The sequence below is a fragment of the Sinohyriopsis cumingii genome, chromosome 6, assembly GCF_028554795.1.
Source record: "Sinohyriopsis cumingii isolate HCF-2022 chromosome 6, ASM2855479v2, whole genome shotgun sequence".
In the NCBI taxonomy this organism is placed as follows: Eukaryota; Metazoa; Mollusca; class Bivalvia; order Unionida; family Unionidae; genus Sinohyriopsis; species Sinohyriopsis cumingii.
In genome coordinates this window covers 32,745,300-32,812,057 of record NC_142966.1, presented here as the reverse complement: position 1 = coordinate 32,812,057, position 66,758 = coordinate 32,745,300, and the positions used below count along the sequence as shown (strand labels likewise).

Here is a 66,758-nt window from a genome sequence, read left to right as displayed (position 1 = left end):
CTCAAAACATGGCCATCACTGCTGGGTGTAGGATTTTTATGTTAAGCATGGAGTGGAGACCAGTGTTGGCAATAATTGTTAAAGTTTTAAAGAAATAGTCATGTTTCCTATAGAAATGATCTGTTCCATCATTTCTTTTAACAAAACAAATAGTTTTCGGACCATAAAACTTTGATGGAGAAAAAATAGTTTTTGGATTATAAAACTTTAGCAGAGAAGCATTTTATTTTGAAACTGGGTGGCCATCCCAGTCAAAACATTTTTTAAAAAGTCTCTGTATATTTTATAACATTCTTAACATCCATTCTCCAAATCATATAATTGATTTACTCCAACCTTGTTCATGGGTGCGTTGTGATCTGAGAAATTTGAACAATATCATCATTCAATATCAATGATGAAACACTCTGTGCATAAAATTGTATATACTAAAACTCCAATTCATGGAGTGGTCAAAAAATCTTACAGCAATACACTTCACTTCTAAGCACTCATAAATATTGTCATTAATATTAAATACTTTTCCATTTACATTTGCTCCAAAACTAGACTTGGAAAATTAGTATTCCCATTCTCTTGACCTAAGCTGCTGCACCATTTTCTGTTTTTTTTTGTGTCTCTAATATGATGGAACTCCAATTTGCATTATGAATTTACATTTTTAACAATTAGTAAAAAATCTGAAATTAGAAATGTATAACTTAAATGCATATAATGAAAATATTTTTTAAAGTTCATGGTGTTACTTATTGACTAAGTTAAGAACATTATATGATAGAAATCGACAGTGCTTCATTCCTCATTGCAATTTTCCAGTTTGCAATATGAATTAATATGCTACAGGATTGAAAATGATTGTTTGTTTTTAACATTTATAATTGCTAAACTAGTTTGCATTAACTTTTAAGTAAAATAGCATTATATAGGAATAGTTTTTGAAAACAAAATTTATCCCAATTTCACATGATGATTTGCTTGAAAAAGTTTTGATTTAAAAAAGTGTATATTCATTTTTAAATTAGGTAGCACACTTTCATTTTAAAAAAATTCAAGAATTATATATAGAAGAATTATAATAACAACTCACATGTAAGTCATTTACATTTAGCTCAAAAAGCTTTAAAATTTATATATAATGTTAATCGTCACAATATTTTAAATATTTCTATCCAAAATGATTATAACTAATTTCAGCAAATTATGCCCAATAATTCTGAATTAAAGGGTTACTTCAGAGATGTATTACAAAAGGTAAATATTATAATTCCATTTAGCATAAAACTTGAATTTCTTATAACTCCTTTGAGTGTTTAATAAATACCATTGTATATACTCTTTCTGTGTTTTGTTCATTGTCATGACCAAATATAAATGCTTCAAAATTAAATGTTGAATTTAAAATGCTTTTCATAACACTTTCTTGGAATTTTGCACTGTACTGCCCTCCCAAATTTTTAAGCTGTTTGCCTTGTGTGATTTAATTGGATGTTTTAAATAAAAATGAACATGCTTTATCGTATATGTAGTATGTTTCGATTTTTACATGTAAAAATAAACCCAGACAACAATATATCGTCTCCCATGAGTGGGCGCTTCATTTTGGAGTTGCAAGATCATTCTTTGCCTACATTTTCAACACTGGAAACAATGTGGTAAACTTGGACAAGGGAAGCAAATCTGAAAGGAATACTCAAGCCTGAAATTGTTACCCCCCTTGCTTTACTTTCTGATGGACAAAGTCAACATAAAAACACGAATGAGATTAAAACTGCACACTCTTTTTTTGAGAGATTACAAGAGACGAAGCACAGTTAGCTTCAATTTTGCACATTGTATTAATAATGTAAACCATGACGGTGCCTGAAAGATGTATTTTGTTTCACAGTGAGATACTAGCTTAAACCTCATAAATGGTAAAATGCTTGACGATCAGTGACGACTCATTCATGGTGTTTCCCATTTATACTCCAGTTCTTGCCTATCCAGGTGCTTACTTATTAGTACCATCCTTGTTTCTTTTTCTTCTTCTCCTTTTTATTCTACTTACGTGTCTTTTATTTTTATATTTTCACTTCAGTCTGTAGTTGCCTTGAAAAAGACCTAATTTTAAATGAGACACCATTGGGTAGCTTCCACTGCACCTTGGACCTGTGCTGTTTCTTGCACATTTATAATTTTTTTTAAATGGTTCTGTTCAAACTGAATTAAAAAAAACTAACTCGTACGTTTTCTTAGGCAGTGTTAACTGATGTGCTATGGTCTCCTGTTACTTGACACATATCAATGTTTTCCATGATTCTTAATCACCTGCGGACCGCCTCAGTGGTCTAGTAGTTAGAGCGGGAGGTCGCGGATTCAAACCCCGGTCGAGTCATACCAAAGAATTATTTTAAAAAAATGGTACTAGTAGCTGCCTCGCTAGACACTCAGCATTAAGAAGTTAGTGTTAAGACTGATCGGTCTGGTGTCAGGATAATATGATTGGGTGTGACATCATGATATCTGTCTGCGGCATGATGCCACAGTGCCAGACATCACTATAAACTGTCACACTACAGACATCGTAGCGATATGACTGAAACTTTCTAAAGCTGCGTTAAAAATCCAAATCACACACTTAATCACCTGCCTATTGGCTAATTGCATTCATAAAATTGTCTGACGTGTGTGAACATCTTTTTATGTAAACTTCTTAAAAGTTACTGTAATGTATCAACAGCACAGTAAGAAAAAGGCGCTCTCATTATACAAAAACAAAAATGTTTTCCATCTCACTGACCCTTTGATGAATGATTCAGACCAGATTTGCATCAGCTTTATGATTACATACCTTTTTTTAAATATAAAAAAATGACTTGTAAGACTTACAAACATTAACCTTGCCGGTAAGAAACAAATTTCTGATTCAGTGCTTTCAGAGCTATTTATGGTATTACTGCCAGTAAAAGGGGAAAAAATCCATTTCAGAAAGATCTTTTTAAAATTACATAACGTATAAAACATTTTGGAATAACGTCGTTTTATTATTTAAAAAAATGATGATTTCCTTGTTCCAAAAGATCGTTTTCAAACAAAGAAAATAAAAATAACCCATAATTATTTCAAGAAGTATTTTTGTGTTGTTACAATGAAACTATTTTTGCCATTTCGAAACGATTTTTTCGAAATACTTCTAAGATGTTTGTTTTTCCAAAATCATATATTTCTAATAACGATATTTTTTCTTTTAAATAAGTGTTTTTCCTCGAAATTACGAGAATACTGTTATATTGGTGATATTAATACGCTGCTGTCTCCGTGATATTAACTAGATTTTATAATATACGACTCGAGTGAAATTGTGGGGTGGAAGTTTACGCCAGTTCAATTTGTACAAGCATAATTCATTAAAGAATGCAAACAAATATGAAATTATTAGGTATTTTCTTGGTTTCAAGACCTGTTCCACAATGGCTTGTATAACATTCTAAACTATGTAAGTTGCCAAGAACCTTTATTTATATTTTAAACGACCATATGTGACACGAGTTGCTCACTGTTTTACCTTCACGTTTGGCACTATACTGTGTTTAACTCATTCCCCTAACAGTAACTCTTGGTGCTTTTTGTTTGTTTTTTAATCATTTACTGTACTATTAAGACATTACAGTAGCCCATTGATATAACTAAATCCGAGACCTTTTAAGGGGGTGCGTTTGTACAACAAATTTTAATCATGTGTTAAGGACTTTACATGTGTTACATTTATCTTCTATTTTATATACATTTTACAAAATTTTGACACATTTATATTGTACGTTTTACCTTGTTCTTGCACATATTCTTGGGAAGAATTTCATGAAATACATGTTTACGTCTTTTTAACTTAGCTTATTGTTGGCACTGTATAGCCACTTTTGTGATGAGGTGCTAGAAAACACAGCTACAATATACCTACAAATTGTATCTAATTCTCGCAGATGGCCCATTTCGCATCCTGCATTCCAGCGGGATTTAGTCCTTTTGGGACTTTTTCATAAGAAGAAGAATTTTCTTATTTAAAAAGATTGGTATCAAAACTTTTTTTTTTTCAATTTTGCTAAAAGGATTACTTTCTTCTTTTTATCGAGCTTTGAAAATAATGATTTAATTGCTTTGAAATGTTACATTTCAGGTCGTCTACTTTTTTGATGCAATTGTCTTTTGCTAAGATTATTATCTTTATTTGTTTAAAGCTCAGTACATGATGTAGAGGTAAATCTTATGATGCCACAAATATTAGGCATGTCACGTTCTCGAAGACAGAACGAGACTATTACAGTCCTTTTGCCATCTTGGTTCTCAGCTCATCTTGTCTAGTGTCTATTGTGCAATATACGTGTGTCAGTAATTTATATATCAAACCTCTTTTCAAAAGCCACCAAACCAAGTTTGACCAAATTTGGATCTAAGCGTCTTGACATGAAGTTTTTTTCCAGTTATTATAAATGATGCAGATCTGCCATCAAATACAGCGACTATAGTTACTAAAAATAGCAAAACAAAAAACAAAATTAAACGACTTCTGAAAATTATGTTGGTCAATTTGGATATAAAGCACGGTGGCTTGAAGACCTTTCAAATTTTGCAAATGATGCTGACTTGTCTTCAAATGTGGCCGCCATGAAAAAAACTAGAGAAGCCACTGTTAGAGAAAATAACAAACATTCAAAGCATCTATTATAGTACGTACGCATAGATGAGGAGGGGGTAACCCAAATGCATATGCTTGCGTATTGGGGGGGGGGGGCGCGTCTACTGATAATGTACGTACGCAAAGGAAAGGGCGGGGGGGGGGTGAAACCTCGACAATAAATTGTCTAATATGTAACCTTCAGTCGGCGTTTGAATTTTAGCAGACACTAGACAAACTGTTTAAAGTTACGCTGCTTATTTGTTTGATGCAGCCAGACATTCAACCTCGGTGGACTATGTTTTATTAAACACGTTAATATTATTAATCCATTTATGGTTTCTGCGTGGATTAAATATAGGCCGTTCTACAGAATTGGAGGGGGGTGCGTCAAGCGTACGTATGCGGGGGGGGGGGGGGGGGTGTAAAAAAAAGTACGCATGTGTATAAGGAGGAGGAGGGGGCAAGCTTTGCCAGATTTTTGCGTACGTACTAAATGCATGACCCCTTATCCAAAAACCACTGAATAGAATTTGCAAAACCTGACAGAAAGCATCCTAGTATGAATCCCATTTAAGTTTATACAAGTGATACCATCGTGCATCTGCCAATGCTATATCAACCCTCTTTTAAGAAACCACCAGACCAAATGTGGCACAGGGCATAGTGGCATAAAATGACTCCAAGTTTATATACATGATGCTGATACGCCATGAAATATGACCGCCATTAATACAAAAATTTAGGAAATAAAACTTGAAACAATTTCTCCATAACCACTGGATAGACTTGGATTTAATTTGGAAGGAATCATCTTGGCTTAGATTCTTTTCAAATTTATAGAAATGATGCCGATTCACCATCAGATATGTTCATTGTTACAAAATAACAGAATTGGATCAGGTTTGTCAGTAAACATCCTGGCATGAGAAGGATTTAAGATGTTTATAAACGATGCCGATGCGCCATCAAATATGGCCACCATTGCTAAAAATAAAAAATCCTTTGAATGACTTCTCCAAAAACGTTGAAAAGAATCTGCCCAAGTTAAAAAGAAATCACACTGGCATGAAGACATTATAGTCTGTTTTTTTTTTTTTTTTTTTTTTTTTTTTTTTACAAATGATCCCAATTCCCCATCAAATAAGATTATCATGCTAAAAACTGAAATAAAATACGTAAACAACTTCTTTTCCAAAACCACTCAATAACATTTGATGAATCTTCAGAGAATTTAAAAAAAAATATGATCTGCTATCAATATAACCGTTGTTACAGGAAATCTGGAGGACTTGTATGATAATATGTTTAGCAAATAACGTCTTGAAATGAACTGATAAGTACGACTGGTTAAATAACACCAAGAATGGCATCGATTATGATGGATACAAAGTTATTAGCATCCTTTAGGTAAGGATCTGAGATTTATCGTTGATCAGAAATTCCTCTTAAGAGCATTCGTGGGACAAAATTATACATTGAGTTATTGGAGGTCAACAATAAATGATCATGTTGTGTGTGTGTGTGTGTGTGTGTGTGTGTGTGTGTGACATAGTGAGTTAACTTAATGTCTTGTTTTTCTTTGACACGTATGCATTCAGCAAGCGACAAAGTAAAGCAAGAAGGCATGTAAACCATTTCTAAAAACAAAATAGCAAAAAATGTAAAACCGTGTTTATTTCATGTTTATATACGCTACAGTGGATCGTTACAAAATATTCGTGTGCAGAAAATTACCCTTATCCTAACTTATTGCACTTATTTAAAAAAAAAAATGCAAGGAGAAATGAAGCAGGATGGAATCCAGCAGTCAATTGTCTCTACATTGCCATCTTATATGATCTGTGTAAATTCTGTAAATATATATATAGAAGTGGTGAATTTATTTCAATGCTTTAAACTCTGTGTTAAAAAGAACAGCATTTAAATTTATTTCAAAATGTATTCCATTTTATTAATCGTTCCATTGTCATGCGTCTGGCAAGTTTAAAGGGTGCACATTTGCAGATAGGTGTAGATCTTGCTGCCAAATTACGCTTTCAGTATAGCCAACCAAATTCACTAAACATTAGTGACATTCTAAGTTGCCTTAAAAACTTAAATGCTTGGTACTGTCATGGACTCCAAAATTGTTTCCCCCCAAATCAGATTGTGCACATTCATATAGGAAAAGCAAATAAACTGAATAAGCTGTAAGTTCCAGAGGGTAAAAAGGTGCTAGTGTTAATAAACATTGTAAGTGCCTTCCCAAACATACAAGTTAAATGGTCAATATACAGAACGTTGCTAGTAAACCTTCCTAAGTGTTTTCTATATGATTTTGTATGTGCATTTGGTGCCATAGAATATTATTTGATCAAGTTAAATATGTCTTCTAGTAGTATCGATCTGATATTTTGTCGAAGCTGTTTGTTCTTTGTACAATCAATGAGTTCAATATTACACACCTTTATCGTTTGTGTTTTAAGAATGTGTGTGCGCGCGTGTGTGTGTGTGTGTATGTGATTTTCTGCTAGTTGGGCTTTTGAAGTTGAAGTGGACACTTGATGGCCTAAATACCACCGTAATTATCAACTGCAATGGTAGGAATATGTACACTATATACCAAATCCTTTTTTCAAAATGAAGAAGTTTTAAAAATGTTATGTATCCCATGGAATTACATGTTGATGGCATTTGGCATAGAAATCCATTAGAAATAATTTTTAAATGTAATTTTCTAACGTATTATACGTGTGTAAAGTTTAAACATCCAGTACAGTTAAAAAGGATACCGAGCTGAATAAAGGGATTCTCATACCATAGCTGTTTTCAAATTCTGAACATACCCAACATTTATTTGTTTAACATGGCAAAAAAAAGACATATTTGCTATGTGTAAGTGTGTGTTAGAAGGTCCATATCTTAAAAACAACCGACCTATGATGCATCTATAATACTTCCGATATATTTCATTTAAAAATACATTTAACAAAATTGTTCACAAGGAAATGACTACTAAAGTGATTTTTATAGTATAGTTTGGATGAAATACCTTTGTACAATTCTATGAAGGCAGTAATACAATTAAGCATGTTTCGAGACTAATATACAGACGGATTTAGTATAAGTGTAAGGTATTTGTGTAATAACAAGAATAAAAGAACTTTAAATACTAAAATATTTTAAAAGTATATATGGACGATACACAATGAGATGAAGTTCAGTCAAAGAAGCTCTCTCAATGTGTTACTTACTATAGTAAGAATCCAACAATTAAAACTGATTCTGACCGCTCCGGTGGCCTAGTAGTTAGAGCATCCGCCTCGGATGCGGGAGGTCGCGTGTTCGAACCCCAGCCGAGTTATACCAAAGACTTACAAAAAATGGTATTACAGCTTCCTCGCTTGGTGCTCAGCATTAAGAGGTTAGTGTTAGGACTGGTCGGCCTGGTGTCAGGATAATGTGACTGGGTGGGACATCATGCTACATGTTTGCGGCATGATGCCCCATTGCTAGACATCACTATAAACTGTCTCACTGCAGACATCGTAGCGATATGACTGAAATTTTTTTAAAGCTACGTTAAAAATCCAAATCACACACACACACACACACACACACACACACACACACACACACAACTGATTCTACTTCTTTTTCAGTAGAATTGTAAGATTAAAATACAATATGAAAAACATTTACATTTTTTTACAATAATTTCTAATGATCTGAAATGAACATCCCTTGATAAACACAATGCACATAAAAACTGAAAGAACACTCTGTGTGTGTGTGTGTGTGTGTGTGTGTGTGTGTGTGTGTGTGTGTGTGTGTTTATAAGCTAATTGTCTCTCAGGGTACCAAGTTTAAATGAAATGAAAACAAATGACACTGTAATCCTTCCATTGCAGATGTCACACGAAATGCAGCGAATCTGGTGGGGAGGGATATGGTGCGGGTCGGGCAGGAAGCTGAACCAACGGCTGAACAGTCCGAATTCCTTTCTTTGACTTTCTGGGGAGAGAAAAACGCTTAACCACCAAAACTATGCTGATGATGGAGACGGCCGCTGCTGCACCGGCAGCTGCGCTGCCGATCATCATGGGTACGTTTACCTCGGTTTCTGTAACATTAGAAGAAACGATATAAGCATATGTTTTGATCTCTGATAAAATGCCACTTTCGTATTAATTTTCAGTGTGATCTCATGGACTGTTCCCAATATCTGGGAACAAGAAAGAATGTCACAAAGTTTGTCTCACTCATTTTGAAAAGAACTGCAATCTATATGAATATTAAAACACATGGTGCTAGATGTGTCAAATCGTTCACCTGGAGCGTGAAAAGTTAGAAGATTGAACTTCCCTACGAATTTTTTAAACTGGTGATTTACTTAAATCTCCCTCTGAAATTATATATATATATATATATATATATATATATATATATATATATATATATATATATATATATATATATATCTTTACTTCAGTAACTTCAATAAAATGATGACATGTCATAATTAACAGCAAAATCGGAAAATGTTGCAGACAACTGAAACCGATATTTTGTGTGTGTGTTTTTCGTTAGAAACTTTCGAGAAGAACATTCAAACTTAAACGTGTATATATTTAATCGAAACGTGTAGATATTTAATTGAAATGTGTAGATATTTAATCGAAACATGTAGATATTTAACTGAAACGTTTAGATATTTAATCGATTGTTGAAACGTGGAGTATTATGTTCTCGACCTATCATGTTATAAGACCGTTCGTCGCACATCTAGCTGGATGTTTTGTCAGCCAAAATCTTGTCAATTTGGGAAGTGTCACCACGATTACTCCAAGGCTTTTTCCAAGAGTTGAGGTTATTTTTGAATCGTATTGGAAAGAGATGAATATATGCTGAATGTTGTCATTAGCTGTCATTTGGAACACCTCAATTATTTATGAAACCAGGATTGACCTTAAAGTTGCGAATGTATTGATTTTTTCTCATTCGCAACTAGGTTACTCCTGCCGATCATACATTGATGAATGTGTGCCATTAGTTCCCATTCGGATCACTTTGACTAATTACGAAACAAGGACTGACAGAGAAATTATGAATAATTGAACATTTTTGCATTGGTAACATTTCGTTTAATCCTACAGTCAATCCAACCATAGAAATAGCCAAAATGGTCCTAACTTCTATTTTTGAGGAAATTTCCGGCTAAACAAAGTGTGTTACTTTTCTATAAAGTACAGCACAAATATACAGTCAAGATATATTTTAGTCCAGCAGAAAATGGCCGAGTTAATTGTGAATGAATCATACGCATACAATCGCAGAAATAGTCGAGGTAATTCTGAATGAAGCATACGGTCATTACAGTCGTAGAAATAGCCAAGGTTGGTCTGAATTAATCATATAGTCAATACAGTCATATAAATAGCCTAGATTGGTCTGAATGAATCATACGGTCAGTACAATCATAGAAATAGTCGAGATAATTCTGAATGAATCATATGGTCAGTACAGTCATAGAAATAGCCGATGTAGCTCTGAATGAATCATACGGTCAATACGGTCACAGAAATAGCCGAGGTAGTTCTGAATGAATCATACGGTCATTACAGTCGTAGAAATAGTCGAGGTAGTTCTGAATGAATCACATAGTCAATACAGTCATAGAAATAGCCGAGGTAGTCTGAATGAATCATATAGTCAATACAGTCATAGAAATAGCCGAGGTAGTCTGAATGAATCATACGGTCAATACAGTCACAGGAATAGTCGAGGTAGTTCTGAATGAATTATACGGTCAATACAGTCACAGAAATAGCCGAGGTAGTTCTGAATGAATCATACGGTCATTAGAGTCGTAGAAATAGCAAAGGTTGGTCTAAATGAATCATACAGTCAATACAGTCGTAGAAATAGTCTAGGTAGTTCTGAATGAATCACATAGTCAATACAGTCATAGAAATAGCCGAGGTAGTCTGAATGAATTACACGGTCAATACAGTCGTAGCAATAGCCATGAAGGTGTGAAAAGATCGCAGTTTGTTTTGTGAAGAACTTCCTGGCGAGCACAGCGTATTATTTTTTTCAGAACATTACTGCACCCACACACATCCAGGACATATTTTTGTTTCACAGAAATAGCTGAGGTGGTCGAAAAGGCTAAGGTCAAGATGGGATAGGATAGCACTAAAGTAAAATCTTTTACTGATCACTGATGCTGACAGAATACGTTTCTACCAAACTTTGTAGAAGTATAGCCACAAGACATCTCTCCGATCTCCAAATTTTTCAAAATATATTTTCTACAATTATTCAGGGCAAAATAATATTGAAAACTGAAAGAATCAAATTTAACATCGCTAGCGTGTTCCAAAGAGCCAATAACACGTCAACGTTTAGGCTCAATTTACAGCTTACTACAAATCATATATCTACTACATAATCCAACAATGGAGAACACTTTTCTATCTGTGTGTGTGTGTGTGTGTGTGTGTGATTTAGATTTTTAACGTAGCTTTAACAATTTTCCAGTCATATCGCTACGATGTCTGCAGTGTGACAGTTTAAAGTGATGTCTAGCACTAAGGCATCGTGCCGCAGACATGTAGCATGATGTCCCACCCAGTCACATTATTCTGACACCAGGCCGACCAGTCCTAACACTAACCTCTTAATGCTGAGCGCCAAGCGAGACAGCTGTTAGTACCATTTTTAGAAGTCTTTGGTGTGACTCGGCCGGGGTTCGAACCCACGAACTCCCGCATCCGGGGCGGACGCTGTAACCACTAGGCCACCGGAGCGGTCACTTTTCTATCTTATCGCACGACCAATTTAAGAATTAAGTTATGCTTCGCGTAACGTAATAAATCTGGCACCAATGTTTCGCTCAGGGATTCGATTAACATTTGACTTATTATCATACCTTCAAGGCAAGCGTTGGAAATTACGGCCATCTGGCCCATGACCTGGTTTTATCCATTAATTTGCATCATATGTGTGGCTTTAAAAAATCACTTAGCTTGCCCGCGCCCTGGAGAGGTTGCCAATGCCTGCTTTAAGGAATGCCAGACCATTTTCCCGCACTATCGCTCGACATGGCCGTTATCGCGCCCACTTAATATGGAAATGCCAGGAGCTGAATGGAATACTGTCCCCTTTATTGATCGACTGAAATTCCGATTATCTCGGCGCAAGACGTCATTTTATCAATCAATCAATGAAATTGTAGATGTTTACATCTCAATCTGGGTTGTCCAACAAATTGCTTCAGGGGTGCGAATATGACCAGCCAAAGGTATCTCTCTGACCAGCCAACCTTTCTTGTGAGCGTTGTAAAAAGCCTTATCTTTCCGAATTGTGTTCACCGGCCAAGTGAGTGAGCAAAAGATTACGACGCGACCCCTCACGGGATATGGTTTGACACAGCATGTACCTATCACAATCAAGCTTTCATATATATATATATATATATATATATATATATATATATATATATATATATATATATATATATAATTTTCAGGCCCTTGTTTGGCAGAGTTCTGCAAGATTTGCTAACTGTTTTCCGTGCCCTTCGCCCACCCAACCCCGGACACGGACACCTGAAAAGACTATCTAAATGCCCCCAAGATCTAGCAACTTGAATACAATTTTATCTTCAACTAAAATATACTGAAAACGTGCTTAGGCCTCTACAAATTATGAACACTTTAATACATACGATAGAAATCGCCTCTCAGATAGGTTCGATGAAAATATTAGTATAAATCAATTAGGAGATAATATTAACATTTCATATAACAGATATTACCTCTCTCGACCTCGATCTCGATCGATCAACAACATACTATAATTTCGGACCAAAAGCATTAGCGGCTACGTTGTAAAGTTTCAATATTATAACTACATGCGACCCTCTCCGACCTCCTGTTTAGTACTGTACGCTTCAGTACTTCAATAAGTAACACTCGTCTATGTAAAAAAATTAGTTGTATGTGTATTGTATATTGCTGCGAAATAAAAGTAAATGCGAATATATGGCCTGCTTATCGTGCGGGTTCAGTTCAAATAAACGAAGACGGTACGCACTGTTCCTGCAGAGTAGCAGGCGATTCTCAGTAGCTCTTGGTCCGATAAATCATCCTCACACACACCCCTACCCCCCCCCCCCCCCCCAAAAAAAATGTGTTGATACTGATGAACGATATGTGGGTGTGATATCACTTGCTCATTAAAATGTACAATTTTGCTGCATGAAAATCTTTCCGGAACAAACCACGTACACTTTAGACACATACCGGTAATTGCTAACAACCATATCCAGCGCGAAATATAAAATGGTCACAGAATATATGGTTGTGCTATTCCACGTGGAATTACAAGTCATCAAACATAGGATTTGCTCCGGAAATATAATGTACATGTCACCAAAAGAACCTTCAGCGATGGTAGCTCCACAGCCGCATGAAATACCGGTAAGTGTATAAAATATACACATATGTTTGCAGCCAAACATTTTCTGTACATCTTTACAGCTTGTAAGGAATAGGTGATATCAGCCCCTAAACCGAAAATCAATATCATCACGGGTGAGGAGCTTATTTATCGGCCTAACTGCAACCAGTGTAGTAAGGCAGTGTTTCCATCGAAGCGGTAGTTACAAATGCTACAGTCAATCCTAATCCAGCGCATATGCAGATACTTACTTACAACCGTGTTGGAAGATGATCCAGAGGAATCTGAGACATTGCTGGCCACTGTTGATGTTGTTGTCGTTATTGTGGTTGTGGTTGCTGTTGTCGTCGTCGTCGTTACAATATCGGCATAGTATGTTAAAATAAATCCGTGCTTGTTGTAGGAACTGTCTGAATTGAACATCACTAACATAGTATTACTTGTTGAGCTATTGAATGTTAATGTTCCACTGTTTACGCTAACTAGCTCAGAACAATCTTTTAGGAGAAACGTATTTTCGCATCTATATGATCCTGGAAATTACAAAAAAAGTTCAAATTAATTAGCGACAGTATTAAGTTGTGTATAGAGTACAGCTTGGACCCAGATTCGTCGTTTCATTATACACAGTCAGATCGGGGGCTATGCTTTTCATTGTAATCATGCTTTCAAGCCGATAGCATAGTCACAGATTTGTCAGTGTATAATTTGCAGGCAGATGATGGTGTACGCTGTTCGTGGTTGTGAGCATTTTACCTTTAAGGTATTGCGGTAATTAATCATTGAAACCATGAAGTTTCAGTCAAGACACTTGAATTTCAACTCAGACAGGAGACACGAAATATTTAGTACGGTAATCGACACCTAGAAATAGACCCTAGCAGTCACACCGATCTGATTAAAAAAATCGATCTCCACTGTCCTACATAAGACAATGGAGATCCATTTTAACGAGACTGACAGTCACATGTATGCCTCTGTGGTCATACATTACTGTATTTTGCACAAGCAAATAGCTTGCCTTCCACACTATTAGGTCAACCATCATTGTCATTTTCAACACGTTGAACTGAGATAAATCCAAGAGAGTTTTCTAACACATACTTTGGCAGAACGCCCTTTTATGTTTTCCTTTTCTATCGATGTATAATCATGCTATTTCGTTGAGAATTAAGATATAATTTCATTTGGTCATGCTCAGTCTATACAGTAATTAATAGCAAACACTAGCAACTGCAATGCAACATGCGGACCGATGACATCATTCTGAAATGGTTCTATACACAGTGGTCACTGTCTGACCTGTATACTTAAAATTTATAACAAAAGTAGTTGTTGTTGTTGTAGGGTTTAACGCCATTTTTCAGCACACAATAGGCTATACATGGCGGCCAGTATTAATGGTGGAGGAAGAACCCGGGAAAAACCCCGGAAAGAACCACCCATCCACGAGAAGCTACTGGCAGGCTTTCTCACATACCTACATTGGCCGAATCTGAGACTCGAACCCACGCGGACAGAGGTGAGATGGCAGTAATCCGTAACGGAGAGCGCTTTAGACCACTCGGCCACTCGGGGCCCCTATAACAAAAGTAAATCTGTGCATAGCTGCTATTTAATGTAACAAACTTTTCCTGATTTTTCGTCTGAATGTATTTAAACTGAACAAAAGCAAAAAAAATGTTTTTTAAAACAAAATTGTCATCAGTAGCATATAATAGTGACGTGTCTGTCCGTTTTTATTTAAAACACCCGAAGGAACATTTATCTTCAACCGCAATGCTTTAAACAAATGGTCGGGCATGTACTAAACTCATGTAGTTACCTTAAACTTTGTAATCACATTTGCATGGTTGTCTACAATATAATGTCTTCTTTTCTGCCCAAGATGTAACTTCGTTAGCGACTTTTGGTTAAGGTACATGGTCGAGAACTGAACACAAACGAATTCATTCTCAGTGACCATGACCTTTAACGTTTGGCGTCTGAAATCTATAGACTTCTGTCTCTCCTAACTGCAAGCCGTCCACAAAGTTTTCTAACTGTAGATGGTGGAGACCTAGAGTTATTGTGATGAAGCGAAAAACGGAACGTCAGAACAGGCGAACGAACGAACAAAACATTACATAATACATGGCAGACGTATAAAAAGTTATTTCTTTAAAATATCATCTCCGATCTGAAGTAGTTTTTGAAAATAAAATGTATATTGGCATTTGGATATTTTCTTTGTTGTTAATAACGTCAGTTAACACGTACAATTATAATGATAAATACAGTATTTCAAGGTGAATAACTCTGACCTTGTATGAAAACGTGAAGCATGTACCTGTATTTTCGTCAACTAGTCTATCAGAAAAACTAAGATGATACATATAACTTAAAGTATTCCAATAATAGTCGTATTTATGGGAACACGGTCACAATGATATCCAACTGAAAGTTCTGTAATTTCGACCTGTATAATACTCGTGTAACCAGGAATACATTTTAACGTGATGAATTGTTATTCCTGTTGACAGTTAAACTAATTTGTATTAATTGCCACATCGCATGCCACATCCGCTATTTCAATGAATGTTTGCTTTAAGGTAAAAAATAAAAAATAAAAAAGAAATCTTCATCTTCTGATCAAGCGCTATTTCAATTATGCTGTAAATTATTTTATACGTAATATTTGCTTGGTCATGGATAACTTTTCATCGAAAGTTTCACATTGGAACAAATATTTATTGGTATTACAAATTTAATTTCATTATCTTCCAAACAAATACCCTGTCAGTTAATAACTACATATAATTTTTAAGTTTGTATATAAATATTAAATAGTTGCACAATTGGTTATACAAACTTTTGACAACGTGTTTAGAGTCAAATTAGAACTTTGGCTGAAAATTACAACAATGAAATTTACGGAGTTTACTGAAGCGCATATATTTTAATTAGTGTCAAGCTTAAAAGAAATTGACAAATTCAAACCCTGGATTTTAATAAAATTTGTACATTTTGTGTTATAATTAATGTTACAACTTTGCCATAAACTTGAGGCTAAATCAGCACATACGCGTAAGTTCGATCAAACTGTAAATAAAATAGACTCTAATCTGCGGTCACATAATACGATCAGATCGGTGTCTATGTTGTTTGTTACACCGGTTAGTCCTAACAAACTGCATGGATCCCGATCTGCCGGGGCATTATTGAGTGCATATATACTTATATGCTGTTTGCAATTTATCAAACTAGTATATACGGTAAATGTATTCTTTGATGTCTGTCTCACCTGAATATATTTCAACATAATCATAGTCGCACGTGGCATCATTTTCAATGTCCCTCCATAGGAGCTCAACATGAATTACAGAGCCCGTCCCTGGGGCCGATAAAACCCATCGGCACTTACTGCTACTACAAAACAAAAGACACAATTAAAGGCCTCTGAATCTCGTGTACAAACGTGAATAATCCCCATACTAAATTTCCTCTAACAATCTTGGCAGCAGTATTGTTGTTCTAAAACGTGAATAATTCCATACTAAATTTCTTCTAACAATCTTGGCAGCAGTACTGTTGTTTTACAAATTTAAAAAGATTATGGAAATATAAATCGTATCTCTAATAATATAGATAAATATCTTTCTATCTATCTATCTATCTATCTATCTATCTATCTATCTATCTATCTATCTATCTATCTATCTATCTGTCTGTCTGTTTCTCTGTATCCATCTCTGTGAACAGGAAAGTGTGTGTGTGTGTGTGTGTGTGTGTGTGTGTGTGTGTGAGAGAGAGAGAGAGAGAGAGAGAGAGAGAGAGAGAGGGAGGGAGAGAGATGTTTATATACCTGCTGTAGGACGCAGGAAAGTTTTGAGTAGTGAGATACTGTACTGACGATGTTACAGTTATCGTTTGTTCTGAAGTACATCCTGTTCCAGCTGCAAAAGAGGGAAAGATCATGAGGTATATCCTACGTACAATGTCAATATAGATTACAAAGGATAAGTTCTGCAGCGCAAGAAGCCTTTATAGTTTCCATTTCATATGCCATAAGCATTCGATCATTATTATTTTTGTCACTTGTAAAACTAATTTTGCATTTTCTAAAAACAACAACAATCATAATAAGCAAATTCTTCTCAGATAACATCAAAACCTCTTCTCCTTTACTTATCATTCGAATCATCATCATCGTTATCATCATCATTATCGTCGTCGTCATCATCATCGTCGTCGTCGTCGCTGATCATCGCCATCAACATTCTCTTCGTTTTCTCTGATCTCTCGGATGTATGAGCCACATGCGAGACATAACAGAAAATAGTCTGAGAAATTAACTCACAAAAATCTCTGAGATGTATGTACCACATGTGACACATAAAAGAAAATAGACTGATAATTATACTGACAAGACTGTCTAGCTGTTTGAGCCACATGTGACACATAAAGGAAAATAGACTGATAATTATACTGACAAGACTGTCTAGCTGTTTGAGCCACATGTGACACATAAAGGAAAATAGACTGAGAATTAGACTGACAAGACTGTCTAGCTGTTTGAGCCACATGTGACACATAAAGGAAAATAGACTGATAATTATACTGACAAGACTGTCTAGCTGTTTGAGCCACATGTGACACATAAAGGAAAATAGACTGAGAATTAGACTGACAAGACTGTCTAGCTGTTTGAGCCACATGTGACACATAAAGGAATATAGACTGATAATTATACTGACAAGACTGTCTAGCTGTTTGAGCCACATGTGACACATAAAGGAAAATAGACTGAGAATTAGACTGACAAGATTGTCTAGCTGTTTGAGCCACGTGTGACACATAAAGGAAAACAGAAGCAGACTCACAAGAATCTTTGTAGCTGATGTAAGACATCTGGAAGCCCTGACCGGCAGTGGCAGAGTCTGAGGTGAAGGTCACCAGTATGTACCTTCCAGTAGATACGAACTGATTGGACACTAGATTCACTCCGCACAGGCTTCCTGATAGCGAGGTGCTAGAAGTTGTATTACCTGTTAAAAGAAAGCCGATCCTAAACGCATTTGATCAAATAGTTAAAAATGATTTTCCAGTTAAAAGACAATCGTCCATACATATATGTGGTCGTATAGTGCTGAATAAGAATCTTGAAAGAAGAATGCTGTAAAAAATATGTACATAGAAGTAATAATTATTGACCGTTTGTTTCAGTTAATATGAACTTATATAAACAAATAAACCTCATCGATCAGAGCGAAGATGAGGTCAGTATGATAGTTTTACTGATTTATACAGATTCACATTCAAGGAAAGAAGAGTTTATAATTGTTTAATTCTATGATTCATTGCAAAACTGTTAATTTAACTCTGACCGGTAATGGGATTATCAACCATTTCATTGCACAAGAAGTTGAGAAAAACAGAAAGTAGGTGGAATGCAAGAGACAGGACAAAATGTAAATTAATGGTCCATTGGAAATTGTATAAATGTATCATACGTAAGTATACAACCATCGTTCAGGTTCTAATTATGCTATTTCAAGAGTCCTGTAGGATTCATAAATATGAAGTCCCTTTCAGACTTGTACATCCATGCATGTACATCAAGGTTAGATCAAGCATATGTATCCAAGTGAGAATCAATTGAAAAGTGTCATCATTTACCAAATTACACTATCGAACGTGCACTTGATAAAATTACATTTTGTTAAAATTACTTCATTTACTCACGAATTTTTACATGGCAATTGCAAAAGGGCTTTCAACACAGACTAAGTCGTGTTTGAAAGCAAACCTGAACACATATAAGCATAATTTGCAACATGCAGAACTACAATCATAGTTCGTATATCTCAAATGAAAATTGATATTTGTTTTGTGACATTTTAACAAAAGTACGAAAGACTGGGATTAATGCACCATGTTGGGATTAAATTAGTGCTTACGACTGATATTTGACCCGCGTTGATTTGCATGTTCTACAATAGCTCTAAAGACCATGGCGTAATAAAATCAGGCAGGATTTCTACATTACTCAGACCTTCAAATTCCGATACGATAGTCTTAAATGTAACAAGTACCACCATGAAATTTCGTGGCAATGTTCACCAATAATTTATTAAACTTTCGCCCAGTAAGTTGATATGAGTTTGTTGTCTTTACTAAACAAGGGAAACTCGCGCATTTTCGAGGGTATAGAAATACACAAACAAACAGGTAGAGTAAACAAAGCTTGAAAATTGGTTTATTTAACTGCTAAAATCAAGCTTAGAAGAAAAAAACTCGTGACGTCTACACCCCAAGTTATGAGCTGAGAAATGCCTGAAACTGTAATGTTTCTGGGTGCTGCATGATATTTTAATGATTTGATTGTATTGGACAGCTCCCGATCCTAGCGATCAGGGAAACGGGTTAAATTTTACAATGTCATAAACCTAAGCTAGCGATCCATGAAACGGGTGAAATTTTATAATGTCTTAGCGATCTGGGAAACGGGTTAAATTTTGTAATGTCATAAACCTAAGCTAGCGATCCGTGAAACGGGTGGAATTTTATAATGTCTTAGAGATCTTGAAAACGGGTGAAATTTACAATGACATAGCCTAAGCTGACGACGAACATTCAGTTGATAAAGTCAAAGATCTGTCTCAAGCCTTAAGACATCATCAACAATGTTTAGACAAGCAATGAAACGTGTTGTACAACCCTCAAAACAATCTGATCGCCAAAGAAATCTACGAATTTGCAGATGACACAATAATGTACTGACTACTTACCGTTATATACATTTAATGAATCCCCATATGCACAGTCCATGTTGTAGTGCTCCGAATAAACCATGACTAATTGACCGTCTGATCCTGAATCTAGAAGCCACGTGCATAACAAGTTACTGAAATACAATAAAACATGAAGTAAATGTCACCAGCGAAATGAATGAAAACATTAATATCCAACAGATAACATATTTCATGGGAGTTTTGGATCGCGGGCCAAATGGTATGGTGTTAATACGCTCGCTTTGCAGTTGTGATGTTACGGGTTTGAAAATAAGCACGCTGATTTTATTCACGTTTTTCTTCCAAAGATCAGACTATTCCAACATCTGCGCCATCGAAAGTGCATCAATGTAGCTTGTGACAACTTGTATCACCAACGTAAACATTTTTTAAATAACACTTTCGGAAGGCAGATGTTAAAGAATAAAATTAAGTGAAGTACCCAAAAAAGTGTCAGATACAAACTGAAAAAAAAAAAAAATAAGTGTGTGATGGGAAGTTTTGTCCACTCTTCCAAATGGAAAACGTTTAGCATGGTTACAAAAATGTTGAACATAATTTAAACCTTCAGGAGGCACAGTGATGACATGAAATATATTTTATTGTATTTTTTATCAGGTAAGAAATATCATTAACTGAGTTACTGATGAATTTTAGCTATATGCCCAAAGGAGTCTCTCCTGACATGTATTTCATGTCTTTGCGAACATTTTGAATTTCTATTTATACAGTTCACTTCAGTTTCTAAATCTTTAATTTACTTACAGTGTAAATGCAAACATTTCTCGACTTCGATCATTTATTCAATGGTAAATTTATTTTGCACCGAACGATTCCATTCTAACAGTCTTGCAAGTTCGTTACACAAGATAATCTTGGTTACACTTTGCTCATAAAAAGAACTCCGTTGTAGTATAATCAAGCGCATTGCTCCGCAGACGACTTTCAAATTGCCTGATCAGACAGTTTGACTCCGAATCAAGATTTTTTGCGCTGTACTAAAGTCATCTTTGCGTTAAATTTGGACAGGAAGTTAACATATTAGAATAGTTACACGGCCGAATTGGTTCGTTATAGCTTTAAAATTCATATATTATCCATCAAGATTTTAAAATTCATTGTACAATTATAGGATCATAAAAACATGCGTCTCTTTTTTATTCTTGCAAAATCTTCTTGCGGTGACTGTGGAGTTGAGAGAGAATGCGAACGCTCTCTTGGAAACAGACACAGTAATCATCTGTCTCTTTAAATAATATTCGAAATAAATGTCCGAACCTTTAAAACACATGATAAGCGCATCACGCTATTGTACAAGTACTTACTTTGCATATGATGTTGGATAACCGGGCGAGGTGAAGCTAGCCACTCTTGGTCCAGCTGTCAAGGCCAGAGGAGTCCCATTGCACTGGCTCAAAACTGAAATCACGTGTTTAAAATTTAATTATGATGCGAATACAAGTATTGTTAGGTTGCATACAATGTTGTTCGTACTCACCAGACAAAGCTATCTCGAATTCTACCCTGGACTGGACGACTATTCGGCCCACGAGATAGATCACGCAACGAGCAAGTGTAGCTTTCGTTGAGATGCTCCTTTGCAAATATAGTCTCCCTTACGTTTGCAATGATTTCAGGACTGAAACTTATTGCCACAACAAGAGCGGTGTTGGTAAGAAACAGGGTGTTTAGTGCAGACACATTTCATTACAGGTTAAAATTACAGTGGGTGATTGAATTTGTATCATTGGGCATCACGTTTTTGGAGGAATTGGATAAAATGGTAAGATATTCTAAAACCAACTGGTAGAATAACAGTTCCAAAAACTGTAATTATTCTAAAGCAAAATCATTTGTTCATCTTATAAAAAAATTGTCAGCCACATTTTTCCAGGGAATTAAATGAATTGTCTTTTTACCTAATACGGAAGTCAAAAGTGGATAACGTTAAATGAGAGGTTATGTATAAAACTCCTTCTATAGGTGGCTTGGCAATGATAGATATTGAAAATTTTATTTTAGCTTTGAAAATATCATGGATTTGTATAATTCATCTCTCTAATATAACATTTGCAAATTTTTTTTAATATAAAATATGTGAGGTTCAGTACATTCTTGTTAGGAGATGAAAATTCAATGACATTGTCACAGAGGACAAAAGTGCATTTTGGCGTGAAGTTTTATTGGCTTGGAAAAAAAACAACATGTTACTAGGGAGAAATATACCCCGGACAAGAAAAGATCTTACGAAAGCAAATTTATAGATGAACTCACTTATAAGGGTGAACAATGTACCAATTTCTATAAGAAATTGTTTGAACATAATGTAATTTATATTTGTGATATGCTTACAGAACAGGATGCTATTATTTAGTTTGATAGTTTTAAAGCTAATATGGTCTCAAACACGGATCTCCTTATTTTTCAAGATCTGGCTTTCATAGTTTAAAAGCTAATATGGTTTCGACATGAATTTCCTTATTTTTCAAGATATAATTCAAAGTGTCAAGTTCTTGTATAAAAAGCTGCAGTTAGATATAATGACACCTATTAGACCATTTATCCCCTTCCATTTGGAAATTGTCTTTCATAATAATAAAGGGTATACAGACTTTTACAAACCATACTTACAATCAGACGCTAAACCAACCAGTGAAAGTAAATTGAAGGAAGCTATCAGTTTGAATATGGATGTGTGGCATAAGCATATATACTAAAGTTTTAAAATAACAAGACATTCAAAATTAATATTAATATTAAAAAATGCAATGGTTCGTGTTAAACAGACTTTTACGAAATCACTTTTATACAAAATACAATTGTCTAATACCGATAAATGTATTTTTGGTAAAAAGTTGCTGGAAACAATACTGCATGTGTTTTGGGAATATGATGTGACAAACATGCTGTGGAATGATGTGCTTCATTGGATTCGGAATAAAAGTGAACATAGATATTGTGCTAACTGCAAATACTGTAATACTGGGAGACACAGGTAGAGACGGATTGTATGAGCAACCTTTGTATTTTTGTTTTCTTCTGGCCATATATTACCTCTGAACATGTAAAATGAACAAGATTTTGCCCGGATCAAAAGGACTGAAAGTTTGTCTTCAGGACCACTATAATTTGGAAAAATATATTGCAATCAAATCTGAAAGGAGAGAAGCATTTACATTGATATGGGAGCAGTGGGACTCATTATTCAACTGGTAACTAAGAAAAATAGTATTATAATTCAAATGCACGTTTTATAGCATGATGTACATCATCGTGCATAATGTGTTTGTACTACATAATGTCCCTTCATGTCTGATCAGCTGATATGATCTGAAAATTTTATATTTATATTCTCTTTTTTTCATCTTACAGTGACGAAAATAATCGTTGTTTTAGAACTATCATACCAGTACGTATTTGTGTGTATCTTTTTTGTTAACTGATATAAATAAAGAAGATAGGACATATTGTCTCGCTTACAATTGGCGCGAACTTGTCTTTTATATCAATCTAAAAATACTGCGATTGTCCGAGGCGGACTGGTTTCTCCATTTTGGGAGAAATAAACAAGAAACATCACTCAAGTCTTGTCCAACAAAGTCGTTTTTGGCCTACGACATGCTTCCTCAGCTTATATAGTCTAAATAGCACGTCAATTAAAAATATCCAAACTGAGAAATATACCGTGAAATTAAGGTAGCATTTGAAAGTTATTTATTAATAAAATAATACTTTAGCCGTTATATGCATAGTGGTTTTTATATTTTGTCACGTGATCGGTCCATTATACAAACGAAATTCTTAATTCCTGCCTCTGCTACACATAATATAAGAACATTCTCGGCCTTGTTCACATGGTACAATATGGCGGCGGAAAAAGACATGGTCACAATCGGAACAAAGTCAGCCTTTTCTGTCCAAACATATAATGTGCACTTCCCCATGTATATTGCTACAACTACATCCAAGGTTATGGCTGAGATATTTTCCAACTGTCTCACATCTGATGATATTTTCATCCCAAAAGCTGAAAATGCTTTTATTGCAACACTTACAACACAGGCATCTCTCACTAAGCCGTATGCAATAAACCATTTATTAACAAATTCAAAATGTTATGGCTGCGAAAAAATATTCTTTTTTATTGACATAGAAATAAATACTACATGCATGTAATACATATATCTTAGTAAATTATTAAAACCAGAAGACAAGCAAGGGGAAGATGAAAGGCTGGAGGAAAGGAAGAGAGAAACTATTGAATAGAAAAAGGATTTGTTTCCGTTATTAATTTAAAGATAACATATCACTACATGTGATAATGTTAGCAATTCTGCAAAATAAATATGAGAGCACACATAAGCAGTCAAACTCATGTACAAAAAATTCGTTTACACCTATATACGTATTTATCTATACCCACTTGCATCTCTATATGTGTGTGCATCGTTGATATCATACACGTACGAAAAAGGGAGCGAGAGAAAAAGAGTTGTATTAAATAACGTTTATCTAGTGTGTGGACAAATCAACCCTCTGGGATTAAGATTTGTATGAGGGACACAAGGACCATTGTTCATATCGCCAACAAGATTGTCTCGTGGGGGTAGTTTTTCATGTCTTGCCCATACAACTGGGAACAATTTTATAAATCTTGAGGTCAACGAAATCTCCTTTATATCTTTCGTATTAGATACGCCCCTTATAACCCCTTTAAGTTGTCAGAAATTATAGGTGCTTGTACCTCACATTACAGCTTGGGAGATGGTTCATAGCTGAAAGTCATGCCTGATGTATAGTTTGTAAAAGGTTTTTATTGATCTGTATTCCCTCAAGGTTTATCACAACAATGGTTTAGCTGAACATTCTTAACGTATCCACGTGATAATAAGCTGACAGAGTGGAACATTATGGTAACACTCTACAGTTATTGTGTAGTTCTGAGATAGGGACCAGCATTAGGTGAAGTTGTTTGAGCTGGCAGCGTGTACATTGGAGAGAATGTGTGCATACCCCTGTGCTACTTTCATGTACTGTGGCGGCTGAAGTTTCTTCACTTGATAAATATGTAAATTGTACACTTAAGCAGACAGCTGATTCAATGGCCGCTTCCATGTACTCAAATAATCAGCCTAAACTAGTCCAAAGAACACAAATTTCATGAATTATTAAAAGAGGGAAACCGAATCTTGTTAGAGTTTTTGTAAAATATCGGCCTATATTTTATTATTGGTTTTTTCTTTACAACTTACCTCTGAAGTCCAAAAAGTAAGAATGGTCAATCGGAGCCAGCAGTTCTTTTTTATATATAGGTGCACAGCTGAAGCACGACCAAGCTGTATATTCTATATCAAGCTGTATACTCTATAGCTCAAATTACACCTAAGAATCATATACCAAATTAAAGGAAATTAAAAGTTCTTTTGACAGTACCCGAGATGTACAATGTAGGTGTAAATAGACAGGGTAACCAGTGAGGAAAACCTGGGACATTACTTTTTCGAAATCAAATCCAATGCAATACATGAATACTTAGAGCGCGAACGTGATACTGTGTCCACGTGAAAACAAGTTAGTATCGTTGAACATTCTAATTGTATCCACCTAAAAACCAGTTCATATTGTTAAACAAACAGTGTAATGTTTTCACATGGAAATATTAGAAAACACAGGAAAGTTTAATGTGAAGGAGTTATCATTACACGTATGCTGTTGTGAAGTGGCAAATTTTATGTCGATCTAACAAGAATACATTAGTTGAGACCAGAGAACCATTAATTAGATTTATGGAGACAAGCGCGTATCATATCGCAATACTACCGTGTACGGTAATGTCCTTTAGAGGGAGAATTCTGTTCCTAATTAAACATTTGTTTACACAGCAGCCAGACGGACTATAAGGTACAAGGAAAATTTCATTTTCATGGTAAAACTGTCACACGTGAGGAATCGCAGAAACTCTGTTACTCAAACTACCAGGTCAAGTTGACCCTGACTTTGGCGCCTCTGGAAAAAGGCGGCAGAGATATTTGATTCTGACTGGTTAGGTTAAAAAAAAAAAGGGTGTTCCCACACAAAATTTTCTAGCTTTTAAAATAGTCACATCGGAAATTCTAATCAGTCTAAGCTTTTCCTATAAGTGGAAACCCAAAAAGTAGGACTCCGGGGATTTGCAAGAAATTCTCGTACAAAAGAACAGTTGTCCAAAAGGGGACTATTGTCGAAAGCAACCGACGAACTAATTTACCGATTAGAGGGAGGAACGTTGAAAGCGAAGGTAGTGTCACAATTCCATGTAATTTGTTGATGCTATATATAATGCTTTGCTGAAGTTATTTACTTGTAGTTGCATGAATCTTTTTTCTACATTCGTGTAAGAATTTGCTTTTTGAAGTATAACTGTGTTGCGTTTATGCATAGCAATGTCGTACATTAATCTTCTTTAGATAAGTCTGACGAACTGTTTGAATTTGTCGTCTTGTTTGCATAAGAATTATGTTCTAAGAATTTAATACATTATATTAGTTAATATGATTACGAGAATCCGTGTGAATTCGCCGAATTTAGAAGATTTCACGTATGATTAAGAATAAGTGTGTATTGACTGAAATGATCTAGTAATTGATTGATGTGATGTATCCTATTTGTTCGCTGTGTAAATTGAGGCTGGCTCAGAACCCCAGGCCTCGCGTATGTGTTAATGTGTAAGGTCAAGGCGTAACGAATTAGCCATTTGACTAACTAGGGTCATTATAGGACATGTGGAGTCGATTGATAGCCTTAGCGTCTGTTTAGCACTGATAGTGAAATCTGATAACGAGGAAGAATAATGAAGAATTAACTGTTTCATAAATAACGGGAAATTTAGGTTGTCTCTATTTATATTTATTTAAAAGGGAGAAAATAGCTCCTGAGACGTATGAGACGTATTATCCTGAGACGCAATATGCTGGGACGTATGATGTGATGTTATTCTGATACCTATACGGAGAAGTATAGAGAGAAGTGCAGTGAGACGTATAATCCTGTGACGCAATCCTGCGACGAATTAATTTCTGAAACGTATTTTGAGAGTATCCTGAGACGGATGGTGGAAAGTATCATCCTGAGATCCAAGGGTCGGAACAGCTACAAAGGAAGCAAGCCAAACTGAGGACGAGCAGGTTATGCAATCGTACAAGACGTTGACTTCGATTGTTCACTCGATCCTATGATGAACTATATATATCAGTAAACAGATCGGCTATTTTATTTAAATCTATTTACGTTTTTCTTTGTATTTAGGTAAAAGTTAAATTTCTAAAAGCAGAGTACATTCCTGATGTAATGAATTTTCACAGTGTTTGTATGTAATTGATTAAATTGTTTGTTTATATGTACGGGGGCTCGTGTTGGTTTGTTCTATATACCTGCTCAGATCTCTATCTATTTCACCTATAAGTTTCATCACTTATATTTATATTTACTCGAACCGGGCAATAATATCGAGGGCGGTCAACCCCTAGATAACGAAAACCAAATTTGGAGGGACAATACACTACCCCCGTTTTACAGCTGTTGGACATCGAATATGTGTCTGTACGTCCTAATGGAAGTCAGATAGTTCTACACGGCACACATCGAAATAAATTTTCTGCTACCTAGTATTACGCACGTAACAAATTTTCGGATACATGTTTCGGCATAATGGAAAGTCGAGAAGGAAGTCGTTTATGCTGATGATGTCCGTTGCTCGAGTTTTAATTTTATAAGTATTTAAACCATGTATACTGAACACTGAGTCAGATGGCACAATTGTATCAAGGTATTAGTATCTGTTTGAAGTGAAATGCACATGCACAAAATTATCTGCAATGTTTCAATGTATTACCAACTGAGACACGTGTAATGCGTAAGCAGACACTTTTTTTTTCTTCCCATAACCAAGCGAGATATGTTTAATACACGACCACTGGATATATGTTTCATGCATAGCCGTCAATGACACGTTTAACCCATGACCAAGCGAGATACGTTTAATGCACGACCAACCGAGACACGTTTAATGCACGACCAACTGAGAGACGTTTAATGTATGACAAAACAAGACTCGTTTAATGCATGACAAACCTAGACACGTTTAATGTATGACAAACCAAGACACGGTTAATGTATGACAAAACGAGACTCGTTTAATGTATATCAAACCTAGACACGTTTAATTTATGACAAACCGAGACAAGTTTAATGTATGACAAAACGAGACTCGTTTAATGTATGACAAACCGATACAAGTTTAATGCATTCAGATCATTTAGTACTCTGGAGCTGTGCACTGAAGCTATTTATGGGCAAAAAGTGTACATTTTTCTGATTTTTGTTCCGTTTATATGTTGAATGATAAAACAGAGAAGAATAAGATTGTTTTTCGTTCATTTTTACTATAAATGTCACTCGTTTGAATATGCAGAAAGGTGAGTTACATATATTTTAGTCTGCATAGCGTTTATAAGTGGTGGGACCAATCGTCAGTCATCCGCTATTTGTTGTGGTATTGTGACAGCGTCAGGCACTGTTTGTGTGGTATTGTGATTGCGTCAGGCACTGCTTGTGTGCTACTGTGATAGCGTCAGGCACTGTTTGTACTAAGGATCAAGAGACAGTTTTTTGCAACAACTTAATGCCGCAAACACCTGCCTAGTATAGAAATTTATTTTAAAAAATACAATTGTGAAGTCAAAATGGCTCATATTGTTTGATTTGTATAATAAAGCAAAATATTAGAATACCATTCATTTAACCTGACTAGTCAATGGACATTCATAGAATAAAAAGTTTATGCAACCCAACCGAAAATTTATACTTGTAGTTTTTAAGTGCGAAGGCCATTTTTGACAGCACGTGATGCTCACGGTGCAACGCAAGACCTTTCGCAGGGTGATAATTTTGAAGAAAAAAACAAACATCGTGGACTTAATAGCGTGGTGCCATGCAAATCGGGGCCATACACACAGCTTTTGAGACATTCTACTTGCCTTGTACCCAACCGTCTACTGCCATGAGTGGCTGGCTCTCCTTCTTAGTAAATAATTGGAATTTTACTGGCTACATACCGTGAAGTTACTACACGATATGTACATTCCTCACATCAGTTTCAAGAACAACACAATCCTGAAACACCTAATTCATGAATATGTCCATTGTCACTAATAATTAAACAATAATTAGCTTAAAAAGTCACATCATAGCCTTAAGTTAAGAAACTTGCAATTTACGAAACTGTCCCTGCGACATAATCCTCCTTCCACTGTAAAGTATTGTTATGTTTTTCTAAATAACACAAAACATGGTTTGGTCTAACTACTTTAATGGCTAGATTACTACTAATTAAAACAGTGAAAACATAAGCACACTAGCTTCTCACGCTAATGTTATAATAAGGCATATAGGGTTACAACTGATTGAGAGCCTGGAGCTGACCTTAGGTGACCTGTAACTGTCAGACCATTTGTAGCAACAGAATGTTAATACCGTATTATATTACCACAATTATCTTCTCATCAAAGAACAAATATTTGTTTCCCTTTCACTGGATCATAATATTCTGATCTGTCAGTTTATGCTGTAATTCTTGGAAGGGAAGTCTCGCCATGGGTTTTCTTTTTTCGTGACAACTGGTATTGTACCTTTGCCATGAAATGGTGGTACTCTGAATCATTTCAAAAGCTTCTTTGTGAATAATCCTGAGTAAGTCTTCGTAGATAAACCTTTGTTTAACCCCGTTTATTTCTGAGTGAATTGAATGTCATGCAGACAAGTGATTTAGCTCTAAATCAACTGTCTAGTACTCAGATAGCATCTTCACTCAACAGCGTATTTACTTTCATAACAAACGTGTTATTTTGTGAATTAACTAGTATGAATATTGAAATCTGACCATTAATCGATTACAAACCAGATTAACTGATTTCTACCTAATAACCATACCCGACAGTTGTAAATCAGATCATACGATTAGAAAGTGTACTTATTTATCGGAATAAGTCACAATAATGGAACAAAAACTTGCATTGTCACACAGGATGGAAGAAACTTAGAGTTGTTATTAACGATCGACATGAACTGTCATAAACTAATGTCGGTATTTTCTCAATTTCGTTTCTCCTGAATTTCTTTTTTCATCCTGCATTTTTTTTCTAAACATACCGATATAATTACGTTATAAAGAAAGATGTTTTCTCTATCGTCTCGTCAGAAGCTAACGCTCCTATCCTATACGCCTTGTTAAATAAAGGAAAATGTAACAAAATGTGACAGTCAATCCATTCCTTTTACTGCATTTATTTTATTACAAATATTAGTCTCTGAAAATAGTGATGAATTATCATATTGTTTAATATTTCATACAAATTTGATCCAAATGATCATCAGTTTGCATTATGGGAAACAGATTTGACTAGGGAGTCACTCTTAGCACCGATCTGCAAAAACGGTTTATGCAATGTCTGTTTAATCTATTCTAATCATTTCAATGTCTGTTTAATCTGTTCTAATCATTTCAATGTCTGTTAAATCTGTTGTAATAGTTTTCATGTATGTTAAATCTATTCTAATAACTTTCATATCTGTTAAATATATTGTAATCATTTCATGTCTGTTAAATCTATTGTAATGATTTTCATGTATGTTAAATCTTCTCTAATCGTTTTCTTTTATGGTACAGTTTCCAGACATCTTTTCTACATCGTTATGCTTTGATTGGTACAGTTTTCAGACATCTTTTCTACATCGTTATGCTTTGATGATCCTAGATTAAAGGGAAATATAAAAGGACACCACGAAAATTCCAATACATTTTCGCCCAGATTACTACTAGAATATATGGTATATGTAAAGCCAAGCAGGTACAAATACAGGACCGACGTTTGCCCAATATACCCATCACATGACACAGAAGTGTTTTGTACAATTATCACGTCGCTATCAGAAAATATAACTTTGTGGTAACGAGTTTATTATTTTAAGCACTGTACTGAGAACCGAAGAAATATTATTTATAGCAAGACCTGCAGTATAAATCTTCATTAACCTGAAAATAGTGATGTATACAATAAAGATATTGTTCCTCCCAAAATATAAATATATACAATGTAGCAATATTTACGGTACAGATATTGTTCATCCAAAACAATTCATTCATGATGAATCAACAAATTACAACGCATTTGCGAAATAAAATCACAAACGAAATCAATATCAGTAATTCTGGCATGTGTCATGCTAAACTGTCACTACTTGTCCCACCTTATGCACACGTCACCAAGTGACCAGGATAAGCGCGCCAAAATGGATCAGTAGCAGAAAATGTTTAAAGCTTTGATATCTTGATATCTTTTTTTCTTGCAGTTATATTTTTTTCAAAAATATACTATACACTGGCAGGTAAATAAGCAAAGGCACTTAACATTTTGAATTTAAATTTGAAATATCTTCCACTGAACCAAACAGTCTATGGAATTATTTGAGACATACAATGTTCCTATCAATATCAAAAGTCTGATTAAACTCTTGATCTGCGACGGAAATATGTCGGACACCGATCATGTTATGTCGACGTTTCAATCGAATTATAGTCTTGACATTTTTGAAAGTGAAACAATTTATTTGAGCTCGTAGATGGTGATGATAATTTGACGATAATTATCCCTAGCATGAAACGCAACGCTCTATATCTGACTGGTTACTGAAACTATGTGGACCAGGAATCGAAGAGGTCGGCAGAACACACAAACCCTTATCGGTGCCCGTCATTAAATATAGATTTTAATCAGACCGTCATACTTCAGTAGAGTTTATGGATTTCGTAGGACTAATGGTATGAAGCGCGTACAAGTTTATAACAATGACTTAAATGTAAAAATATCAGAATCAACTGTTACTATGTACGGAGAAATTTGTCGTTTGCCTGTAAAATTAAAAGGCCGTAACTGTTGTACAATATTATTCAAAATAAGAAGTAAATAATATATAATATTATCTATATTGTACATAGCATTGCATAAAGTCACAAAGTACTGTATTTAATTGGCGTTCAGAACATCGCACGGCCATTTCCGTCAAGTGGAGTAATAACTTCGCATGCAGTTTTAGGAATGCATGTACACATACACAGAGACGTAGCTGGGGGGGGGGGGGGGGGAGGGCAGGGGGGTACATATGTCCCCGGGCGCCAAGGTACAGGGGCGCCAAAATGAGGCTTACAACGTTACATTATAATAAGTAAACAAGGGTAATATTCAAAAATGTGATCAAATGGGGAGGGGGCTGGGTTGCCAATTTTATAGTTCGTCCCCGGGCGCAAAATATCATAGCTACGCCTCTGCACATACAGATGGTGTGTTTGTTGATTCGCTGGAGTATACAATATTTGTTGCGACAGGAAGGCTGACCAGGTTTCGATTCTGACTTTCTCTGACTCTGCCGCCATACTTGCTGACAACTGCGTCAAATTTATGGTACTTGCGAAGCCTCAGTATATTAGGATACTCTTGTCTTGCAAAAGTGCTGACTTTCCGTACCTTTTCTTATGCTCATTTGTCCGGTTCCCTTCTTCATATGCTCTCCCTTACGCACTTCGAAACACGACTAACTAATTGGGAAACCCACATTTTACTAGTTAACCGCCTATGAGTTGTACTAGCAAAGCCACCATATTGTGACGTGAACAAAAAGTTGTTCCAAATACATTCTTAAGGCCGGCGAATTACATCCGAAGTTTATTGTTTATTTCTCCACTTGACAGAAAAAGCAGAGGATTTTCCAAATAATCTAATTGGATATATGGTTGTGTGAACTAAACGATTTTGAGGAGGAATATAACTTTGTATTGGTTTATAACAAGTGTAAAGAGGGGTGGGGCGATGAAAATCTTCATTGTAAGGCATTATTGAAAATACAAACCGATAATGAACTGTGAAGAAACCGTAAGAAAATTGTATATACTTTAGCAAACTATACGTATTTAGTGTTTGAAATTATAAAGCAATTATGTCATCTGATACCATCCTCAAATAGAAGTTTCAACAGTAATTGACATATTTATTCTATAGTCACGATAAACTGCGTGTGGTTATCAACAAGCATATAATTCTAAAGAGTTAATACAGAATAAGAATCCTATTTGAATAACAAGAGTCCCAAGAAGGCATTCAAGTTCTCACGGACGAAAAGAACTTCCAAGAGTTCGAGGTAAGACCATTTTCATTTAGGACCAACCGGACATAGTAAGAAGTCGTCTGGTAAACAAATCCAATCAATGTGACTTTATATTCAAGCATAAGTTTGATAATAAGCTTTTAATACGTCATGGCAACAGCAATGGATGTCACATAGGTACCATTTTAATGTGGAACCAGCCAGATATCATAGAAAGTCTATTAGCAAATACCCCAACTGATACGACAATTCATTCAGGAAGAGCAGTGATAATACAGTTTTCCAGCTGAGTTCCGTGACAGTCATACTGGACTTTAGAACGACACCATTTTCATTTGGAACCACCTAGACATCATAAGACGTCTTTCAGTAAAACCCTATATTGATATGTTGTTCATTAAAGAGAGGTAGCGATGACCAGATTTTAAAGACGGCCACTGTGTCAGCCGTATTGGATGTCCGAACAACACCAGTTTCATTTAGGGCCAATTAGACCATGAGATGAATGTGTGTGTACATTTTCAAGGCAATATTCCAAGCAGTTTAGGAGGAGAAGCGTAAAACAAACTTGTGCCAATGGACGGACGACGGACAACAGACTTTTTCATAAGTTATTCTGGTCTATAACCAGTAGAGGTATATAAATAATATTTAAAAAAAACAAAACAAACATTTTATCTGTTCCAAGTGAGAGGACTTTTAAAATACAGTACTCATAATTTCGAGCCATTCAAGTTTTGCAAATCTTTGTTTCTGGCATATTAGCTGCACAAAGTTTTAGAGACATTCCGACTGGCAAAAGTAATCTATTTAAACAAAGGGGATGTGTGTTGCTAATAGCAACCAGAGTACACCTTTAAATTAATATGCTCGAATGTATTTAGTCACTGCTTGATATTACATGCTAAGCATAACACAGGGCCTACAAAACTGTTACTACTTATGCATAACACAGGGCCTACAAAACTGTTACTACTTATGCATAACATAGGGCCTACAAAACTGTTACTACTTATGCATAACACAGGGCCTACAAAACTGTTACTACTTATGCATAACATAGGGCCTACAAAACTGTTACTACTTATGCATAACACAGGGCCTACAACACTGTTACTACCTATGCATGAACAGGACTACAAACTCTTAGAACTCCATCTGTCCTGATATTCGTCGGGTTTTATATCACCTGTATTTCTTAATCATACAAGTCTTTTCTTTCTTTCTTTCCTTTTAGCGAGCATACTTTTTTCGCGTAAGTAGAATTGCTCTCTATGTCCGCTATGGTTTGTCATGATTTACTATAACTTTATATAATGTTCTTGCAGTGTATTTGTGATGATTTACTATAAAGCGTTCTTGCAGTGTGGTGAGTTACGGCAGCTTCAGTTAACTAGTTTGCAGTGTATTTGTGATGACTTAGATTACTTCAATTGACGCCCTCGCAGTTTGTGTGTGATGATCTACGGTACATGAAATTAACGTTCGCGAAGAGTATTTGCAAGTCAGAAGAACTGGTGATAGCCAACATTTCCTGTAATTCACATATAGGTCGCAGTTACCCATATTAAGACTTACAGGTTGGTGATATATAGTATCTCAGTGGTTCTTTGATATTTAAGTACTATAACGCATTACAATGTTGTATGATAAGTCAAATACATGACTAAAACATTTCTAAATAATCCTCTACCATAAAGGTACCGTTAACGAAGATTACAGGGAACATTGCTTTCACTCTAGTAAAGATGTATACAAACTCATAGCTTTTGAATGTAATGGTAGGATTATTACCATACGTTAGCACACCAAAAAAACCCAAGACTTACATAGAATACAATAATGACTGCGACGATTGCCGCTAATAAAAAAGACAACGAAGAAAATGTAGCAAACCACTTCGCCGTGGACATGGTTGCATTTGTGTGTATGTAAGTTGCAATGGAAGAGTGTTTCGAGATGAATGTGTAAATCAGTTCAAAAAGAGGTAGACCTAACAAACATTATTTACGGATTAGATGAGTGCATCAGTTTACAAGTGTGTAGTATTACCGGTATACCGGTTTAACGCGGTATTTTTTCCGAGAGTAGGAATCTCTGTACTTTTCCTTGTATAGGTACTTCAGTAGTTCCCGTCATCAAGGAATGTACGGAAATTTCCGAGTAATCCTATTACAAATTGAATAATATTAATAGCAAGTATAAATTTTCATGAAATAATAATAATAATAATAATAATAATTATTATTATTATTATTATTAGTAGTAGTAGTAGTAGTAGTAGTATCATTATTATTATTATTATTATTATTATTATTATTATTATTATTGTTGTTGTTGTCCAAATATCAAAAGTGGGGTGACAAGGGTCAGAGGAAACTCGGACTACCCAAAGGGATGTTGTAAAATATATTTGGGACAAATACAACTTTTGGAAATATTTCGATTAAAACTATGTTGTTTTTATTTTCTTCAATTATTTATTTGCATATTTTAATTTGTTAAGTACATTATTCCTTTGTACGACTGTTAATCATTCATAGAATTTCAGGAGAGCATTTGTGTTATGTTTGAACTGTACATAATCTCTATATAACAAAATAGAAAACGTGTTCATGGAACACAAATGCCCTTCTTTGTCTGACAGTGGTCTTTGATCCACTTTCTTCCACACCAACCCATCAAATGTGGGACTCACGTCATTCTAGTTAGAAAGAACAAATTGATGAATGAAATTACTAAGTTTTGTGATTTTTTAATCCTTGATAATGTTTGTTTTTGATATTGGTATAAACGGGAAAGTTTGCGAATACTACAGCATAATCTAAAATGTTGGCTGAAATTGTTAGGGTAACATTAACTTCAAATACAATCCTTGCGTTATTAAAAGAATTATCTACATCGTTTTCTGTCATTTTGTGAACTATTTTCATTTTATCGTTTAAGAGAATAGTTTCTCTACATACTATTAAAATCGACGATTGTGCAATTCTTTATTGCTTTTCCCCCCTTACCCCACTGAATTACCATCTTACTTAAAAAGCCATTATTTACTCAAACATTAAACTTTGCTAAGAACATTACAACTGATCGCACTAATAAAAAAAGCACAATTTTTCCAGTAGATGGAAGCGAACACAGTATCTAAAATCTTGACGTATTGTAACTTAATTGTGCGACTGATATCACTTGAAATTTGAGCATGTCAACAGGTGTCACAGAATTATCAACAGTTTTACATAAATATAGCTTTCTGTAGACATGTATTTCCTTAAACTCAGAAAAGAAGAGATTAAAGTGTTAACACTTAATAGATATTATTTCTACAGTTTCATTCAGTCATTTGGATCGTATATGAGAGGTTTTACGAAATTAAATACCGCTCTAAGCGTCCAGGGTTTTTTTAAGTTTCTCAAAAGAAAACAAACTTTTCAAGATCTCAAACTACAACTAATAACCTCTCCTTATGCTCTATATGCAGTTTGAAGCAAAAATGTATTAGTTTAGAGGAAATTTTATTTTTTTTAAAAACTACAAAAAAGCTTTGTCACTTAAGGACAGTTCACTGCACAATTTGTATCAAGCGACATTCAGATAGTGTATTTCAGTCGTTTCATTTAAAATGTCTTGATGTTTTGCACATGTACCAAACCTGAAGGATCAAGTTTGCATTTTTTTAAAAACTTGTTGGTGTGTATCTTAATACTGCAGAAGATTTTATAATAATATGACATGATTGAAAATATGACATGACTGACATGATTGAAACCCTAACAATTAGATCCATATACTTAAAGGCGAGAGCGCGAGAGAAATGGGAGACGGGGTTACATCAAGGACATGAAATCGAGGGTTGGTGCAATGTACTCCATGCCAATAACAATTAAGTGTATAATGATCTTTAGAGAATCATTATTTGCTTCCATAATAAAGCAGGCAGTGTGCATACTTGCATCTAGATTTTTCATTTCATAAGGGTTTGATAATATCATATATTGTTTTTATTCCTTCAGATTCAGTTACTGCCTTATTTTAGTCGTCCTAGATTTAACATGGAACGTATATGACATGGAACGTATTTGTAAGAACTTAAATAAATATAACACGGTTAAAAGGGACAAATTGTTCAGTAGACAGAGGTCAAAGAATGAGTTCTTATTTGTTTATTCACTGATATGTAATTGGGCGATTATATCTATTGTATATCTTTCACTTGCAAACGTCAACAAATGTCACGGATAAAGTAATGCTTAGACCCGGCCTTTTATTCTTTTATGGACTTCGATGTAATTCAATCATCCACGATTCTAAACTAATCAAGAAAAAGAATTACACTGAGTTAATCGGAAAGATGTTATCTTCCTCAGTTTGTGTTCGACTATCAAATTATATCTGAATGATTTTGAAAATGAAATACAGGTTTATATATGCAATTTATTTGAGTCTCGCAAGAAAATGAACTACATATAATAAATGATCTGTAAAGGGTAAAGATCAGAGAGACAAAGAAAAGTTCGATTGACAAAGTACAGAGGATATTTGCAAACTACTATCGGTCAAAATATATTTAGTGTATCTTTAGAGTGGCATTATTTACTTTGAAGACAGGCAGTTTATATAAATGTATCATAACAGGCCAGCCAGTGAGGCTTTGATAATTTCATAATGTATCACCGGGCACGTAAGGATCACAGAGGTCACAACGACTGGTAAAAAGAAACAGAAAAAAACTGTTCCATCAAACATGTACTGCGTACAGAGATAAGCTGTTTAAATTTAATGATTGGAGTAGGTAAAGGCAGATGCAGATTTAGTTTGAAACTGCCTTGTGAAATTATCATTTCTAAAATGGAAGTGGCTAAACGTGGATAGTAATTCTTTGCTTCTTTGGGACCTTAACATTTATAATTTTACTTTAGAATATTGTAGAAAATGTGTGTGTGTGTGTGTGTGTGTGTGTGTGTGTGTGTGTGAAAGAGAGAGAGAGTTTATTATGTCAAGAATAACAACAACAAAAACTCGAGGGTCGTTGCAAAATACTGCCACTCAAAAGATAAAGTTTTTAAGTGTAATATTTGATGGGCATTGTTCGCTCTAAAGATATCGTAGGCAGTGTGCAAACGTACATCAAGCTGGTGCATTTAGTGACGATTCGATAATTTCAAAGGTGTGTTTTCTCCTCCTCCCCCCCCCCCCACTATTAAAATACTGTTGCACTTTTAACATCATGGAACATTTACATGAACTCAAATAAGTACCCCAATAATATTAAGGATCGTTCTTTTTCAGAGGATAGAGGTGCAAGAATGAATTGTTTTCTTATATCCTGACGGAATGAAGTGTAATTAGCCATTACATCCACTGTTAAATTTGACTTGTTTTCTTATATCCTGACGGAATGAAGTGTAATTAGTCATTATATACACTGTGTAATTTGAGTTGTTTTCTTATATCCTGACGGAATGAAGTGTAATTAGCCATTATATACACTGTGTAATTTGAGTTGTTTTCTTATATCCTGACGGAATGAAGTGTAATTAGCCATTATATCCACTGTGTAATTTTTTCACAGCAAATCAAAAACATGTGCCACAGAAATAGTAATATTTTGATCGAAATTTTCTCTTTCTGTGGACTTAGAGTAATTCAGCAATGTGATATATTAGATTTAAAAAAATGAGATTACAATGTCTTAATCAGATAAATATAATTTTGTTCAAACCTTAAACGGTGTATTGAAGGTTTACAACAAATGACATGCTGGTCCGTCATTTGTATCGGCCTCTACAACAAATGACATGCTGGTCCGTCATTTGTATCGGCCTCTACAACAAATGACATGCTGGTCCGAGCACGTCATTTGTATCTACCTCTCAGAAAGAAAAAACGTATCAAGATATCAAACTACAAATAATAAAGTCTCTGCATTCTTGATCATAAATGTTATAACAATGTGTACAAGGCAAGGTATTAATCGCTTAAAGATGTCCCCATGCCAACCATGTATCAATCGAAACATTTTGATGGTGTATTTTCTGTTGTTTTCTTTTCAATTTCCAACAGTTTTCAGTGCATACTTTCCAACTCAAGATACACTTTCTGGTATTGTACCTTCATGCCGAATATCTTCACATATCAGAGGTTTTGTGATGCGATTTAACCTGATCAGATTGAAAGGCTGACAATTTTATCTCAGGTTATACTAGAAAAAGGCTAAGAGATTAGGGACTAATGAAAACTTTATTGCCCAATGACAAATTAACTAGTCTTTACAAAGTTATATCAGTCGAAATATTTTGATTGTACGTTTATATTTAAACGGGCATTATTTGCTTCAAAGATAAAATAATCAGTTTATATATATATATATATATATATATATATATATATATATATATATATATATATATATATATATATATATATATATATATATATATATATATATACAATTCTAACAGATCAGTAAATGAGGTTTTGACAATGTCACCACGTTTCACAAATCGCATAAATATTAGTCGGTGAGGATTGACAATGTCATGATGTATCGCCAATCGCATACATATTAGTCAGTGAGGTTTTGACAATGTCATAATGTATCACCAAACGCATACATATTAGTGAGGTTTTGACCATTTTATAATGTATCACCAATCGCATACATATTAGTCAGTGACGTTTTGACAATGTCATAATGTATCACCAAACGCATACATATTAGTCAGTGAGGTTTGAAAATGTCATAATGTATCACCAAACGCATACATATTAGTGAGGTTTTGACAATGTCATAATGTATCACCAAACGCATACATATTAGTCAGTGACGTTTTGACAATGTCATAATGTATCACCAAACGCATACATATTAGTCAGTGAGGTTTGAAAATGTCATAATGTATCACCAAACGCATACATATTAGTGAGGTTTTGACCATTTTATAATGTATCACCAATCGCATACATATTAGTCAGTGACGTTTTGACAATGTCACCACGTATCACCAATCGCATACATATTATTCAGTAAGGTTTTGACAATGTCATCACGTATCACCAATCGCATACATATTAGTCAGTGAGGTTTTGACAATGTCATCACGTATCACCAATCGCATACATATTAGTCAGTGAGGTTTTGACACTGTTATAATGTGTCACTAGTCACATACGTATCCGAATGGTCGAAACGATCAGCAACAAACAATGGAAGGAACTTTTCCTCGAACTTGGACTGTGTACAGAAGAGATAGGCTGCTCAAGTGGAAGTTAAATGCAGATCCAGTTTAATTGCCTATAATGAGAGTACATGATTGACGTGAGCAGTAATTAATTGCTTTGCACAGTTTTATTTTCTGTAAGTATGAAAACATTTCTCTCTATGATTAGGTGGTTGGATGAAATTAGAATGTGTGTCTGTGTGTGTTGGGGTGACACTAATTCACCTATTGCGTGTATGCGCGCGCGCGTGTGTGTGTGTGTGTGTGATGTGACCTAGTTTGTGTGATGTGACCTTGAGTTCATATATGAGTAGGGACACTATTTCAAATATTTTAACATGCATTTTAAAAATGCAAGTAAAAATACGAGTTGTTGTCTTATAGTTAGACCTTTCACTTTGAGATTTTGACTGGTGATCACGTAAAGATCAACACTTGGACACTATTCGAGGAGATTTTCTGCTGATATGAGAGAAATTCAACCCAATGCTTTGAAATTCATCCCAGTGCTTTGAAATTCAATCCAGTGCTTTGGAATTAAGAAAGAAAAGAAAGGATCGTATGTAAAACAGATAAAGACTGTTATCTAGAGTTTTATTCCATTATTAAAAGTATCTTTAAAAAAATCTTTCTTAGAAGGTATCTTAAATAGAAATAATTTTTCAATATATTGAATTACACTTAGTAAGCTACATCTAAAAGCTCGAAACACGTTTTAAGTCAACTAAACAACATATTGTCACAATATTCTAGGAGACTCATCATTTGACGTCATTTTTCTACACACCTTACATCATGCCAAAAATTCTTATTTTGTTTTGGTTTGTTTTGGTTTGTTTGCTTTGTTTCTTTGTTGTTGTTTTTGTGTTTGGTTTTTTTTTTGGGGGGGGGTGTTTTGTTTGTTGGGTTTTTTTATGGTTTTTTTATCTTGTTTTTTTTTATAAAGGGGAGAGGAACTTGACTTCAAATTTCTGGAGGAAGTCTTCCTATTTCAGAGGAATAAATTAAAATATCGTGCATCAAAGTAAAATGGAATTGTGAGAAGTTTGTATAATTCGAATCCATTGTATGGGATTGAAACATTAGCAGTTTTATCTCTAAATTATGCTAAAAAATGTTTTTTTTTTCCTTTAACGCAAATAATGTTAGGGGGCATTGGTTGCTTGAAAAGATGGACCTATCTTGTTTTTGTTTTTTTATAAAGGGGAGGGGAATTTGACTTCAAATTTCTGGAGAAAGTCTTCTTATTTCAGAGGAATAAATTAAAATATCGTGCATCAAAGTAAAATGGAATTGTGAGAAGTTTGTATAATTCGAATCTATTGTATGGGATTGAAACGTTAGCAATTTTATCTCTAAATTATACTTAAAAAATGGTTTTTTTTCCTTTAAGGCAAATAATTTTAGGGGGCATTGTTTACTTTAAAAGATGGACCAAGCAGTTTATATACATGCATCCAAGTCGTAGACGTAGTAAGACTCTGATAGTTTCATAATTTATCACTGGAGACGTACACATGTTGATATCACAAGCAATAAAAAGTATAGTTTGAAAATCTTTTCATAAAACAAAGGCTGGTGTGTGTGTGTGTGTGTGTGTGTGTGTGTGTGTGTGTGTGTGAAATAGGTAGAAAGTGAATCAATATTCACTTTTATACAAGCATCGTTCATATACTTCACTGTGTATGTCTGCTCTCGCCGACACACACATACACACCCAGACACAGACACGCACACACACGAAGTACGGTTCCACGGAGTTTTGATTCAAATAATCTTAAAAAGGGCATCAAACCGAGTCATTGAAACTAATACTATGTTCTATATTGGAAAATTAATTGCTGAACTCCTTTCTAGATCAAAGAGTGACTTTACATGACAGAGAAACTAACTATGAGTAGCAATCAATCTATTACATAATTTATTTTCTACTCTTTTAAAACTTTCAGTGAGCATGTAGTTTTCTTAAATTAAATGCCACATCATTGTTAAAAAGTAGTAAGCACTCCAAAATATCCGCAATCAAAATATCTTATTACCTAACTGATTATGATATTTTCATAGCTCTTTCTAGAATAATGCCAGTGAACTGTTTTCCCGTTTTGGCATAAGTGCCGAGGCAATTATCATTTTCGTGATCGTGAAAATTTTCTTTTAAGAAAGCACTAGACCGCACCAAAAAAAGCACGTTGGATCACAAAATATTTTAGCTTACTTTATTTCAGAACTAAAATTTAAAATTAGTGTAACACTTGTTCTAAATCTGAGTTCGAAAATAAAGAAAGCTAAGCATTTTTAGAGCATGGACTAACCGATTTGTATAGGAAATGATAAATTATGCCATAGCAAACTCATTGTATTATTGCAATGTTCTGACACATTTGATAGTAATTGCATGCCACTTTGCTGGAATAGGAAGCATTTCAATAATTCTACTTGAAACTCTTGAGAACATATGATTTCCCGTCCAGAATTGTATAGTGACGCTCTTGGAAGCTTCCAGTAAAGATGTTTGCAGTTTAATTCTATATTTCTGCACGATTTAATGTCGAAGTTTCTAGCTGATAGCCCGTTGATGTAATTTACAAGTACAAAAGACAATACCACGATGTCTACATAATGTTTGCATATGTAAAAACACGGACACACACACAAACACCACAGCCATCTTTACTTTTGTCACTTTTTATTGAAAACAATTTACGCTCAAAGGATGTCAGAAAGGAAACTTGTAGAAATAGCATAATAATCGAGGTGTCCGTCATTTTCGTGATGTATTTCCTATGATTCGTCTCTCAGTTAACACTATTTTCAGTAAACAGTGACTTTTTGAAACAAGATTTTTAAGAAAACGATAGCTGATGCAGGAACTTGAGAGAAATTCAGACTTTAAAAATGTAGATTTTGATCACAAAAAATGAATCGTACGACTGTATGTAATTACGGCTAAGATGACAACTTGACATTATGCGAAGAAAAACGAACTGCACATTTGGTCACATTTAATTAAAATAAGGATGAGTAAAAGAAATGAAAAGCGTCTTGTAACCTATCTATACCAGCCCATATACGGAGGGAAGACATTTGGCTGCGCAATAAGATTGCTGTTTGAGGGAGGTAAAATATAAATCGAACAAGACAAACCAGACAGACCCTGGCTAGATATATTAGAGGTTAGTGAAGACAAACCAGACAGACCCTGGCTAGATATATTAGAGGTTTGTGAAGACAAGCCAGGCAGACCCTGGCTAGATATATTAGAGGTTAGTGATATATTAGAGGTTAGTGAAGACAAACCAGACAGACCCTGGCTGGATACATTAGAGGTTAGTGAAGACAAACCAGACAGACCCTGGCTAGATATATTAGAGGTTAGTGAAGACAAACCAGACAGACCCTGGCTGGATATATTAGAGGTTAGTGAAGACAAACCAGACAGACCCTGGCTGGATATACTAGAGGTTAGTGAAGACAAACCAGACAGACCCTGGCTGGATATATTAGAGGTTAGTGAAGACAAACCAGACAGACCCTGGCTAGATATACTAGAGGTTAGTGAAGACAAACCAGACAGACCCTGGCTGGATATATTAGAGGTTAGTGAAGACAAACCAGACAGACCCTGGCTGGATATATTAGAGGTTAGTGAAGACAAAACAGACAGACCCTGGCTGGATATATTAGAGGTTAGTGAAGACAAACCAGACAGACCCTGGCTAGATATACTAGAGGTTAGTGAAGACAAAACAGACAGACCCTGGCTAGATATATTAGAGGTTAGTGAAGACAAACCAGACAGACCCTGGCTGGATATATTAGAGGTTAGTGAAGACAAAACAGACAGACCCTGGCTGGATATATTAGAGGTTAGTGAAGACAAACCAGACAGACCCTGGCTGGATATATTAGAGGTTAGTGAAGACAAACCAGACAGACCCTGGCTAGATATAGTAGAGGTTAGTAAAGACAAACCAGACAGACCCTGGCTAGATATAGTAGAGGTTAGTGAAGACAAACCAGACAGACCCTGGCTAGATATATTAGAGGTTAGTGAAGACAAACCAGACAGACCCTGGCTAGATATACTAGAGGTTAGTGAAGACAAACCAGACAGACCCTGGCTGGATACATTAGAGGTTAGTATTCAAGGCTGGTGACCACCATATGATGCACTCAGATATGAATTCACGATGCTATTAAACATGATCAAATAATCTCACAAAGAATTTCACCAATTTTATGGTGAATTTGAACTTTTCCCGATGAACGGGACGCGAAGTACCCATACCACAGCTTAGGAGAATTCGCTCTCATTAAAAGGTTTGTATTGATATTTTACTTCTGAAGGCCATAGTTAATATAACAAATTTTAAAGATAGTGTGGTTATAACAAAAGTGACACATAACAATCATAAAATACATTCTCCAATAATTGTCAACAAAGTTGCTTCAAATCTCAAAGGCATGGGTCATTTCTGACATCTAAGTAGCTACGGTTATTTCTATCATCTGAAAGAGTTATTTTAAGATATACAAGTACCGGCAACCTAATTGCAAAAAGTGATTCATTCAAATAACCTTCAAATCTGATCTATTTTTAAAATGGTTTATAAAACATTAAACCATAATATTTCCCTCTTTAAACTGACAATAAATACAAGTTATCACTCCAGACACCTAGGAATCATGTTGCGAAGTTTAGATGTGGTCTTTAATTGCACTCAGTACGAACATTACTGAAACTTTAAGACATAGATACGAACTTATTCAATGTAATCTATACTGTTTACCTTCTAATATCTTTTTAAAGACTGCTACTTGAAGCATTTTAAACTCTTAAGAGTACCGTATTCACCAAGATGAAAACCACAAAGACCTAGAACAGCCTTCACATAACACAGCGCTAGTTCAGGATATTTTGTTCACTTTACACACAAGTTCAGTCAGGTATTGTATTCGATCTTCTCTTCATTTCAAGCGAACCGTGTAGACTCCGAGCTGCACAGGCGCTGGCACAGGTCAGGGTGTGATATTCGCTCTCTCAACATCTCAAACGAAACGGCACAGACCCTGAACTGCCCAGAGTACGGCATGTTGTTCGCTAAAATCATTAATTCAAGCGAACAGCGTCCACCCTGATGCTATCCAGGTCCTGGTCCAAATTGGAGCGAGCTGTTCGCTCTGCTCGTTATTTGAATCAAACTGTGTACACATTGAACTGGCCATAACGGCCCTGACAGGCCAGGCCCTAGGGCAAGGCGAACAAGGCTACCGACATGGGCTCCGCGCTTTCAGGGGCCCCGCGCTGCTGACAGAAATCAACTCCGCAATGCAATTTTTCTGCTTGAGGCCCCGCTCATCGCTTGCTGCCTTGGACCCCGCACAACCTAGGGCCGTTTCTGGGCCCTGAACAGGGTATGTCATTGCTCTACTAATCATTCTGGCGAAAAGCCTAGACTTTTCGATAGCTGTCCATACCTTGTCCAAAGATCTGGGTATGCTGCTCGTTCAAATCATTCTTTCAAATTGACAGTGTAGACCAGTCATTCTAGCAAACAGTATAGACCCTGATAAGCTTTAGGCACTAGTCCAAGTCAGGGTGTTTTCTTCGCTTAGCTCATCATTTCAACAACAACAAAAATAAACGCATGACCTTGAAATGACCACACTCTGGCTCAGACAAACGTATGTCCTTTCTCAGCTAAACATTTTTGCAAACAGCGTAGACCCTGATATTGCCCATGCACAGTCGTATATCTAGGTATGTTCTTCGCACTGTTTATTATTTATATTGAACAGCGTACACCCTGGTGAGGAGCAACATTATGAAAATGCAAATCCTGGTTTATGCAGTCAGGTGTGCATTATGATCCGATGAAGATGAAGAGTATTTCACCACTGACTCACTCTCAAGAACTGAACTTCACTGCCACTTCCATGTGTAAGGATCACAAATCGGGGGAAAAGTTCAATAGTCTTTACAGTGAAAAGTTCGCCTCAAGTGTTCATTCTGCTATCCGAAATGTTCTGGTATACCTGTTTGAATACCTGTTGAAGTAATTGACATGAAAGAAAAAGAGATCAAGAATCTGTATCAAAAAGTTTGTTTAATGACAATGTTTTGACCCCAAAACAATGGCGAGGTGAATGGTGACATTACGAGTAGAATTTACATAGTTAAGTATTTGTATGTTTCACCATGTTCTGTATTTGTTTAATTGAACACTTTAGTTGCATTCCTCTCTCTCTCTCTCTCTCTCTCTCTCTCTCTCTCTCTCTCTCTCTCTCTCTCAGTGTGTGCCGACCGGCACAGTTCAACAGGTAATGTATAGCCTTTGCGGTGCAGTAACAGGACCTGAGGAGAGGGGGGCTAATTATATCATGGTCTCAGTAGGAATGTGAGAGCAACTAGAAAATACATTAATTTATAGTAATAGGGTTGCGAGTGAGTATTTGGTTGAGAATTGACCATAGCTGAGTTCTTTCGAATTTCACTAGACATTATCTGACGTAAAAGAGAATGGGAACATTGGTTAATCCCAGGAGAAGAATAAACCTGACACAGGTAGGTTGGGTACCATATTTTTATTTGAAGGAAAATAGCTACATAGATGACTGTACAGTGGAAAGAGAGTGCAATCTGCAATCAAGAGGCAGATGACCCGATGATGCTAGAGGAGAGAGAGAGAGAGAGAGAGAGAGAGAGAGAGAGAGAGAGAGAGAGAGAGAGAGAGAGAGAAATACGGAAACGTTGACCCATCACCAACAATGATTCGGAAAAGACAGGAAGCACACGATGATGCTGCCATGTCGGCAGTTTCTGTTCCATTTGTCGGTTGATTATATAATTACATTGGTGACATTGGTTCTAACAGTATAACAGAACGGCTAATTGAATTTCACATTAAGTTTGTAAATCTTTTTCTAAGAGAAAGCGAAACATTCAAATGTTATGTCCGGTTTCATTTTGTTTAAATAATTGATAAAATTATTATATTTTACATACGTGGCTCGTGTTGTTCTATTCTATATCTGTGCTCATGTATCTGTTATTTTATCCCTTAATTTTATATATTTCTTTATTGTTTACTCGATCCGGGCAATAACACCGTGGTCGATCGTCTCCTAGATAGCAATAACCAAAACCATAAGAGGTGGGGGATCTCTCATACATCATCAGACAACTAGTATCTATAGTATAAAAACATTATATTAAATAAAAAACACAATCCCTTTCTGAAAATCGTTTTACAGTTTCTTTTTGCCACAACAGGAAAAGAAGATTGACTTCACACAACACACAATAGGCCTGATCCCGGTGAACCAGTCTGTCTTTTCAACAACACCCTTTCAAAGGTCAATAAAGAAAAACACAGCAATACATGTGTACCTTTTTCTTAACGTTTCGTCTTTATTATGGATGAAAAGTCAAACTCATGAGTATTCATATTCACATAGGCGGACTCGGTATTTGTGTTGTACAGGTCGCAAGGAGCGCCATCCTGGTGCACGTAAACCTGTCTTACTTGGCCGAAATTCACTTTTACAGATGTCATTTGAAGACATATTTTGCTATACATTTTATGGCTACATCGCACAATCTTTATTAACTCAGATTTTAAGCTAATTTATAAAGGCTTCGCTTTGAAAAATGCATGTTTAAAAGTATTGGTTCTTTGTAATACAACCTGCCTACTAATCAAAGTAAGGGACCGTCATCATTTTTAGCAGAGAATATAGTCAAATATGAGATGGCGTATACTTGGAAGTGAATGTCAAATCTGTATGACATCCAAACCTTGAGGAAAATATAGTTTCAGATTACTTATGTAGACAAAGAGAGTTACTATTATCATGATAAAGTGACAAAGAAATGGGTTTCTTGTGGAAATAGATACAGTTACTAGGTGAATAAACATGTCAGTCCAAAATGAGAAAATGGAAATTCCCCTCGCGTTTCTGAATCGAACATGATTGATCAAGACTATATGAGATCAGTTTACTTAATTCATGTAAGAAAATATATCTCCAAAGTAATTAGAGTCGAATACTAAGTAATTAGGGCAAATTTCTATGATTTTTAATTTATTCAGTGATCGATCATGTTCTTATATTCTCATGACGTGATAGGACAGTTTAAATATCCTGACAGTTTGTGTCTTATTTTGAATGTACAGCGCTCGTAGCATTCAGCAAATACATTAACGACATATAGTATAAGATTGCAGTACGGCAGTCATTCAATAAATTGGCACGTGTCACAGGAAAAGACAGTCTTGTTCAAATTTCAAATATTGCTAAACAATGGACAAAGAAATGGTTTCAGTTCAAACCAGCATACTAATTTCGTACCCATCAGATTGATGCGAGAAATGAAGTTCTGAAATGTCGTCTGCTCTCGGCATAAAACATTTAGATCATATTTATATTGGTAAATAATTAGCTATCATCAAATGGTTCTATTGAACGAGCTGCATAATGGGGTAAAATATCATCAGGAGATATTCGATACAAGATAACCTTTTCATCAAAAGTTGAATTGTATGCTAATTAGAATGAATATTTTCTTGTTTTCTGCTACGTAGTGACCCAAATAAACGGCGTATCGACGACATTAATTGCATAGTTCACGCACAGTTCCTTGAACCCACACATATAATTCCTCCACAAAATGGTATTTCTCATATAAAAGTATCGACTGTATTGAATTGTCATAAAGGGAAATTACTAATTTTATGTTACGGTATTATGGCAGTATACAAAGACTTCTGGGCTCTGACAGTACCAGACTACCCGGTGACTATCTAAGAATCGTTACCTTCACCAGAAGAATGGATCAGGTGTTGTATCGGCTGTGATTATTTTAAAAGATCATTGCAATATAACAGTTGATCTGCTACGCAAAGCGAAATTTCTTACGGCTTAAGTTACAAAGGCACAAATAAAATATGCATGTTGGGATATTCAATTTTCGTACAAGGTTAAACGGGAAGCGAATAGGTTTCTATTGACAACAATCTGGCACTAAAATGATTAAAGTCGGATTTTGTGTACATTTTTTTGAACATTTATATAGTGGTGTCTTTTCTCTTTTTTCAAATGATATTTACATTATAGGAATAATGGAACCTGTGATTATTTAAGATTTCCAATTATTATTTTATCATATCGTCTTTCAACAGGCACTGAAAGAGAAAAAGTGTTCCATCGAATCTGCAGTTGATCATAGATACCATTTTAGGTCTTAGATTGAAGAATCATTATCCCCGCATTGTGATTTGTGGGTCAAGATCGCGTCAAATTTACTACTAAATACATATTTGACAATTTAATATTGACGCTAATTGCTCAGTCAAAATGACTTACAGCTTGCGCAATTTAGCGTTCTTAGATTGAAAGCATTATCTCATCTCCTCATCAGAGAATGAGTTTAAACTCTTCAATGAAGATAATAATCACGTGTCACATGCGAAAATCGTCTTCATGCAACGCCTTTAACTCTCTCTCTCTCTCTCTCTCTCTCTCTCAATAAACATACAAATATAATGTTACCTTTTTTAGCTCTTCGTAAACGATTATACTGCTAAAAATATATCAGAAAATGAGTTTCCTAGATAGACGCTGCTAACGTATTCCATTTTGGGAATGATCAAAACTTCACCGGTGATGGCTAGAAAGATGTATTTGTACTAATTAATCGTTGCTGAAATGCAGACAGAAAATGGAATAAATTTCAAACGTTAATATAATATTAGCCGATTAAATAATAAACTTAACCCATAATGTAATACCTATTTAACCAATAATGTAATAAAAATGTAAAACACTTAAAATAAAAACCTGTAATTATTATATTATTCGCAACAGATCAGCTTTGGTCAGAAGGAAAATGAGATTGATTAAAATGGACTTGCATATTCAATTTACATTTAATAACAGATTAAATTTACCACATTTGACTTTTAAACATTGGAGAAAATAGCTATTTATAGCTGGAATTTATTCGGAACACCACTGGAATTCATTTAGATCACTTTAAACTTTCAGACTTATAATGTAACTATTAGGACTTTTGGGGATTTATTTCATAATTCTGGTAGTTCGTTTGAAATTTTTACTTTGTATTCTAGAGAAATAAAATATTTGTTAAATTTTACTAAATGCATTTGTTTTTGGTCTTTTCTTTTATTTATTTAAAGGTTGTAATGGTACTAAATTTGGTAGAGATAATTTCGCAGTACCTTCCGTGGTCAGCGCGACTTATCAATAAGTCTGACTTATGGGCTAAACCCGCAATAAATTGCTGAATACAACGGTTGCGATATGCTCTGTTTGGGGCATGAACTGAATTTTAATTAGAGTCCGTTCGATAACAGCCTAACAGATATGTCATTGTATGATCAATTAGCGGAAATTGGCATAGTTGCGACAAACCAGAGCAAACATTTTGGGAAATCTTGGGTCATTTGAAACAGGTTATATATAATGATATTTCCCATAATAGTTATTAATATAGACGGAGGATTATTCTGACTTCGATGAGATTGTTAAAATTTTAGCGGTTAGAGAAAGTAATCCTGATTGGCGAAGTTAAACGAAGAGGTGTGTTTCCCCAGACGAAATTCAAAGTTTTAAGTAAATCACCCTTGCGAAATTAGACAGTCTATCTTTCTGAGACAAACCAGGAAGTTCTTATCTCCATGATTAGTAACGGAAAGAGTACTTTTCTCACTGAATTGTCTAGTGGACAATTGTTGGAAATTTGAGGACAAGAGGAACAGAGATTCAGCTACACATTAAGAGCAAGTCTCAATTAAACACAATGTTAGTCTCAATCACATACAATATGCTTTGATGTAAGTATGTTTAATATTTGTTGAGTTCTTTGTTTAAAATTCATAACATCATTTTTATTTGAGTTCAGAAGTTGATAGTTTGCATACATTTTGTCTCGAATGTTATATGACTTACGGATTATAAGAATTTGTTCGAATTACGTCGTTCAGATGTAATAGAAATCATGTATTGTATGAATTGCATGCATTACTCTGATAAGAATTGTGAGAATATAACTTATCTGTCTTAAATGATATGTATCCGGTATGGTAAGAATTGATTTTTTCCATGTCTGGAAATGTATGTCAATAATTCGCTAATGAGTAAAATAACGTAGTTAGGACAAGGAGTGAAGTCTAGTAATTCATTTGTGTAATTAAGTTGTGAATTATTGTCAACCAAAAGCAAGAATCGATGGTGTTAATATTAAGAATGTGTGTTAACTCATAGATCAGCTGTTGATTAATAGCCAAAGCGGGGTGTAATGGTTATCAAAAAGGTTTAATCATGTAATCGTTCCAGAGGAATACGAATAGCCGCTAAGAATACATTAATTTATTATTGTAGGGTGTGTGTATTAGCATCTGGTTTCGAACTGAACATAGATTAGTTCTTTTAAATTACGATAGACGATATCTGACGTAAAAAAGAGTGGAAATATTGTTTGATTCAAGGAGTAGAAAAATACTTGACACGTATTTAGGTTGGCTATTAAATAGGTCCATACCTGTATTACACATTGAAAAGAGAGCACAGTCTACAACCAAGACGGCTGATGACCAAAAGACGCTAGAGGAAAGAGGCAGACAGACAGACAGGCAGACGGAGACAGACACATAGAGAAGGAAAAGAAATACGGCAACGGGGACATGTCACCAACAGTGATTTGGAAAGACCGGAATCATTCAGGTGATGCTGACATGCCGGCAATTTGATTTCAATCAGTCACTCGATTAACTGAGGAAATTTGTTATATCGATAGAACAGAATGGCTTGTTGAATTTCGCATAAATTTTGTAATAATATTTCTAAGAGAAAGTGACTCATTCAAACATAATGTTCATTTTCATTTTTGTTAATAGAATTGATTAAATTGTTATAATTTACATACGGGTGCCCGTGTTGTTCTGTTCTATATCTCTGCTCAGATTTATGTTATTCCATCCATCAGTGTCATATTTTATTGTATTGTTTACTCGATATGGGCAATAAAATCACAGTCGATCATCTCCTAGATAACGTTAACCAAAGTACTGCAATAAGTTTGGAGTATGCGCATTTGGTTATAGCGTCCCGTTTTAAGGAATTCTTAGATTTTGTGATTTCTTGCCTTATTTTTGGAATTTGGTGCAATGGTAATATTTCTTAACCCGAAATAATTAGCCAATTACCAGGAGCAAACGTCACGAAGTGAAGTGTTAGTAAGATTCCATGATGGATGGCTCACTTTCAGTGAATTCAGGTCAAAACCGCATGAGAGTGTCCCTGGAGTACCATAGTCCCTATTAAAATCTAGTGGTGTACATTGGTGGTGTGACTGCAGTGGCAGTATTTACGGTAGGAAACCGGTAAATTATACAATGGAATGAATAAGAAGGGACTCTGCAGATACCGTTTATGTAGCCATGGTGGCAAATCTGATGCAGTTGTACTGACGAAATCTGCCTTGAAACCATGAATTGACTGGCCTAAGGTGGCGTAGTTAAATAGTTCCCTGTGTTAGGGGACAGTTGTATAATTTCTACGGCGTGAACTGCTGACGATACGGAAAGTTGATGACGAGAAACCATGCAGATGTGCGATTGGTGTATATTTGGCAAGTTGTGAGATTTTTGGTCTTGCATTGGTTAGAGTAAAATTTATGTATATAATGAACGAGTCGGGTTTTCTAATTTACAACTGAAGCTGTATCACAGTCTTTGGAAATTCGGGGTAAACTTGTGACTTCTAACGAGAATCACGCCAAAGTCTGACACCGCTCGGTCAAGCAAATACTCCTGGCTTGTAACATCATTATCCCCACCTCGTAACAAAGGCCATAGAATCGTAGCAAAATATTTAAGAAAATGCCGACTTATTTTGAATATTAATATCTTTCTTTATATAATCCCAAAAACGAAAAGCAAATTACGCAGACTTTTGTGTGTGACTGTTGACGTTAACTTTGCTATAATGTTTGGTCCAACCTCTGACGTATTGGAGGTACGGCTGAATGAAACATGTTATTTAATACCCACCTGAAAAATGTTCACAATCAAAGGTATGCAAATGGTAGTAATTTCAAGCGTTAAAAATGCGACTGTCTTGTCTTTACATTATTTTCGTGACTGTTTGCTTTAGTCTTTCGTGTCACCTTTCATTCAATCTAAAATTAAGATAATTTAGTCCATCACGCCATTAAATACAAGTTGTGCGTATATGTTGCACACCACGTGCAATATATATTTCTGACGTAAACTCGACACCGTGCCATGAATATTTTAATACCTAACCTAATAAAAATCATTATGCAAACCTTTATACCGTGTTATCTTACAACTGTGCTGTAATAGCAGCTGTCATGAGAAAAGCTTCTCCATTCGCAACATACTAATTACATTAATGTGTGTATTGGTGTTGTTCAACATAAATAAAGTTCTAGTTGTAGTTTATAAAACGTGGTAGTATAAACAACACATAGAAATATCCCATATGGGGAAATGTGTCAAAAAGTAGTCAGAGACCATATAAGTGCAAATGATTTTTATGTTGGCCTATAGGACGGCCGGATTTAGTTTCTTTCTTCAATGCTCGAGTTTTAAAAATAGTAAAAAAAAAATTGTTTCTGATTATAATTATGAAATTTATAGTTTCAGAAGACTCAAGGAGTAGTATACAATGAAACTCTTATATAAGTCACTGTGCCCTATATTTAATGATAAGTAACGTTTTGTGTTGGCTTTTTAATTCGATGTCTACCTGATAGTAATTTCCACAAAATTAAATGTGAATAGACGTTACTGTGACAGACCTTTAATGATAAGTAACATTTTTAGTTTGGTATTTTAAATTCGTTGTCAACCAGATAGAAGTCTCCACAATAGAAACTCAAATATAGGTCACTGTGACCTCCCTTTAAAGAAAATAACATTTTAATTCTGACGTCTTAATTTGATGTATATTAGATAGAAGTCTCCACAAAATGAAACTTGATTCGTTCATGTATCTTGAAGTCCGAAGAAGGTCACTTAGGTTTTTGAAATTATTCACGTAAACGACAACGGCAGGTTTGGAAACGCCCTCTCTAAGCCATACTCCCCACAGTGAGTAACTTTCCTTTAGAAGAATAATACCGCTGTCACAACGATGTAAATCTGGTGGTAAAATGATACCTGGAGAAAACTGTACGCTTTGATGACAAAATCATACTTAATTGATATCACATTTTCAGCGATCTTTTCTCTGCAATGGTTTTAGTGCAGAATGTGAGGATTTTGTTTAATACTTATGGGGAAAATGTCAAAAAAAAATGTACTTGCAGATACATAGCCCAGAACTGGCGACTTGACAAGATAGCACAGGAAGACGTCACATTGAACCCATAACGTCACAATGAAACACATCTGAACCACCGACACAACTGATTGTGACATAATTGGAAATATGATATTCTTTCCGCTAAACTAATTTGAAGGAAACATTAATTGTAAATCATTAACTTAGCCATCCTAAAACGGTTCATTCATAAATGTTCTTATTTCAGTCTTATTTATGTCTTAGTACACTTTGAAAGTAAATTTGTAGTTTAGATGTTGTCAAGGTCAAACAAAGTTTGAGCGCTTGACGTAATGAGCAAACATTAACATCTGACCTCTGAGATCTTTTTTGATTCTGAGGTCTTTATTATACGTGAGTTTTGAGAATTACATAAAATGGATTGTCCTTTTAAACTTTGTTTTGGATTCTCCTTTCAAACAGACCTTGAAGGGCACTGGCAATTATGTTATTTCCATTAACGTCACTAAAGCGTTCGATCTATTTTGAAGCTCTATTTGTACATTGTTGCCTCAAAATAAAGTACGCACAATGTTAACCTTTTCATTCATTTTTCAATCAATGTGTAAACTAATGAGTGTGTTGCAATCCTCTAATAGCTGTCTTTCTTTTCGTGTTTAATAAATTTAATTTAGAGGTACAAAATGCAATGTTTTCTTCTAGTTTTATAACTTCCGAGAAAATGTAAAGTTTAACAGTAAATGGCAAATGACTCAAACGAAAAACTCCAGTGCAAAAAACAAAAAGATTTAACCCACAGAACAGCGAGTGCGTTTATTTATCAATTCACTCTCCTCTTGTGACATCAGTTAGTTATTGCTATGATCATTTTTAGTATTTAGTTCTTGCTATTTGTTTTTATTATCACATTTTTACCTGTATCATTTATCTTGTAGTACTTAAACTTTACATTTGTAAGGGTTTTCTCTCTAAAATCTCATGTAATTCTTTATATCTACATTTTTGATCTGCATCTTTTATACTGTAATATCCGTATTTGGGGTTTTTGTTGGATGTGTTTGTCTTCGTTTCAATAGTTTCAATTGTGTACTGACATTCTTCGGGCTTTAGCTTTGATTGGCACAATATAGACCCTATTGTTCTGGCGTGTCCTTGGAACATCTGTCTTTGTTTTCTTGGGTTAGAATGATTTATCTTTCAATGTTTTATTTTTCCCAGTTCTTTCTACATTTGTAGAGTTTTATCTTTTATCTTTTATATGATTCTAACCCCCCCAAAAGGTGGTTATGTCCTTTGCTAATATGTCCATATTCATGGTAATGTTTATTTTCCTGCTTCATTTGCTTTTTTATGGTCTGGTTCTTGTATTTCCTTTTTATTTGTATTTATATACGGTTTAAACGACCTTTGAAACATTTACGTGATGCTCATAATTTACTTTTATACTGTACCATCGAATGGAGGCACAAAAGTAAATTACAATTATAAGCGTTATTCAAATTGCATTATCCTATTTGCAGGTCCTTTCTTTTTCCAACATTGCTTCATTTCTCTTGACGTCATTTACGACATTTTACAACCCATTGTTTCCACTTAATTACTACTAGCATGACTGATTAGGTATCCGAATATCCCATTACGAGTCTCTGTACTTTACCTATCCTAAACACGCACATTGCACATAAATATTTATTGCACAAACCATAGTAATGGTATTTGAGGAAGGCACTTAGACAAGGTCTGTGCACGGTGAACAATTGCCTTGCCCTGTAACAGAGACGTTTGTTTGTGGATAGTCTGGAGTGTAAACCAAAAGAAGACATATATCATTTGGAACACTCATCCACAAAGCATCTGAGTTCGTGTTGACAAAACTCCTTAAATGCAGTAAATACCCTAACTCAGATTTTTAAAAATCTCTCTCTCTCTTTTTCACACACACACACACACACACACACACACACACACACACACAAAACACGCACACACACTTATAAACTTACAAACATTGACAAATAGTAATGCGTTCATGTAAGTTTCTAATACGTTTGCAGTTTCAATCCCATCAATATGTATTCTTCTTGGTATGGAACATTAAGTGAACTTTAAAAATCTACTATTCTGTCTTAACCTTCGGTAGAGGAAGCAAGAATAAATGAAGGGGTTGAGAAGAATAATTGGGATAAAATGTTTTTATTTTATTATTATCATTAGGAGGGGTAGACGTGTGTATGATTTGGGGGGGGGGGGGTCAAATGCAATCCTCATGATGACCACCGGTACAGGTAGTTACTCGAAATTCTCTCAAAATACGACAATTTTGGACGATACCTGATTATCAGTAAATAGCCATTCTGTCATGTTGATGTGTGTCAATTATATTGTATTGTTACGTAATACCAGTAGAATGATACTTTCAAGCATACCAAAATGTTTACATATAACATTACATGATCATACTTTCGTCACAGTTTACACGTTTGCTATGCCATAGACTCATCGTACGTACTATTGTAATAGCCAAAATAACCCTCGTGTATGTGCTACTAGAAGAATTGATAATAAGCCATATGTACTTTATTTTAATGGTCACTATTTGATTCACCGATAAGGCGATCAGATTAAGACATACCTGGGATAATCGTTATAATTTTCGGGGTTTGCTAAGATCTTGTCTTCTTGCAGAAAAGATTAAGTTGACATTTCTCGATATAAATCTCCGTACGGATAAACGTGTAAGAATATACTTAGCATCACATATTGTAATAAAAACATGCCCCTACAATTATTAATTGTTCCTCACCTGACATAAAACGAAAGTTAAAAGGTATGTAATAAAAGCGGTAAAACCATTTAAGCGATCGATTAACTGAACCACAGTAAATCTATCTGCGGATCAGATTTAAGGTAAAAGATTGCTTGATGTATGAACGGATGAAAATATTGCTGTATTATTTATATTTGTTATTTACCCTTTCCTCTGCAACATTATATAAGGTATTAATGTTTCAAAAAGCTCAGAGCAAGCTTTCTGCAACCGTTTTGGTGTCTCAGTCAGTCAAATGAAATATCTCATGGCTTTTATGTCATTCTTAGAAGTTCCCGTGGTGTTTAAGAACAGGAAATATGGTAATGTGGTTTGGGACAATTGCACATTGCTCGAGGAAAGAGAACTCAAAAATACAAAACGAGGCAGTCAAAATTGTGACGGGTGCAACAAACTTTGCATCTATTGAAGCTCTACACCGAGAAATAGGATGGGAAAGTCTTGAAATGAGACGACAAAAACACAAGCTTGCACTCTTGTATAAAAATTCAACTGGTTCATGACTTCCCTATCTCGCACCTCTGGTTCGACCAGCTGTCAGTGATTTTACTCGCCATGACTTGTGATGTAATTTCTAATTAGTACCGGCTAGAACAAGCCCTTTATTACAACTCGTTTCTCCGTCTTCCATTCGAGAATGGAATACATTATCTATTGATACTCGTCAAATATTCTTCATTAGCAACTTCTAAAGCATATTAAATACTTGCAACAATTATGTTAAAAGACACATTTATTGGGGAGGAAGAGAATTTCAAATTTCATATTCTTTATGCCCGACTTACAACAAAGAATAAAATTAGATTACAGCTTTGTAGATGTGGCTCTGAATAAAGTACACAACACCTCTTTTTTCTTGCGTTTAAGAACAACACATCGAACTGTTTCACTCTCTCACGCCAAATGGTAACTTAACTTCAAATACCTCCTTTATGTTTATTCAACGCTTCCTTCTATTTATTTGATTACTTATTTATTTATTTATTTGTTTATTTATTTTTTTTTTCTCTCCCGTTACCTTTCTGCCTATTTTCTCAACTTTCTAGACAATGTTTGACACATTGTAATAGATATTTTCTCCTTTTAAGTTCTTTCTTTAATTCTCCTCGTCTTTCACATCGCTGTTCATCCTCCCGCTGTAATAGCCCATGACTGAATTCTAATATATTGCCAAGAGACTCTTCATTTTAACAATTAAAAAATTCAATTTTTTGTCATTAAAACTTGATATCATCCGCCACATATTCACTTATATTTAAAGAAAATTGTTATCGTAAAAGGAGAAAATTACAAGCCATTGACTTTCGTTCTAATCCTTTACCTTCTATATTGTACCTCTTTTAATCTCCAGTCACAAATTCAAAAAATAAAATATGTTTAAACTAAACACCTCAGTCCTTGAGTCTCTATAATATATGCTATAACGATGATATATATATGCAGTGGCAGCTGCTGTATTCCGAAGTATTTTTCCAGACATTGGCGGAAGGGCCCAAGCGTGATCATATTGATCATAAACGTGAGTGCTCTGAGGCACGTCCGTCACCCGGTAGTTTGTAGTGAAATCGGAACAAAGTTGAAAGTTGCAAAGGTGCCGGTAATCATCAGTCAGTTTCTCTGCGTTTGGTCTCTACTTTTCAGGAAAACAATAATATGCAATGATTGACAAAATTGTTCAATTATTTGTAACAACCAAAAGATGATGTTTACAATAGCAACACTCTCTCTCTCTCTCTCTCTCTCTCTCCGCGCAACGTGCAGTTTAGCTTACCCTTTTCAATTCATAAATCTCAGGCGTCGAATTTCGACACATCTCCATAGTGTCACAAGCAATATCAGTCGTTGCCTTATCCAGAACTGAGCTGCCCTTGTCGTAAGCGTTTTATTTTCCAATGTTAGGACTATAATAATGACTGTTATGAAACAAACTATATTCTGAGTAGGCCAACAGCATCATAATCTGAGTCAAGCATCCATAATCGCTACATGCTCGATAACCAATGCTGATGCTCTTTATTTCGAAATGTGATGGGGGACTATAAAAGAAATCAAGATTTTGTACAACTAATTATAAAGACGTATGTTAAATAAAACTGAGAATAAAATGGCCCTACCATAATTGTTGGAAAGTTCTTCATCCTGTTGTAGAGAAAGTGTTAGATTAGTTCTTAACACATTAACCCCTGGAGGTTTTTGCCATTTTCGCCTGAAAATTGAGTAGGAAACACATTTTGAAAGTTATTTCTGAATAGATCTTAAAACACCAAATTCCCGGTGATCTTTCAATAACATACTGCCTAGTTGTGTTAGAAACGTCGTTTTTCATTGGCTATTTGACTCGCGCATGAGCAGAAGGGTAAAAGTTGGATCTTTTCAAATTTATTTTTGTATCGAGACCACTGTTTATTCCAAATGCCCATCTTATCCTACTTTTTTCAAAGGCTCATCTGCCTGTCTGCAGTTCATACCGGTTTGCTTTAGATCTGAGACCAAAAAGTCTAAAATCCGGACACAAAATCGGATTCCGACCACGGGCGAATTTAGCGTAGAAAAAAGTCGGGTCCAAAAAAAATGAGAATTCTTAAAACTGTATTTTGTAGTGCAACTAGATATTCCAGATTATTTGGCATCATTGTAGAGCTACATCTGTCTACCTTTTTATAATACCACCCACTTTAGTGTATCATGCACGACCATGACGCTACAGAGTTCGGCAGTAGGCTACTACCTCCTGTCCCATTAATTCGTCTGTGTTAATAGACATCAGATAACGTCCGTGCCGTCCAGGCTAAAATTCTGTATTCGTTTTCTAAGTATAATCAAATGTTGGAATTCCCTCCCTTTGAAATACTCTGATTAGTCGTACGTACGCGTATGCAAAGAAACAAATTCGACCTAATATTGAAAAGGCACCCCATTACAAATAGTAAATTTAATATCATGTTAACCTATTTAAGATAAAATTCAAACAGTAAATTTCATTTTATATTAACCAAATTGAGATCAAATTGTAACAGATTAAAAACTGATAATACGGAGAGAACACACGACCCTCGTGTTCAGTGGATTTCAGTTCAACACGCCTTTCTTTGATTATTCCAATGACCAGCAATAGACGATTAAATTCTTTTGATCGATCCTTTCTACTTGTGACCACCTTTAAAACAGTAGGAATGATTATTTTCCCAAATATATCTTCTGGGAGCTCACAAATTCGACTAACCACTTTTAGTTTTGTTTACTCCGTGCTTTAAGTCATTTATTGTCAACCGTTTATCGTTCATTTCTTCTTCTTCTTCCTATTCTTCTTATTTTTCTTGTCAATATATTATTTCTTCGATGTTTTATATTTTTCCTGTGTTTTTGTTGTAGTTATCTTTTTCATATAGTTTGTATTATTACATGCTTTGAGCCGCCTTTCTTTTATTTATATATCTTACACTTGTACAAGAGAGGACCTTTGATAAGTTTGGAAAACTTTGGCCCAATCCCACTGCTTTTTCAACTTCAAATAATTGAAAAATCATTTCAAAGCCAACAAACTAACAGTAGCATTATTAAAGAAATAAACTGAATCGTATACCACGTGCAGATCTACTTACCGATTTCGATGTCCGTAGCAAACACCAGAAAGGCCAGCAAAACAGATAACACTTCACCATATCCTGCCAACATTAAAACCATGTCGTCTGGAAGTGAAGTTGCAGTCGTCGTTTACATCTGTAACATACAAAATCTTTTTCCTCGTTTGTTTTCATTTTTATTTAAGACAGTGAAATGGTTTAACGTCTTATCTACGATTTATCTAACCACAAGCGCACTATGATCCTTTCACATTTTTTTTTTCTGCTTTGTTCAAAGTCCGATCTGAAAGACAGCAAATTATCATACAGTTCGTTTTTTTTTCTTCTCTGGAACACGTAACTTTTGCTGACAGATTTGGACATATGAAGATGAATTTCACTAACGATGTTGTCAGTTTGTTGTTTCTACGCCTTCTTCAACTGTATTGAGCAATAATTATTTCGCACTGCCTTTCACAACTGTAATAACTATTGGTCTATAGCTACCAACTACCTACACCACACAAAAATTCAGTCTTAAAGGTTCATTGCAGCCGATTGTTAATGTATGCAATGTTCCGAACAAAAGTTCTAAATGCGGTGACCGAACAAGATTCCTTTCGCTTCAGTTTCTCATTCGTGAGGATAAGATCTCGCGTGAATAATATCTCTGATATCGTCGGTCTATAAAAAGGTGACGCTGTGGCCTTTTAGTAGTGATAACTGCGCAAGTGCGTCGTTGCAATGTAGTTAGCCAATGGTCTGCTGCAGACGACACAAGAAGTTCTCTGTTTGGTTTAAGCAACTGAACACTCGATACTCGTAACAAATCACGGATATAAGAGCTCCCACTTATAACCACGTGTGGACTGGCGTATGTCATATTAGCTCTGTTTAACAAGCCCTACGATTACACCTTATAGACCGTACTGCACTATTAACCAATAAAATAAGGGCTTGACGGGTCACACAACAAACTCTGATTACCATCAGGTACAACACAAGTTTGCTCTGTTCCGGGTCGGCTTGTAGAATAAGGGTTATTATTCATACCTTTTTATCTAAGATTTAACAATTACTCATTGAAAGACGATTTAAAATTAAAGGCCAAGTGAAAAGTGGGACACTTAATAAGCATGAAATATTCTGCAATGTTTAAAGTAATGACCATTTGAAAGTATTCTATAACGATTACAAGAGTTAAACATTGTTGCAAAAAAATGTTGATTTCCATTTAACGAATGAAAAAGTGCGAAAAAATAATACAACAGAACATAATTAGAATTTTTGCGTGCTTTTAAAGTATAGAAACGGCTATTATTTGCTTAATGTTAAAATCCTTTGCAATAGTTCAGCCTTTAATAGTGTGATTCAAGGATCACAATGGAGTAGATGCATAATTTAAAAGAAGAAAAAACTTTAAACAATGACGAAAGAGGGGGACAAACCCAAGTCAAATTTCTTAATTAAATGGTTACATTTTTAAGGGGACAAGCAGCATAGTTTTTATTTATGAAATTATCTATCACCCACTATTTATCAAATATGTATAGTTTACCATTAATAAAGAAACCATGTTATAAAGAGGCCATGTTAAAAAGGTCATTATCGTCGAATAAAGAAATTGCTTTTCACTGCCAGATAATTTAGCAAATCAACCGCGTGTCCTACCGAATTTATTTATAGAAACAAATGTTATCAGCTATCAAGGACAAAAATATTTCAGAAAACTTGTTATAAACGTCATTTTGGTATTTCCTGCATGTTCCCTAATTTTGATATATCTTCACATTATGTAATCTGAGCCAAGGAGATATTATCATACCTTGAAAGTTGATGATAAAGCCAGTCTATTCATTCAAACAAGTACTCTGTACATAAATTTTAAACTATAAATTGCCATCGATGATTGCAACATAATTCTATGTGCCGAAGAGAGACCAAAAGGTTGTTATCTTTGAAAAATTGACACACCCTATGAATGTTTCTTTCAATTAGACATTTGTTTGAAATAGTTGAAGATGAACACGGAATCTTGTCACGCAAATATCATATTTGAAGAATTCTTGTAAAGTTTACTTAGTCGTATGACCGATGTAATTACGAGTGATAAAAGAACTCCCGTTTTATGTTATATGCAATACTTGTCCCATATAATATCCCTGATATTTTTCGTATAATGGTACATGATTGATAACATTGTAAAGTATGTAACATTAACTCTTTAATAAGTAACATTTTGATAGATATCGTTTATGATGTCTCTTCATGAGGCACAAGTGCTGGTTATACAATGTTGTAATTCTGAATCAACACAGGCTTCTCCTTCGTATGCATGCATGCACGACTATAACGGACTTTAATTCCTCTTAACAAACTACAGTCTAATACTGTTATGTATTTTTAAACGCATGGTATTTTTTTAAAAGTTATCTGAATGTGCATGTACAGTGTATTTTGAACTTAAATGAATGTATGTATGTATGCATGCATGCATGCATGTATATGTATGTATGTATGTATGTGAATGGCTATATTTATTTATTTATTGGTTATTTATTGGTTTATTTTTATCTTTATAGATCAATTTTTACAAACAAAACTCGACCATTTTAAGGTAATTTATTACCTTACATATCATGGAATTTACAAACAAACGAATAAAGATATAACATTACCTCATATCCATTATAACGTGGACGCTACAACTGTCCTAAGTTAGAAATAAATACAAATATTACTGCACAGTATTGATTTTTATGTTTGCCTGATATAAATATGAGTTTAGTGGATAAAGTTAATGAATGGAAATTTATTTCCATTCATCAGCTTGTCACATTTGTAATTTGCATTTCCATGTTATATTACTCAACAGAAAATATGCTTTGTTAATTTCGGTATTAAAGTCTAGTTTTAAAATACATCTGATCAATTCATTCATGTTTCACTATTTGACACTTCAGATATAATGCAATTTGACTACATGGCTAGACGACCGACAGCAACGGGGGGTATCTTACATTCTTTCAATGTGTTTTCTTTTTTTTTCATGAAAGGATAATACTGACGTGTAATATCCATAATATGTTGGATTGAATTATTAAGTTGGATCTATTGTACATCTATGTGAATAAAGAACCCCGAATGTTACATAGACCAAGATCTTCTGTCTGAGGATAAAGTTCCTGCTGTCCAGGGTTGCAAGTCAAACTCATCAATAGAAAAAACAGCATTGAGCCAGTTCTGCCTCGGTATTATGTCACCATAGTTATGGATGCGTGTGATGGCAGATAGATGAACGTTATACAGGAAAACAAACGGTCTTATGTAATATTTCGTACGACATGGGGCCAAATTGCTTAAGTAGAGACTATATAATTGTTTTCTACCGACATTCATTGAGACACATACATGTAGCTCTTCATTCACTTTTACCAAGGTACGTGCTGTTGAATAAACTAAGAGTGTCGCTGTTGAGATTTTATCATACAAACAAATGCGAGATAAGTTGCTTCTAAAACTTAAGTGTACAAAAAATGATACAAGGTCGAACTGCCACACGGTCCCATATTAAAACAACATATACGTCCTGTATTTTCTCGTTTTCTTTTCACAAAATAAGACTCTCCACCGCATTCCGTGTAGTTTCGTTTCCAAATCTTCAAAACATGTATTTATATTTATTTGTTTTGTATAACTTAACCTTGTAAAGGAATTAGAAATCAAGTAAAGAATTTGGCATGGAAGGAATGTACATGTTCTGTCTTTGACATAAAATACCAAAGTATGTGTATGAATGAAATAGCTGACCCGCTACCTATCACATAAAAGCAAGGTTCCAACAGGGATATATAGGTAAGTAAATAACATTGTCTGACAGATAGCTATAAAACTCTCTCGGGTCACTTAATTGAACCGGTGGCTCACAACTTGTCTTGAAACAATGCGACGGTTATAATTTTGGTCAAGAATTAGTATTGCACTGGAAAGAAGCAAGTTTGTGTTTCTATTCGCATGAGGAGATTTACGTCAAACTTCTCTTGTAAGAAAATGATTGTATTTAGGCCATTCTGATTACAGCTCTCTCTCTCTCTCTCTCTCTCTCTCTCTCTCTCTCTCTCTCTCTCTCTCAACCATTACAATAGCTTGTAACGTATTAGTTGCATAACATTTTGTTTTCTTTTTGCAGTTACAGGAGAGGACATACATACATACATACATACATACATACATACAAATATGCAGGATAATGTGACTGGGTGGGACATCATGCTACATGTCTGCGGCATGATGCCCCAGTGCAAGACATCACTATAAACTGCCACACTGCACTATAAACTGTCACTATAAACTGCCACACTGCAGACATCATAGCGATATGACTGAAAAATTGTTAAAGCTACGTTAAAAATCCAAAGCGAGAACACACACACACACACACACACACACACACACACACACACACACACACACACGCGCGCAAGCACATACATACATACATACATACATACATACATACATACATACATACGTACATACATACATACATACATACATACATGTTACCAGCTTCAGAGAAAACACAATCCCCTTGTTATATTTGGGTTAAATTCAAACATCAATTTCGATTATCAGATACTAGCTGCATTTGCTTATTTAAATGATTTTTTAGTATGAAATAAAACCAATTTAAATATTTATTTTAAATAGAAAAGCATTAATCTAACCAAAAATGATGCAATGTCTAGCAAAATCAAAATCCTAAAAGTCATTTGTGAGGGTAGAGTACAAATCACACTGTTATCATCCAGGGTATAATTTTATTTCGATTAAAGCAACTTAGTTTCAGTGCCAGTTTTTAAAAAAGAAAAATAGATTTCATGAAGTGGGCATGGACAATTTGACCATATGTGTCTCAGGAGTCCTATGATACTTCCTAAAATTAGTGTTAATAATACAGATTTGCGTACAATTAAATATCGTATTATATCACCGTCACATTTTAGAGCAAAGAATGTATTGCATTTCTTTTCTATACACTAAGCTTGAAATTTGCATAAAATGCAAAAACACGATTGTACGATGTATATCATATAGCTGTAACAGTGTCATCTTTTCATCAAAACCTATATGACTAACACCGTTTGTACTCGCTTATGAGACGATTCCAACTGCAAACTGCACAGATCCAGATCTGCAAGTCGCATAATTCCACCAGCGGATCTTGGTCAGTGAAATTATGTTTAAAACTAACCAGTATGGCAAACAGCATAGACACTGATCTGCAGACGCATTATGCTATGGTAGATCAGGATCTTTGTTGTTTGACTTTCTTATAAGCGAGTAAATACGGTATGCGCGCCAGTGATTAGGATGGCTGGCTATCCAGTAAACGTTACGGTAAGGTTTTTACGTAATTATTTGCGTCAGAATTGCTTCATACGTAAGTTAATCATTTCCTGTCTTATCCTGTCTTGATATATAAACGAAAATCACACGAGAGAGGAAAATATCTCGAGATTTTTTTCTTCTTCCAAATCCTCGTGAACAGTGCTTTTCGTAATTTGTATGTGTGTATAACGTATCGGAATACCCGACATTCTTATGAATGTATTTAATTATGCAGCGTTTATGTAACGAAATGACAAAATGAACAAAGAGGAATAAAATTACTCAAACACTACATTCACATTTTGTCATATAATTACGTCGCACCGGAGTTTATTATTTTTCCTTCAAAATTCGGACATC

General features: G+C 35.0%; 1 protein-coding gene across 1 annotated transcript; it reads right to left on the bottom strand.

The window, feature by feature from the left end:
* Nucleotides 1–6,310: 6,310 nt before the first annotated feature.
* LOC149796595 (embryonic protein UVS.2-like) lies at nt 6,311–61,875 on the bottom strand. The gene is made up of 8 exons (XM_089961317.1): nt 61,047–61,875; nt 21,198–21,291; nt 19,870–19,985; nt 17,962–18,126; nt 16,944–17,034; nt 16,383–16,507; nt 13,351–13,632; nt 6,311–8,756 (listed from the first exon to the last, which is right to left on the bottom strand). The coding sequence occupies exons 1-8, from the start codon at nt 61,126–61,128 to the stop codon at nt 8,548–8,550; spliced, it is 1,164 nt and encodes a 387-aa protein (XP_089817443.1). The 5' UTR covers nt 61,129–61,875; the 3' UTR covers nt 6,311–8,547.
* Between the last annotated feature and the right edge of the window lie 4,883 nt (nt 61,876–66,758).

Excerpts from the sequence above, each read along its gene's own strand:
- LOC149796595 (XM_089961317.1), bottom strand. The coding sequence starts at position 61,128 with ATGGTTTTAATGTTGGCAGGATATGGTGAAGTGTTATCTGTTTTGCTG. Across the intron at positions 21,292-61,046 it reads TGCTACGGACATCGAAATCG|TTTTGAGCCAGTGCAATGGG; the intron begins GTAAGTAGATCT and ends ACGTGATTTCAG. Across the intron at positions 19,986-21,197 it reads TATCCAACATCATATGCAAA|TAACTTGTTATGCACGTGGC; the intron begins GTAAGTACTTGT and ends ATTGTATTTCAG.